Genomic DNA, 72,089 nt, shown 5'->3' with positions numbered 1-72,089 from the left:
TGTCCCTGCATGTAACCAAACTGTGTTTGGTCAATATCGACTTCAGCACTGTAGCTCACTTGGTCAAGCGTGATAATTGCAGTGAGTATCTTTATCTTTATTGCAGCAAAAATGCTTAACAGAGAGAGAAAAAATGGACCTATGTGCTACAAACGGAAACCAGAGCATTTTAGTCACCAAAATACTGTGACATACTTTCCTACAGATTGTGTGTATAAGCATCTATTCACTGAGATGATTCAAACACATGTCTCACCTCAAAAGAAGCCCTGCCTGACTTTGAAGGCTTCCATTAACACCACAGAATGATTAAAGAGTGTGAATCTTTCTTTAGTTTTCTTTGGTTTTCTGGAATCAGACTTCTTAAGGAGCAGACACAGAGAACAGAACGGTACATTTGCATTTGCAGGGAGAAAAGAATAAAGCCAATGATTGAACCCTGGCGTACACCGGGTGTTAGCCGTCAAATAAGGCGATGCGCTGCAGAATAAAAGCTGCACTTTACAAAGTATGCACTAAACTTGAAAAACAACACCTGAAATCAGATAAAAATATGATCGAACTTCAGAGGACTATCTAATATTAGATCAGAGCTGTAAAAAGCCTTTGGCCTCATGATTGTGTCTGTGGCCACTTTCAATGCACAGAGAGAGACAGACCCAGGAATGACTTTCAAAGTCCAAGTAAAGGCATCGCACACCTCTTCTCCAGATTACCCCTCTTTATTCTCCGAAAACAATTTTGGTTGGATCAAAGGTTTGTTCTTGAAGTCTGCTGCCTTCAATTTCCTTTGTTTATTTCTATTTTTTTTGTCCAATTTGTTCTGAAATATAAGACCAGGAAAACAAGTGTGTGAGAATGGGGATGGTATTTCTTGAAGAGAGGGGGGAATGTGCAGCCGTTGCTTCTTAAGATAGAGGCATTTTCCTTCTAAACGTGGCACTTTAAGCCTAAGAGGGATGAATGAAACACAAGACTTGAAGCTATTTTTGTAGTGTATGGATTATATTTGCTCTTCAATTATGGGATTTTTTAAGCACTGAAAATACCAGTTCATGAAGGGACACAGTGGGAATTTTTAGAAACGTTCCTAATAAACACAAAGCCATGGAGGCAGCTGAGTCTATTGTTTAAAAAAAAGGTTACATATGCCAAAAAAGGTCAATGCAATGTTTGAGTTGTTTTTCTTATTATGCCTTCAAGAAAAGTATTCTTTTTGTATGGTAATGTATCAGTAAGATGTCATTTTCAACTACCTGTTTCTATTTTAGTGTTAAACTTTGAGCAACAGATGTTTTAGTTTCTGGAATAATTATAGAAGATGTCGAGGCTACAACAGAAGCGGAGGAAAAAGGTAAGACGAGGTAGTTCTTTCCTTTGTTGTTTGTCTAAGATAAACTTGAAAAGGAAGACGTGACTCAGGGGTTTGCAGAGGGACATGAGGGATTTCGAAGGAATGGATTTCCTTGTGCCTTTAATAAAAGAGTCAGTATTTGATGTTCTTCGTGAAATATTTTACGTGGCATTTTCCTGCCAAAGGTTGCTTTAGTCTTCCAGGAACAACAAAGAGCTTGGACATGATGCAAGGCTGAAGAGGATGCCTGATCTGCACACAACTGAGACAAAAACACAATGTGTTATAGCCTGCATCTGCTTACTTAGAAATAAAGCCGAGGAAAGGCTGTGAATATGCCTCTGAATACAAAAGAAAAAAATGATTTTGAAGATTCTAAGTTGTAAGTACTTTTGTATCCTTTACAATTTGAGACATTCTTACATTTTGTCATGAAGAGATCCTCCTTGTCTGCTCCATCATATTGTCTTATATTGTCCTGCTTTGAAAAGGCATGAAATTACAACTTAATAAATTGGTAATTGACTAAATAAGTCCGCTGACATTTGAAGACTACAAGACTTTCCAACTCTTTCACATCAAATTGTTTTGCAAAAGCATAATGACATTATGTCCAAACTGGACAATTCAATACTAGAAAACAGCCCCAATGGTGACAGCCTGTAAATGCAGTTTCATGAAGCTCTGGGTCACAAAGTAAGATGTGGATGTACAAGTGTGTAATTATTATTATAAGCTATAATGTCCATCTTTTCTATATACCTTTGTTGCAAGGAGATATATTATTATATGAATTATATGAGTGAAACATTTAAGAGCTTAAGTTCCGAACATAATAATGACAAATAATAAATAATAACACAGATATTTTACCCTCCCATAACTGCTTGGGAGACAATCAGGGCCACCACGATTTGAAATCAATCACAATCCTGTTGCATGGGAGAAAGACTGAGGACAGCTGAGCATGCCTCTGTGTATTGTCACATGGAAAAAAACAACAGCCCCTCAGCAAGCAAGCTCACTGAAGAAAGAAGTAAAAATAACATGAGCTAACGCAAAGCACAAAGTTAGATGGACGTCACAAACGAAGGACCAACTTTTCACTTTATTTTTGGCAAAAACAAAAGTTTTTTTTGACAACTTTTCCTCTAAGATACATCATGATCAAATTTACAAGGAAAGCCATTTGAGCAAAACTGCTACTGTCCTGACTGCACAAGATTATCAGTCTTAAGAGTTGAGACTTGTAGTTGGTGAATTAATTGGTTGATGTGCTGTGTTCTGAGTTAAATTTCTCATTGCACATCACACACTATGAGGTCAAAACTGTTAAATCTGTTATGTTGTCAACCATTGTTGACACATTTCAACTATCATTGTCTTGGCTTCTTTGACTGACATTATTTTCTGGCAAGGTGAAGATCCACCCCAACTCCACGTCTTTGACTGAAATTAGTGGAAATCAGATGGAGTCAACATTTCCTTTAATGATGACCAACATCGCTGAGCTTCAAAACCCTCCCTCAGAAACTAATGGATGACAACACTTAGACTGCGCCCATGTTTGATCCACTGATACAGTAGGTCACCTAATGCCATCAATGGTTGTAAACACCTGACAACATGGTCAGACCATCAGAAGGTTTTTTTTTTTTCTATTTCAGAATGACTTATGTGCTTCTAGCCTTTTGTGTTGTTAACAGTTTTTGGCAGAATGTTTACCTGCATGGTTATACTGTATATATTCTCTCCCAGCTGCTTTTCTGTTAACCCCATACAAATACACTAGCTGTCCAGTCTACTCGCTGTCCTACTGAAGCGAGTGAAAAGCTTGTATAGTATTTCTTATTCTCACTCTACTTTGAAAAGACAATGAATGTCAACAAAGAAATAAAACTCCACAAACCTCAGCCTCCCAACTAACACAAAATAAGGTGCCCACATGAAGTTATCACAGTCTGTTTTCCTCTCATTTACTCTGTTTCACAGGAAGTCCAGATGCGCCTGCAGTCACGCTGTAGCTCAAAATATAGTCAGCGAAGAAACATTGATAGGTCTTACACGAGTACACAAAGATAGATGTATCACTGCTGCCACCCAGTGGTTTCACTACATCATCACATGTAACTTAACATCTTGGTGTACTTAAAAAGCTGCAAGGACTGAAGAACTAATTTGCAAAAGACTTGAGGAGTTTAACTGATTACAGGAGTTAATGTTGTGGCTTACTTTCAGAGCAGATTCACTCCTGATTATCTGTGTAAATGGCACAAAGGGCTCTGTGAAGATTATGGAAATGCAGCAAGAATATTCATTGAGTTCCTGCAATAATGTGTTATTCATATTACAATCACTTAAAAAAACACACACAGCCCTTTGAAGTAGCTGAATTTTTGGTGCCATTGATGCGCATGTGTATATTTAACTTTGTTTTAAAAGAGATAAATATGATCAAACCACGAGCCAGGATTCCAGTTTTATTGAGTTATTGAAACATGTCCAAAAGGTTGTTTCATATAGAAGACCATCTTGTATTTTTAATGCATCTTGTTTAAATTACTTACCTTCCTAAAGTTTATGACACACACACACACACACACACACACACACACACACACACACACACACGCTGCAGTAAGGATTTTATTGCCTTTGAACAGAGTAAGCGTACTGTAGGTCCTCGTCGCTCCTCGCTAAGATCACGGGCTGCTGGCTTGAGCTTGATATATCATAAAGACATCAAAGTGAAATCGATCTTTTCTAATAACGGAAAGTATAGAACATAAAATACAACAACATCATCCCTACTGACAATCAGATCCGTTCATCAGTCTAAAACTCGTTTTGTATGTCATTACCCTCCAGGTTGTTGTGAAAAACAGTCCATTTTTTCAAGAGCTCATTCCTTTAAGCACCACAGGTTGTCTGTTTCCTCCATGAGCGAGCAATACATCGTTTTGCCTCCTGGAAACAAACATTGAGTAGATACTTGACTTTGTTTAAGAGTTAAAAATCTTCAGGATAGATATTAAGAACACACAATTTAGGGTTAAGAAGAACCTTTTTAATGATAATTTCGACTGTACAGATTTAACACCTTTTCCCAGAAGCAGAAGTTGTTTTTGTTTTAATAAAACACTTTATGTGACTCAAACATTTTCTCTGATGATGCCTTAGTGAAACTCTGTACTCATACTGAACATGCCCAAGCTGACCACTTCAGAAGTTTTTTTTATAGAGAAAGCTGTTTAACGTTTGCTGCTGAAAGACTTTTCATCCAGACGTTTGACTGGAACAGATGAGCTAACATCAGCTGACTGTTCATCAGCAGACAAACAATCATGTCAAAGAGGCCTTAAGTCACTGCCTGTCATCTTTTTAGATTTACCCATAACAAACAACTTTATCTGTAACTTTGACTGGAAGCTATAAATATATGAATATGTTGGAATATTCACTGTGTCTAAATGCTAAACACAAGGTACATGTGTACTGTCTTTGAGAACCCAGAAGAATTAATACAGTATGTATCGCCCCGGACAAAAAACAATACTTAACAGACAGCCTTTCTAAGCACACTCTTAGCTTAGCTCAGAAAAACACTCAGCAAATATTTGATGAACACATTTTTTTTTTATTAGGAATCATCCAAAGCCTGTCAGGGACACAAAGTGTTGACAACAGCAGGCTTTGGAAAGAGAATGTGACCGCTCTTATTCAGACTAATAGACCATGGCAGCCATGCTGCTGTGACGTCACGCTCATGGTGTGAGACTTTTTGTGGCTGTCATGTCTGACCGTCATATTCCATGTTTAGATCTTGTTATCGCAAATCTGACCAACTGTTTTCATTTTAAAGCTTCCTTATTCCTTATCAATCTTATGCATGTTTAGGCAAATCTATTTGCAAAAATTCAAAGTCCGCAGATACACGGCTTCTTCTACGTCCTCCTGTTAGCTGTAGCAGTAGCTGCATGAAACACTCGGTCCCTAGCCCACCTTGTTTAAAATTGAAGTACCAGTGGCTGATAGATTTTGCAGTTTGAGCACAAGCTCATGCTGCTCGACTCAGAGCAACAGTCTACATTCCCAAAATGGTAAAAGGGGTGTAAAATTTCTGAGAACCGTGCCGAATGACTGACCAATTAAGACCCTAACCCAACCAATCAGATCAGACTTGGCAAATGTTGGCAAATGTGGGGACCCTGAGCGTTGGGGATTCAGAGTGTTAGAAATACAGGCAGATGAGACGGGCTGCATGGAGCGGCAGTACATGAAAACAGACACTTTTTTTCCGAGGACGGCTGTGGCTCAGTGGGTAGTGGCGAGCAACATGTCCGATGTGTCCTTGGGCAAGACACTTAACCCTGAATTGCTCCCCCTGCTCTGTCAGGGTGTATGCAGTTCCATGCTCCTGTGGTCAAACGCTTGGTGCTCTAATTGCCCCACGGGGATAAATAGAGATTCAAAAAAAAAATTAACGATTGTGAACATACTTCAGTAGACACATAAAATAAATATATGAACCCCAAAAAGGGAAATTGAAAAGGAAAGCTCAAAACAAAATTAAACTAAAAACTAAAAAAAAGCCCGAACTGGTATGAGGTGGTAACAAGTTCCATGAACAGCCCTTCTAATGGTTGGAAAAGACTGTCAAACAAGCCAACAGGTAATAAAGAGACTAAATGTTTGTCTCTTTGTGGTGCAGAGATTTTTATTTTTAATTCAAATGTAGGATCAGCTCAAGCTCCCTGCAAGTCTAGTACAGCTAATGGATGGACTCTAATGTGTAACATTTCTGAGAATAGAGATCACTCAATGAAAATTAAGTAAACAACGCTGATGTGCTGCAAACACATCAGATGTCATGGAGGTTGTCTGGTTTTGTTTCTGTATTTCATCTTGTTTTACTTTTCATTCTGTCCTTAGTGTTCTGTGTTAATGTGTCCTAGTGTTAATTGTTTCCCTTGTGTGTTTTAATGTTTCCTAGTTTACTTTAGTCTTTAGTGTGTTTCCCTGTATCCTCCTATCTTGCCTGTAAGTTTATTTCCTATGGTGCTTGTGTTTTTAGGTTCCTAGTTTCCTGTTTTATTTTGTAACATCTGGTTTAGGTTGTGTTTTCGGTGTCAGGTTTTACATTGTAGTTGTCCTCAGTGTTCTTTGCTCTCTGTTTGCCTCCTGTCTTGATTACCATGATTGTCCTCACCTGTCTGATTAGACTCACCTGTGACTGATTACCCTATATATATAGTCTATTTACTTTCTGTGTTCCTTCCCCCGTGCTGTCAGTTCATTGTGTGTAGTTTGTGATTTAGTCTGGATTTAGTTTGTTTTTCTTTACTTGGTTTTTGGATTTTCTGGATGTATCATTTAAGTTTTTGGTTTTGTTTCTAAGTATTATTTTATTTTAAGTGCAATTGGTTCCTCTCTCCCTGTTTTCTGCCTGAGTCGTGACATCAGAAGGTTTCACATGTGTTACATTGATTAAGTCCAACTTGCTGGCTCCAAGAAGTCTATTGTACCGAAATGATGACAACCTTATTTTTAAATTAATTACTTCAGGCACTATTTAAGTCAAAAAGTAAAAATTTAAATTAAAAATAAAGAAACGCAAAGCAACAATAGCGCAGGAGTTTAACTTGTAGTTAACATAAAACACCACACTGTGTCACTGCTGACACATCCCCATTCAGTTACACAGCATGTTAACTTTGGACAGACTATTAGCAACAATGAAAAACAGTTTCTGAATTATTTTTCTATTTAAAAGTATGCAAAGACTAACTTCATTTGCCCTTTCATTGTCTATTTTGATTTTTATCTGCTGATTATGCAATTCATCTCCAAACAATAACAATGAGCTAACTAACATATTTTTACTGAGAGATCCAAATCAATGGTATATCAACATCTCACATTTAATAGCTTCCCTGCATAGTAGATGAATTACTAACCCGAGGCTCAGATCATTTTGATCTACAGTATGCTGTATGTCCACAGCCCTGTTATAATTATGTGAACCAACATGTCAAAAGTGTGGCCAATAATAGTATCATGAGATTTTGATTCAAAGGTGGATCTCAAAACTCATCACTCGTCAAGAGCTCATTGAAATCATTTAATAAGCACTTGAGTCCAAGTCACACCAAATCTTCCCTCACAGGATTAATAATGTTTAAAAAATGAATTAAATGTGTGTGCTATGTGAAGCTATGAGTTAACTTAAGCATGGTAAATTTAGCCGGCTAACACAACAATGCAGGCCGCAGGCACAGCTGGAGCAAAGGACAATTTTCTCTACTTCTTGCGCTTAACGGTGCTCATGCTGCATCCCTATTAATAACTCCTTCATGTGAATATGAGTGGAGAGGGGTTGTTATGTTGATGAGGTGCTACAGTATATTTTGACCTGAGAAGGGCAGCATTAAGAGTCCTGACAGCCTGAGGAAAGAAGCTCCTCCTGAGTCTCTGTGTGTTTGCTTTGGTGAGACAAACCTAGAAATACAGCAGTTACGTCTGCAACAACAAATACGTCTCACTTTTCAGATTTTCTTCTTGGGTCAGAAACAACTGATTCTAAACAAAGATTTTGTCATACAGTTGAACTTTTTGTCTGAAAAAAGGCATAAAACACATTTTAGTCTGTATTGGACAAAACTGAATCTCTGAATGACTACAGTCCTAAAAAAGACATCCTTTGACTTAGACTTAGTTCTCAAACGTTTATCATTTAAGGGACACCTTCATATGAACAAAGTGATTACAAATGTAGGAATGATTGAGGTTGAATTTGTTTTTGTTTAAGAGTACTCAGGACTCTTACTCAGTAATAGTCACAGTGTCTAGATTGTGGACAATGACAACAATCACTGACTGTTTTACAATCTCCTCTGGATCAGCTGTCCATAAAAGGTTCTATTCAGTATTAACTGAAGCTGGTGGCGAGGAGACCCACCAAGCTTTTACGTGCCTATGTCCACACATCTACCCCTCTGAAACAGCATGTAAACATAATAAAGAAGATTGTAGACATCAGGTCCATAATAGTTATTATTAAAGGCAAGTGGTTGCAAAGAGTCCAGCATGATCGTTGATGTCAGGACCAAGTATAGCAGATCGAGACTTCAAAACAATTGACATCCTCTCAGTGGTGTCTGGTTGGATTGATGTGTTAATAAGGCTGAACTAATCCTGAGTTCACCCTTTAATCATTCCTTATCCTGTAGCCATTTCTCTCAATTTACTGAAGAGTCATGAAAACAACTTTGTCTTAATTTTCTTTGTGCATGACAAATCTCTGTCCTCCGTCTCTCTCTGTAACTGTTTCATCCCCAGAGAAATCTGCTGTCTCCTCAGTGTCAGTCATAGATCCCTTTTCCACCCACATCTAAAGCAGGTGTACAGAAGAAATAAATAAATAAAGCAGGTATACTGTTCTGACAAGGCCTGAGTTCATTACAGTCAGCTAGATGTCCAGAGAACTCCCCGTCCCTGTCAGTTGATGGTAGTACTTAGTGTCAGCTGGCCTAATTAACGTCAAATCTAGTAGATCCCTAAAGACACTGCACACACACCAAGGCATCAACAAATAGTCTGCTTGGTAAAAAAGGTTGCAAGTTATTATCTTTTTTGAGTAGTGGCACAAAAGGAAAATGTTCATTGTCAAAGGTTTTCATTACAAACTTTTAAGTGTACATTTTGAACAACACTAGAAGGAGTTTCATAACATGTGCAAGTGTTCATACTGATAACAGGAGAACTATAAATCTTTAAGTTGAGTTAAAGGAGTTCCTTTGGCCATCTTGATTCTTTGACATTTTTAGAAACAATCAGTAAGTTTGTTATCATTATTTTAATTGATGTGTGCAAATCTAATTTAGACAACCTCAGAAGAGACGAGGCCATTTTGCCTATGGCCTTATAAAATCTGAATGCAAGAATTTAGTTATTGAACTGTTCAATTAAATTGTCGTTGTAGTGTTTAAGGGATGCTCAGTGCTAGAATTGTTGGCGATCGATCTCTGCTCCTTTGCCAAGACACTAAACCTCAAATTGCTCCCAAGTAGAAAAGCCAGCGTGTCATAGTGTATGAATAGAGTGATTAGGAAGCCTGGCAACATTAAGCGGTTGATCATGCTTTGATTAAGGTCTGCAATTAATGCATGAATGTTTTTGCATGCTATTGTATTCCTCTCAGTGTCCCATACTCCAACACAGCGTCTTCCTGTACTGACAGTAATCCACCTAGTCACAGCAAACATTTACTTTTAGCCTTTCATTTTAATGTATTTATGTTTGTATTCAAACAGGTATTAAAGTACCTTGAGCTAAAAGAGGACATATTATACCCCTCTCCCACAGTCCCCTTTGGTCTAAATGAAACATCTGTTCTGTGCTTTAGTTAAAATATGACATGAATTAAGCACCAGAGGAGGTTTGTGACCCTGTAGAAACCAGCTCTTGCCACCTCCCTAATTCCATGAGTTTAACCAGTAGACATCACTCCTTTGCTATTAAAGAATAAAAATGGCAGACCTGTGCAGAAGTTTTGTTTTCGGCTGGGGATGGAACTAAGGGGATGGGAGTTTTTTAAAAAAAAAATTAACCAGACTCCTCCTGTGTTGTAAGACTTATGTAGACTACAGACAAAGGACTGGATGGTTTTCTTTAACATGTTTTCAAAAACACTATTAAAGGGATTTTTTTCATTATATGAGCCCTTAAAAACTTTAGCATAACCAAAATTGTGTTAAAATGCAATAAAGACATTTGATAACATGCGATTAAAAAATGAAAAATACCATTACCTAACTCTTGAAAAACATTAATTTCATTTAAAAAACGGAACATTTGACAGCCCTTCCGTAAATAAATGAAATAAATGAAGATATTGAACATTTTCACCATTTACAAACTTACAAATTAGCACATTCTAACAACATTTCAGTTTACTACCCTCAAAGCACTTAAAACTTATGTTTATTTACAGTGTGTTGTCTTAATATCAAGAGAAAAGGATGCTTTTCAATTCAATGGATGACCTTGGGGCTGTCTCTCACTTTGCATCCCTTTAACAGTAACACATGCATACTAAGTCGAGTGACATAGGGTCAATTTTTTTGTCTTCAGAGATCAAAGATTCAATAATCTGCAGAATGAAAATGAGAGATTTGAATATTCAGAGAACTCTCTTTCACCCTCTCTCCCTCCAGTATGGCTCTGTGCCTCCCTGTGCTCTGTTCTCTCTATTGTAGTTAACTGTGATGACCACTTCAGACAGCACCCTCTGCCATCAATGTGCACATACTAAGGTCAATGTGATATGTTGCAAATGCACTTTAAATGAACAGAAAACTAAAAAAAAAAAAAGCTATTAAAGTACAGGTCGTAAAAAGGTCATTCACATGCAGCTGTAATTACAGTACAAGTCGTACTGAGAGAAAAACTACCTGATTGGTCTCAGCCTGTCTCACCTCTAAGTCTGTCTGTATGACTGCTGAACTCACCAGCCTGTAAACTAACTTTCTGACTGGCAGCCCACCAACAGGCTTGTCTGTCATGCTTACTGACCAACAATACTGCATTCAAAATTAAAAACCACAAAACAGGATTTGAGTATCATGTCACCTGAGTTTACAAAATCATTAAATACCACACAGAGACGCGATAGTATAGAGTGTTTGGTCGTCGATGACAACAAACACGTTGTGTTTTGTGTTGGCTGGCTGCTTGGTGGCATTCTTTCTCTATCTGTCCATCTGTCTGTTTTGCTTATCTGTCCGTCTGTGTGGAATTCACTGGGGCAGCACTGAAACCAAACAGCATGCTCAGTATCATCTGCTCACAAATCCACTGTAATGTGACTGTTAACACATTTATTCACTGTGTATGACAGCAAACCCAAGCCACTGGCCGTCTCTTTGCTATTTATTAAGCCCTCTTTGTTCTGTCCCTCTGTGCAGTCGACTGTCTGAGCCCCAGCACTCAGCACTCACTCGTCTTTCATCTTTGTGTCTTTAAAGCCAGGACTGCATTATTCATTATGAAAATTGACTTGGTAGCCATGATGTGGCTTAAAACAGACACACAAAGGCACAACCCCGATCACAAAGTGATTACAATTCCTTTGTAGTTGAAGGAACAAAGCACAATTTGAAATATTGAGGCAATTAAACTGTGAACACACACTGAACTTCTTAATTACGAAAGTTTGGCTTCCTAATATGACAATCCAACACCATATTATAATGTATCACATCATTAATGTTTGCGTTTATGCTGGTTACTCCTCTAATGTATAGGTAACTCCATGTTTATGAAGTAACAAGAGTAACACAATCAGTGACGTGAAGTACAAGATCATACTGTCCAGCTCTGTGTCCATTCAATTAAAACTATATTGCACATTAAAATATTAAACACAGTCTACTGTGCATGGGCCAAAGTCAATGCAGAGTCTCAGTCTGTCTGTCATCATCAAATTTCAGCCTAACATTTCCTCCTCTGTCCAACAATAATATGCATAAATATACCAACATGTGGTCTAAAACAGTGTACACTTTATCGTTAAATAAAACTGATTGATTGAAAATCTAATTTGGGCCACTTTTTGAAAGAAGGTGTAGTTGATTGATCCTGAGGCTTGACCATTTGAGAACCACTTGTCTGAAATGAATGTTTACATGCTTTAAAACACAAGTATTGAGCAAAAAGCTGCATGTGTTTTTGGATGTCTGGGGTTGACAGATTTTCATATCATCAAAGTGGTGTCATGAGTCAAAAAAAACAGTGGGAGCTGTTGATTTAGATCAATGCACCATTAGTTCAATTTAACCTGTGACTGGTAGCACTGTTGTGTTATCATCTGCTGCAAACAATGTAAAAGACGTGAATAACTGTTCCATTCTGAGCTGAATTAAACAGATTCTTATGACTAATGACAAATTACATAATCACATTATTTCATAAAGATGAGACCTTTGCTGTCTCGAGTAGCCTCACTGCTCATTTCCCCGATGCTGATGTTTCATGAAGATGCATTAGCTTCCTGTTTACTGAAGGACGCTTTATATTAAGAAAGGTACAGAGCCTCCTCTGGTGCAATGTGCAATATTTTAGCATACGCTTTGCTCAGTGCTGGCATGAAGTCTGAGGGCAATTGATCTGCTGGATGTGTTCGTAATTTCTTCAATCAAAGTAAATTGAAGCTGTGAAATCCATATCTCGACCTCTCACTGATGGCAGTTACCCTTGGTGTTTTTGAATGGCACCGATAAATATAGATGAGCACACTATTGAAAAGGAAACCTATACTCCTTTGCCAATGCAATTTCACTGTGAAACCAAAGAAAACAGCAGAGATGCAGAGAAGAGCCACTGCAACTGAAAATATCCATGCAGTCTGCATCAGAGGTGGTGCAGCTGTTGAGAGATTAGAGGTCTTAGCAGGGCTGATAGGCAGGAGAAGGTGTATTTATCCCCCTGCAGAGAGCAGAGCTTTTCTGCAGCACATCTCTCACTGCTCTGTGCAATCCGAGGGTGGGGGGGGGGACTCCCCCCATCTGTTTCCCTGCAGGGGAACTGGCTGAACGCGACGACTTCAGTGATCCTGTCAGCCTGTGAGCTTCATGTGATGATGGGTAGCATGTGCATGTCCGCCCATGTGTATGCGTAGAGGGGGGACAGTTATGTAATAGGCTGCACTCAGAATGACAAAATGTACATAAAGGCACAAACTGTGTGACTGAAAGTAGCCTGTTCGACAATGATAATTATTGAAAGACCTCCGACGTGTGTGTGTGTGTGTGTGTGTGTGTGTGTGTGTGTGTGTGTGTGTGAAGTGCTAAAGATACACTGGTTGTGTTTTATAGCGTTTTTATGAGACACCATCTTTAGTTTCTCAGAGCAGATTGGCTTGATGTGAACAAGGTTCTGGTGGGTAATATACTTTATATTTTGCCATAAATGAACGCCTCGTTTCACTTGAAATGTTGGATGTTAAACTCCTGTTCACATTAACTGTAACAAAACCCTTTGTTAGAGGTCATTTCTACCAGCCATCAAACAGGTTTCAAATGTAACAGGCATGTGTTGTGTGACCCCTGACAGAGAGAATGGTACTGTGTAATGGGTATTATTATAGTTATTTTATTTTTTATTATGGTAAAATAGAACCAAGAGCCTTCTAAGCTATTTGAAACAACAAGTGGAATACTTCATTATTAATCAAGCAATGTTAGTGTTCAGTATTTTAGATGAATGGCAGATAGAATTAACTTTGACACAACCCACCCCTCCCATCAAGGAGCACTTTACGCTACAGACTGTATAGACAGAGTTCTATCTTTAAATGGAAGAAATCTTTTTCATTTGATGCAATTCATGCTGAATGTTTAAGAACCTAGTTGGTTCATGCATGCAAAAAATTTACTACAAATGCAGTACTGCATAAACCCAACATGCATTACTCTCCAAAATCAACTGAACACAAACTCTTAATTGAGTATTTAAGCTGCAAAAATATCTCATCTCTCCCTCTGCCTGAAAAGCCGGCAGCATCCACCTGCAGGCTGCATCGAGGGCCCTCAAGAATGTTTACTGAACATGTACTGATATTTTTTGTCAACACATCTTGTTTTAACGATTAAATAGAAATAACTTAATTCTTCCATTGTAATTAACAATCTTCATTGTTTTTTTCACAGACCAAATTAAAACAGTGTCGCTTACAAATGGATTAAATTAGTTTTAGCCGGTAAGAAGCTGTACATGCCATACATGCTGTAAGAATTAGCTGTAAGACTTATCTACAAGTACCTTTAAAACACGTATTCATGAACTTACTGGAACTATTAAATAGTTTTCTATACCTGTTAGCAACCAAGAGCACCATGAGCACTTTGGTTGTGCTTACTGAGTGTGGCAAAGAAACATATACTGCATAAAAACATGGGCAGAGATTTAGTGACATCACAAGGGTTACTGCTTGCCCATATTTATATTTTACATGGATCTACAGAAAAATGTTTGTTTTCCACATATAATTGTAAAAGGCCTATAATGTACAGTAATTGGCCAAAGAAAGGAATAACAGACTCCTTCTTCCAAGTAACAGAGGGGCTTTAGTCATCCCTTTCAGTCTTTTTAATTCTGCTGGACACAACTGAAAAAAAGACCAGTGGGTGTGAATCATAATAGCCTGGGGAAAAAAAAAAAGTTTGGCTTTATACAGCATAAGGACTTGACTCAAACTCAAAGCAGCTGAGCCAATTAGATCCAGCAGACAGAAATGTTTGGTTTGTTATGTTGTTGTAGAATTACATCAACGTGCAATGTCTCTTATTTGTGTATCATGAAAAACAAATCTATCTCTAGTTTCCAGACGTATTTTCTTGTTATTTATTTTCCCTGTCTCTAAACCGTTACTCCTGCAGCATAACTTTTCTCTGTGGAGCAGGAGAAATGTGTTGTTCAGAGCACACATCATCAAGTACCTTACAGAATATCTAAATAATACAATCCCTCTATGGTAGTATGCAGTAGCATGCTATATATCATTAAAATTACTGTTAAAAAAGAGGAGAAGAAGAGACCTTTTTTAAACTGAGAGAGCAATTATATACTTTCCATTTGACCCTGGATGTTGGAGTAGTTGTACCGTCAGTGTTCTACATTTAAAAGATTGTATGTCCTGTTCAGATGTCTTTGATAAAACAGAGATGATGGTATGAGAAGGAGGAGGATATGTTCATTATCTCCATGTCTGCTGCTGTGAGGGTTCGACCAGTCATGGATTGAAGCAAAGAGACATCAAGATGTAAAAAGAGAGAGAGCACATCATGTTTGCTCACCAAATACATCCTCAGTGCCAGCAGCTCCCCAGGATAGATCTTAATTTTCTGTAAAGCTTTGTGTGTGTGTGTGTGTGTGTGTGTGTGTGTGTGTGTGTATAGGTGTGTGTGTGTGTGTGTGTGTGTGTGTGTGTGTGTGTAGGTGTGTGTGTGTGTGTGTGTGTGTGTGTGTGCGCGCGTGTGAGAGTGAGAGACCTGCCCTCTGAGGACAAGGGCAATCTAATCAGACAGAAGAATGTTTTAGACTGCTGGCTGTATCCTTCTCATTGTTGGGTGTTAAGTGGCATGTGTGTGTGTGATGTGTGTGTGTGTGTGTGTGTGTGTGTGTGTGTGTGTGGGGGGGGGGGGGGGGGGGGGGGGCTCTTCATGATTCTTTCAATTTGTTTACAGACATGAAAAAAAATCTGAAAGTAATGTGCTTTTTCATTTGAAATGCTCCTTTGACAAAAAACACTACAATCAATAGCTGTATTATAAATACTGAAACAATTGAAAAGGTCAACAACTCTGCAGCCCTTTGTCACAACAGTACAGAGCAGACTAAAGAGCATCATAACAATATCTGATATTAATAGTGTGTTAACACTATTTATAACATCAATACCGTAACATAACAAATACTCCTGGTGATATTTGTGTAAGTTTTGTGAGATCACAGGAAACACAAGGGAACATAAGTCTACATGTGCAGTGCAGTATGACTATGATGTTAGTCATCAGATTTGATTTTTCGTGCGGGATAATTCAGGATGACAGGCCACCAGTACTGCCCAATAAGAAGCTTACACGTCAGTCCATGTGACAACTTGTTACTCATGAATCAACCTGTGCGAAAATTTCTATTTTTGTATTAACATAGTAAACAATGATCACATGCTACTTCTTTTATTTCTTTTATTTGTCTTTTTTGACCCTCTTAGCTCAGTTCTCATTCTGCTTTTTGATACTTGTCTCTCTAGTCTATTCATAACCTCAATTTTCCGTCACTGTCCTGCGGTTGTCCAGAGGTTATTTCTGCTTTTCACTTTTTACCTTGTGTTCAATATTTTCCTCAATTGCTTATTATATCTTGCTTATTTTAAAACAAATAAACCTTGTTACGCTAGAGTGCATGATTTCTGCGTGTCAGTTACTCATCAGCAATGTGTCTTGAAGTCAATGAAGATGAATATGCACCATTTGAGCCAGATGTGTCATATATGCGGATGGATTTTGAAACATAGCCCCCTCTGCAAGACAAAAGTAGCACAATGATATTGAAGACAATGACATGTTTTTTTTTTTTTTTTAAATGGAGAATTTGTATCCAACAAGCATACAGTCTTACAAGGTGGAGACTGTTGCACAAAGATTGGCACTGTATAGAAGAAAGGTTCAGAGAATCTGCTCTATTTTACTCAATACAAAACAGGCATGCAACAATATAGTCAGCAGGGTTCAATACATCCAACTGTTCTTTCGTCATGGCTTTTGATGTGGTTTAGTTTTGTTTGTGGATGCAGTACCGTTAATTGAAAATTCATCCATCTGTTCTGTGGAGAGGTTTTTAGCCATTAGGCATGTGGATGCGAGTCTTTCTCTTTTCTTTCCTATTTGTCCTTAGTTTCTCCATTCTGAGGAAGGTTTCTCTGGAAACAAAGAAACTATTTTTACATTAAAGAAAAAACCTGAAAAAAGTTTCCCTTTCCCCCTTTGCTTGCTTGTCATCTTTATATGGACAAAACAGCTCTGACAGCATGACAGCTCATCTCTATGCAGATAGGTGCAGATGTCTTTTTTTGCATATCCATTAGTACAACTTGTTGGTTGTGTCAGAGCAAAAACATCATTAGTGATAATTATCACAGATTGTGGTTGCTGTTTCTGTGCAATTCATGGTGCTATTACCGGGCGTAATCCATTCCTAGTGGATCGCTCCCATAGCCTTGTAAAGTTAATGATAACATATTACAATACATACAGTACCTTAGTGTTCAATATATCAAGCTTGAATAACACTGCTGTCATCTTTGATCAGCTGAGCAAAGCTTGATGGAAACTCTGGGTTTTCCATTTCAGAAATATTGATATTCACTGTTTTTAAGGTTGTTGTTGTTGTTGTTTTTTTTTTATATATATGTATACTATGTTACGTATGGCTATAACCTAAAAATGAACTATGTTGTGGAACATAACATTTTCAATTGAGGAGCCATGAGATGCAGGGGCTACTTTACACTGCAGGGAACACTTCAGGAGATGTTAATTTAATTAGAACTAACGAATAACTAAACAGGATAAAGGTGAGATTACATTTAGCCTACAGTATGTGTGTGACACCAGCGAGCAGCTGTTTCACTCTCTCCTTTTCTGCTGCAGCAGAGTTACTTTTTCCCTGTCTTAAAACCTGTACATATTCTCCATATATGTGAATTAAGATCTAGGCATATTTCAAGATGGTTAAAGTAAGAACATCTCTTTTTTTGTCACCTGTTGCCATGGTGAGTTTTTGGCTCCAAAAATTTTGGCTTTTTATTGCCATAGTGCACGCTCTGAACACTGAGTGAAGGCCGAGAGTTTGGAGAACCTTCTCTCTGAAACGGACACCTGGTTCAGTGCTTTAATTCTTGTCTCAAGTTGCTTTGCTTACGATTTCATTGTCAGAAGCAGATGAGGTCACACAGTGTCTGTTCAAGGGGGACATTTAAGTGTTCTTCAGTAAGTTAAAACCCCTGGTACAGAGTTGTACTCTTGCATGTGCTAAAACAATTCTAACTGAAGTAGAAAACCAGGATCTTTTTCCATCATACATTTTTGAATGACATGAGAGCTGCACGTTGATGTCTGTCGGTTTCAGCTGTGAGCCACCGCTCTATTTGTTCTCCTAACCAACAGGCAGTTGCTCTTAATTTGTGTTGATGGAATGACGAACAGGAACACTTCTCACTCCTATCACATTAGGAATAAATACACACCTGATGAAGAAATGCTGCTGAGTAGAAAAACACAAACAAAAGTGTACAAACACACACAGACACACACACACACACACACACACCTACACACACACACACACACACACACACACACACACACACACACACACACACATTTGAACTTCATGTTGATGGTTTTCCATCTTCCCCCCGCATGCTCCACTAATTCACGCACCCTAAAAACTCTGCACAGCCGTTATTGAACTGTATTGACTATGCTATTGCACACTACCTCACTTTAACTTTGTATTTTTAATCTGCACTCTGTTTATATTGTTAATACTGTAATCTATCTACCGCATAGTAATTTTGCTACTTGCACTTGCACTATTGCACACTACCTAACTTTAACCTCGTATTTTAATCTGCACTCTGTCTATATTGTTAATACTGTAGTCTATATTGTTAATACTGTAATTTATCTACCTCATAGTAATTTGCTATTTGCACTACTGCACACTACCTCACTTTAACTTCGTATTTTAATCTGCACTCTATTTATATTGTTAATACTGTAATTTATCTACCTCATAGTAATTTATCCACATTCTACCTCAAAGCGAAACACTCACAAGTGCCTTGTCTGTCGATTGTCTGTTGTTCGTTATTTGTTGTCCAAATGTCTTTAGTTAAGTTATTTGTTGTCTGTTGTTCGTTATTTGTTGTCCAAATGTCTTTAGTTAAGTTATTTGTTGTACAGTATTGCTAGTTTTTCTTTAGTGCTCTTTTATGCACTGCAGGTTTGCACTGGGGGGGGGGGGAATGCAATTTCATCTGTGCTGTATGTTTAACATGTGGCATATTTGACAAATAAAGAACCTTGAACCTTGAACCTTGATCACACGCACAGTACAGGCATTTACATGTTACAGATGCAGGCTTCACACATTCATGCAGATGTATGCATACACACTCTCAGACTTCAGAGACACTGCAGTGGTAAACACTTAAATGCACAAATGCAAACACACAGTCTATAAAGACCTACACACACACACACACACACACACACACACACACACACACACACACACACACACGTAAACACTTTGTTTGAACTCTTCCGTTTAAATTTCAGTGCAGCTGTCAGCAGCTGTCAGTAGCTGCCTGTGCCATCAGTGTGCGTGTGTGCTGTGAAGTCCCTTAACCATAAATAATTGTTATGATAAGAAAGTAATGGTAAGTTACTTTCAGAGGTTACTGGGTTAAGAACGCTCAACAGGTTCTATTTTTGAAGCCGTCATTAAACACAGAGGATGGTACATATAATTGACACCGTGTATTCAGTGCTGATACAGGATTTCATAGGATTTATGTCCAAGTTATTCAGAAGACACAACATAGGAAAAAAACAAAGAAGATATGACCAGACCACTGAAAGCCTCACACATCACATACTTCACTGTTTAAAACATGGATGTGATCTCAGTGACGTCACCCATTGGTTTCTGAAGCGGACTTTTGAAGTCAATCTACAGTGAAATGCTCTCTTACACTTACAGGCTGGAGGTGAGGCGGGCCTTAATACAGCTACAAATATGCCAGCACGTCTGTCAGATCAGACATGCCCTTCTAGTCTTTTCTTTTATAAAGTCAAAACTCAGCCCAAAGCATTTTTTGTATCAGACTAAAAAAACAAGTTAATTTCTGCACTCAAATTAACATTTTATTACGGGGTGTGGATGGGATTTCATGGGCTTTTGAAACTGCAGTGTTTTTACTCTTCTTTATTGCCTTTATTTTTCACCTGAAGTTTCTGCTTGCTTATTACGCTTGGACTTCTTTTCCCTGCTGTCTGACATTTTATGACTGTCTTCCTTTTATTCCTGCTGTCAACTTCTTCTCATGCCAATTACTTCCATTTACATTACCTCATCCATATCATGAGCACCACAGGAATCATGAAGCAGGAAAATCTGTTTGGACCACCTTTTTCCGATGATATATTCCATATTTAGCACCATGGATACCAAATTGCATCAGAAGTGTCAGTGTGAGGATTCTGTATTGACATGTCGATCCCCCGACTATTAAGTCCACATGAGATGAGATGAGATGAGATGAGATTCAACTTTATTGTCATTACACATATACACGTATAGGGTAACGAAATGAGGTTTGGCATCTCACCAGAAGTGCAAATAAGCAGAAAGTGCAAGCGTTCGTGCTATGTACAGTGATTACAAAATTTACAGATGTAGTTAAAGAAAAAGTGAATTATTAGGTATATATGGCTGGATGGATTATTGGGATGCTATGAATATAAATAAATGCTATAAATATAAGTGAATTCAGAGGATTAAATATACAGATTAAGGTGCAGAGAAAATGCTTATACTAGTGTACAGGTAATATACAGAATATGTACATATTATACAGATCGATAACTTACTGTGGTGATATGAACATACTATAATACAATAATGTGTGTGTGACCAGGAGGAGTGGTGGGGGGGGATGTGAGGTGATATGCAGGGGAAAGGGGGGGGGGGGGGGGGGTCAGGAGGGGGCGGAGTTCGAGAGAGAGACAGAGTTCAGAGTTCGGGGGGTAGAGTTCACTAGAGAGACAGCTCTGGGGAAAAAGCTGTTCCTCAGTCTACTGGTTCTGGTCCGGAGGCTTCTGAAGCGCCTACCGGAGGGCAGGAGGGTAAACAGTCTGTGGGCAGGGTGGGAGGAGTCTTTAAGGATGCCGTGAGCTCGCCGCAGACAGCGTTTCCTCTGGACATCCTCAATGGCAGGAAGTGGACACCTTGTGATGCGCTGGGCTGTTTTAACCACCCGCTGTAGCGCCTTACGGTCCGTGACAGAGCAGTTTCCATACCAGACTGTGACACTGCTGGTTAGGATGCTCTCAATCACACAGTGGTAGAAGTTCCTCAGTACAGCTGAAGACAGATTGTGTCTCTTCAGTGTCCTCAGGAAAAAGAGGCGTTGATGAGCCTTCTTGACCAGACTGGAGGTGTTTGTGGACCAGGATAGGTCCTCTGTGATGTGGGTCCCCAGGAACTTGAAGCTGGAGACACGTTCAACAGCCATCCCGTTGATGTGAATGGGGTTGTGCGTGCTTCCTCTTTCTCTCCTGAAGTCCACGATGAGCTCCTTCGTCTTGCTGGTGTTGAGAGGAAGGTTGTTGTCAGCGCACCAGGTGGCCAGATGCTGTACCTCCTCCCTGTAGGCTGTGTCATCGTTGTTGCTGATGAAGCCAATCACCGCTGTATCGTCCGCAAACTTGATGATGGTGTTGGATCCATGTACAGGTCTGCAGTCGTGGGTGAAGAGGGAGTAGAGGAATGGGCTCAGCACACAGCCCTGTGGTACGCCTGTGTTGAGTGTGATGGTGGTGGAGCAGGTGTGTCCTGACCTAACATACTGGGGTCTGTTGGTCAGAAAGTCCATTATCCAGTGACAGAGGGAGGTGTTGAAGCCCAGGTCTCCAAGTTTAGTGTTCAACTTGGAGGGGATGACAGTGTTGAATGCTGAGCTGAAATCAACAAACAGCATTCGTGCGTATGTGTTGTTATTGTCCAGATGTGTGAGCACAGAGTGCAGCGCAGTGGAAACTGCATCCTCTGTACTCCTATTGCTGCGGTAGGGAAACTGGTATGGGTCCAGTGTGGGTGGGAGGCAGTTTTTCAGGTGTGCTAGGACCAGTCACTCAAAGCACTTCATAATGATGGGTGTGAGTGCTACAGGGCGGTAGTCATTCAGGCCTGTCGGGCTGGAGTGTTTCGGCACAGGGACAATGGAGGTGGCTTTGAAGCATGCTGGCACAGCTGCTTGGGCGAGGGACAGGTTGAAGATGTCCGTAAAAACCCCAGTGAGCTGCTCCACACATGCTCTAAGCACGCGCCGGGGTGCCGTCTGGACCAGCAGCCTTTCGGACGTTGATCCGGCTCAGCGTGGAAGTCTGTGGAGGTGAGTGAGAGGGGCTGGTTGTCTGCAGGAGGTCTGGTCGTGGTCTGCGTCCACATGTCCACATGTACAGACTTTAGACTTTAGACTTTTTATTTTATTGTCCCCGAGGGGAAATTCTTTTTCACCAGTATACAGTTTTAAGGGCAGCGCGCAGACAGAGGGGGAACACAGGGGGGACAACAGGACATACAGTGACAGGACATACAGTGCATATGGTTATGGGGGGACCGGGGATTGGGACTGAGGTGGATTTTTATTGAGGGCTGTAATGACTGTAGGCACCAGGCTTCTGCCGTATCGCGCCCTCCTGCACAACAGGGACCTGTACCTGCGTCCAGAGGGCATGATGGTGAGGTGGCAGTTGAGAGGGTGGGTGATGTCCAGAGCTATTGTGTGTGCGATGCGTGTGATGGCGGTACATTGGTGTTGTCGCAGCAGAGCATGTGCCAGAGGAAGAAGAAAAGAAGAAGTGATCAATGACAAATGTATTATCAAAAGGCAGTTCATGAGTGAATTTTATGAATAGGATTTTTTTTCTCTGTTTTGTTTGGACAAAAACAATACAAAAAAACCTTCTAAAATCAACCCAAACATCTTTGCTCGAAACTACTTTTCCAGGTAACCATATCACTGCAATTATGATCTCGCTAAATCTCACACCACCATAATAAAGGAGATGTCATTTATTTTTTAGTATCTAATAATGTATTTAGAGCTGATTGACCTCTCAAACTCGTAGTTTACCCACAAACAAATCATTATGAACACTAAATTAAAGGAAATTATACCTTAAGCTGAACATAAAAAAAACAAAAAACTGTATGAAGCTAATTAGTGTAATTAGCATTCATTAAATCTCTGATAATAACACATTGTAAAAAGATCATTCGAACTTTTTGGATAATAATTGCACTAACAAGAAGAAGTGAGTTGCAACAGTTACTTGATACTTGACATTATAGGTGCTCAAAATTTACTTTATGTGTTTTGCTTATACCTTAAAACATGTTTTTATAAGGGGAGTTTGTAAATATAAGCACTACAATATATTATTTACATGGTAATAATGTTTGATAGACCCATATAAAGTGGTATCATGGTAACATCACCATGTTTTATAGCCTACATTGGTGTGTGACAGAGCTGTCACCACCACAGGCAGGAGGAAAAGGAGGAGGAGTGAGAGAAGAAGAGGGCTGTGTTATGCTGCATGGTGATTGGCTGTTTCCATACCAACGAGGGCGGGCTGCAGCCAGGGACTGGTGGAGGAGGAGCCGCAGGCTTGTTATAAAACCCTTCTGTGCAGCAGTTTCTGCTCTCTGAGCAGCCTGTGCTGTATCTTTGTCTCTTTATTTAGTCTGTCTTGTTATCTGGACAGTGAGGCAGCTGGCTGTGCTGCATGCAGAGGACAGAAGGAGGGTGGAAGGGAGAGCTGTCAGAGTGACTCAAGGACAGGTTGGTCCAATTTACCTGTCTTTCTGGGGGAGCTGTCTGTCCATCTCTGGAGCTGAGTTGCCTGCTACTTGTGGATTTATTTCTCTGTGAGTGACACCTGGGAGAGGTGAGGCAAACCTGAGTGGAAGAGGAAGGAGTCTGCTCCCCGTGCGCCCTCCTTTCTGTCTGTGTGGATGACCTGTGCCCCTCTGTAAGTAGCTCTGCTGCAGACATATTCACACACATTCCTCATTTAAACATGTAAATCTAAGCAAAGTTCATATCTTGTGAGGGTCAGAGAGAGCACAAACAGTGGTACATTAAGTTGAAGTGAGGCTGAACTTGTTCAATGAAAGTGTTGATTTTCTTCTTATGGGTTTTCTCAGTAGCTCATTGAACATCTCAGTTGATCTTCCTGCGCTTCACTGAGCTGTACTAATTGGCCAAATCAGAAGTAACATTTTTCTTTCTGGTCTGCAGCTTTATGATGAGGTTAGGCTCTAATGACACTCTGCATGTAATATAAAAGAGCAACATAGAAGACGTTTAATTTATAGTGCAAAAGCACAAACATATGATTCCATATGTGACTACTCATATACAAAGTCAGTCTGTAGTTTGCCCTTAATTACATAACATGGCATCATTTAAAGTGAGTACAACTGGTTGATACTGATATAGGGGGAGATGAGGCTGCAGTTATCTCATGCAGTCTTCATTTCAAAAGTGTAACATTTCTAAACTGTTGCTCCTGTTTAATGTTCACCTCTGCAATAACAAGCACATCCAGCCCACCCACTCATCCACCACTCTCCTCCCTGATGAGCCTCAGCGTTACATGTAAACTGACACTGGAGCGGTAGTAAGATAGGAAGGGCCACTCAAATATACAGGAGTCTGTCTGTATAGCCACTCTGCACACAGCACTGTTTATCTAAAGTATAAAGGCCTTCAGGGTAATTGGCTGTTTGTGTGAGTCTGTCTGTGTGTGTGTGTGTGTGTGTGTGTGTGTGTGTGTGTGTGTGTGTGTGTGTGTGTGTGTGTGTGTGTGTGTCTGCTAAATGTATATACACAGAGCTGGTTCCCTTTTCTGTATCATTGTCATGCTTTTTTGAATCATGCAGAGTTTTGCTGCAGTGCTGTCACAAGAACAACGTGCCGGAGAGAGGTGACTCTGATGTTGAACTTAAGATGCTGCACAGTGACAATGTTTCTCTATTGTTTCCATGTATTGTTCATGGATCATCAACGCCTCAGGACTTTTAGCCAGGGTCGTGCAGTTTTAACCCTCAGTCTTCAGCATGATGTCATGTGAAACCACAAGCTAGAGGCAGGAGACTGGTTATTACAAAGTCAGAGTACACATCTAGGTAAAGGTGTTAATTGTTGAAGCTAGTATTTAAAAAATGACAATAAGGTACATCTTCTTTTGATATCATTGTTAGCTGTTAAATGCAGCTTGACAAGTGTAGCTCATATGAGGGAAATAGTGAGGGCTTTGTGGGTGAATTGGAATTGGTAATGCAAAGAATCTGCAGGGACATCAAATGAAATTAGGCAAATAGGATTTTGTACAGTTGTAAATGTATGAATGGGAACGTTGTTCAAGAGCTGTAATCCATCGAGAAGGATGCAATTTAAACGCAGAGCTGTAAATTTGGTTTTCCATTTATGGAGACTTCTTTATAAACAGAAACAAGTATTTTGCTCTGATGCCTCTTGTAAAAAAACAAATGTGGCCATGTAAACTGGTACACTATAGAGCCAATGGTTACCAGTCTGTCATGATTAAAGTACAGATATCTGAACACTTCACCTTGTGCTGTTTGGAAGGGTTACTGTACATTTGTGCTTAAAGTAGCAATCGTTTACTGTAGGATATTTCAGCTCAAGTACAATGGCCATGTTTACATAAGCGGCGTATTATTGAGTCCCTGATTCATCACACAGCCCTCAGGCCCACTCAGCCATGATAATGTGAAGATAGACCCTACCATACTCCACAACAATGGCCCTGGCACCGGCACTAAACACCGCTCACAGATGAACAAACACATGCAAATAATTGCTCAAACTAACAAATAGAGGACAGTTTGCAGACCAAACAGCGCTAAGCTCGCTGGCTGCTGTGAGGGAACAATTGTGGAGGTTAAGTGTTTGAGGAGGCAGGCATCTTTGGTAAAAATAAACCCATCACCTCCATAGGTCTTTACTATTAGAACAAGTTGTACTATGGCTGTATTCTACTTGTAAAGATTGTTTCACAATCAACGGCGACAACACCCACATTGAACATTTTGGCTCAGTGCGCGAGTGTTGTTGTGTTAAGAGATTATAAACTGCCTGTTGGCAAATGTTACAGTGCTTTTTTATGCTAAATTTAAAACGGGTAAAGCTGTTTTCCTCTTTTTCTCGCCATTTTCAACAAATTTTCAAAAACAAGAGAGCTGTCTTCCTGTTTGTTCTTGTTACTTTTCTTTTTCTGCAATTTAACTGCAAAAAATGCACATGTAGCTTTATCGAACTGCTCCATTTACCCCAGACTGTACCATTTCACAGGTCAGTGCACAGTTAAATTAACTGGAATAAACCCAAAGTAAAGTGAGAGTTAGTAGAGCACACACTGATGCAGGAGTAAGCAGTGTTGGGTTTGCGTTCAGTGTTGCACACAAAAGCTCAGCTTGCAAATTTAGGCATTCTTCTTCTTCCCTCCATTCTTCATCGTTTTATCTGACCAAATGTATCCCCAACTGACAACCACTTACTACCTTGCACTTTTGACAATTATTATTAAAGCCCACCTCTTTCTGATTAAGCACATCATTTGTCACATCTGAGTTGCAGTTTGAGCACCGCAGACTCATACAACGCTGTGCCACTGTTGCTGCAGCCAGGGTCTCATTAAATGATATACAAAAAAAATGGCCAAAAGAACCTTAAGTGTTGCTGGGCATGCTTTCCTTACAAGCTTCCAAAATGCTTCAAAAGCTGGTCACAGGTGGGCGAGTGATACATTCAGCTGAGCTATCCAGCTCATTGAAAATAATCCAACCTATCTATGGCTGCCAATGCTTTTTATAGACTTATGGTTGTTTTCAGGCATCAGAGGAGGGACATGAATGTATGGCACAGTCTGGAGAAGACAAGCTGTTTAATGATTGGTTTGGCACCCTGAAGTCCAGGGTCTGCTGTCCTCGGCAGAAGAATAACCAGTGTGCTCATTTTAACCATTATGCTCAGTGATTTGTGTTTAGATGCTTTACATAATTGCAGGCCTCTTTCTCCCAAGTTGCTCAAATAGTGCTGCAGTCGTGATGGCTTATTTGAGGTTGGTTTGCACACTGGCACAGGCAGAAGCCACCTTGGGAAATGTATAATGTGTTGTGTGCGGGGTGTGTCAGGTAGGCTGTGAGTCAAAGAGCGGCTCCTGTCAGAAGCAAGCCCATAAGCCAAAACCTAAAGGAAACCTCCCAGCAAACAACACGTCAGAATAAACACACACACAGAATGTGACGTGAATGGTTCTGACATCTGTAAAGGTCTACAATGACTTGAGAGAAAAGTATAGTGCACTATTAAGTAATACGTTACAAGTTTAATGGTCAGGGAGGGTTTTCTTTAAAAAGTGAAATAAAATACAAGAAGTTTATGTATATTATTACCTGTTAGTGTTAAAGTAAGGAATTAATGATCACTTCTGGAATTGTGAAATAGATGTGAGTGTGGCCAGACAAGCTAGTAATTAACGTTTGCCAATCCATGGTGATCTCCAGGACACAAAACGTTGCAGTTCAGGGATTAGTGTCAATGAAACAAATATCCCCAGAGGTTTGAGTCACAACAGGCCTGTCAAGATTAACCAATACATTAACGCACAACCTGAAGCCGAAATACATTTTGTGTATTTTGGGGGTCAAAAAAGGCACTTCTGCTCTCTATAGACACTGACAATTACTCAACCTGTTCAAAACACCCACTTCCTAAAAACATACCATGAAACAACTCTCTTTACAATATACACGATGCATTTTAATTTTCAAATGTCGCGATAGTAACTCAGTGGCTCAACTTGGGTTGGGAACTGGAGGGTCGCTGGTTCAAGTCCCGGTGCAGACCAAAACACAGAAGTTGTTGTGGTAGCTGGAGAGGTGCAGGGCACTTCCTGAGGTGGCCTTAAACTTCTCTTGTGTGCTTCTTGTGTAGAAGCCCCAGTCTCTGACATCTCTCCACTAATGCATGTACACAGGTCCTGTATGTGTGACATGGGCCTATGTGTGTGTAAGAAGTATAAACATGAATTTCTCTCAGGGATTAATAAAGTATTTCAAATTAAAAAAAATCTATTATTATTTCAAAAACATTTGAACCCCCTGCTTCAATTATAACCGCAGAGCTGCACACTTTATCCTCCTTCGAAGAGGTTTTTTTTTTGTTTTTTTTACCGTGGACTCTTTATGGCTTAAAAAAGGAAAAAAGAGAAACGGGGACAAAATGTATGATTTCTGAACAGTTATTTTTTTTGTTAAGTTTGTAATGGATGCCACTGGGAAGGCGCCAGATGGAGAAATGCACTGCTTACTACTAAAACAGAATTTGTTTACATTTCAAGATACAAAATGCGTGGTATGTTTGACACATTAGTTGAAGCCGGATGAAAAATGTCTTTAGAAAACACAACTGACACATGTATAGGACAAGAGTAGCAAAGAGATGAGGTGAACCATCTTGTCACAACATCTTTGGCAGCTTTGTGTATGTGAGATATTCTCAACAAATGCATGTTGTCTATGAGGTGGAGTGTGTTTTCAGAGCTTTGAGCAACAGTGGGCAACAAAACGGTGTTCCTACATAATGTTGCTTTAAAGTAAATGCAGATACAATCAGCCTAGCTTATGAGCCAATATGGAGGGTTTGAAATATTAATTTACATAAGTTCCATGAACTTATGTTGTGTAGCTACATTTATGCATCTTGTATCTGAAAGGAAAAGATGTGCACCATTAGCATACATACCATTAGTACATCAATGTGGCTGCTGCAAAACACATCTTGAGCAGAGAGCATTAAGGGATATGTGAGAAACAAATCACATACATGGTCTGACTGCTAAGGCTTAGTATACCAACGTGGACCAATGGGATCACAAAGCCAGATCAGAGTAATGACACTTAGGGGTTTCTGAAGTTTCAGTTCAATAAGCTCTGGCTGAACTTAATATATTTCCTTCAGTCAGCAGGAAGTTCCCCAATCTAATTTTACAATATGCCCTTTTAGTCTCCCTCCAGTTATTTCATCCTTTTAGTCACAACAGACGGCAATTAGAACGAGTCTGTCTGAGGACAAAAACAGTCTGTCTCACTGCTGTTTCCTCCAGTAAAGATAAAACAACACCCTCCCACTCTTTTAGTTGTTTTTAGTCTCTTTTGATTCTCCATCGATCTAAATACTTTTTTCTCTATTTTTTTTTCACCCTCTTTGTCTCTTTCCACATTCATCGAGCACAACTTGTTATTATTTATTCATGCTTAAATCACCTGCAGAGCTCTAGAGTCTGAGAGTGCAAGACAACAGAGAGCAAGAGAAGAGACATGGTCAGTATGAGTTTACCAAAGCCTCACCCAGCATATTTATTTTGTAGAAGACGGCCATTTTCAAGCCTCATCCTGGTGCTTTGACGTATGCAGGTGATTTTCTGTGTGTTGTCTGCATCTTACAGGCGGCTTTAAATGTCACCAGAAAACTGGGGGTCAAGACACCGTGATGTTTTAGATCACACAGCCACTTTCAGATTTTTAATCAGACTTCATCCTTGGTGTTAAGTCCTTGCAGCAATCTTTCACTGCACTTAGCATAAATGTCAGGTAAGTCTTTCAGATTTCTCTCCTTCTGACCTGTTCACCCACCACTTCTTTTTCCATTGACTGCATCTGTGAGTAGTGCCAGAACTTGAACGTTTTCAGTCTGGTAGGTGCAGGCAGTGTTGGTGCCCCTACGTGAACTCTTACTCAGAACATTTGTACCCTCATCTGTACCCTGAGCTATGAGCTCTGGATGTTACATTTTTTAGAACTGCAGTAACTTGCAGTTGTTTAAAATATTGGAAAGAATTAAAGCATATGTTATGATACTGACCAAGAAAAATGGACAAAAAATCCCTGTATTCAACTTTGAAGCCGAATTCTGAATCAGGGGAAACAGCCAAAAAAGGAGAGCAATTAAACAGATCTTCTCTGCCTACTATTGTGCATCTCTACAGGCATCGGATGGTGGAAAGGATGACATCTGCTCCAGCATGCTTGTGTAATGATCCTTTTTTATCCAGGCTTGATTACATTCAGGGATAGCAGAATGATGTGTCTGATAGAGGGAGGTTGCGATGTCTTTTGTGTCACTAAAGCTGTGCTGTATCCTGAGGCCAGAAGGCATTACATGATTTTGCTGCCAGTGTTATAGAGGGTGGATTCCTGACCAAAGCCCGTTGAGACCATCAGGGCCCATTAGAGTTCGGGTGCCTGTGGGTCAGTAATGATGTTCAGGTTCTGGTTGGGTTCTAAATAAAGGCAGTCAAGATTTTGTGAAAATAGGGCTGTCTGTCCTACATGTGACAATGCCATTGACTGATTAATTGATTAATTGCTCGAGTGATTGATTGATTGCTGTGCCATGCAAAACGTTAAACAAAGCATGACAGGTGGGTGTTTAGTCATTTTCACCTTTTGACAGAAAAGACAGCTGAACATGGTGCATCGAGCGAATGTTTATCCCTCCTTCAAGCGTCCCCAAAGTATTGAAACAATTTTCAAGCGCGACAGGCTGCACAGGATAACATTTATATAGTTTGATGTTGTTGTTCTGCTAGATTTCTCAGGATGTGACCTCTTGGGCTATCTGAGTCCAGTGAAGTGTGACAAAGAATTTTCAAGTGTCTTGTTCACCATCAAGATGGAGCATGAGGTCAACAGACCCTTGTCAGTAGTCAAAGATAGATAACCATGATGGTAAAGCTTTCATGTTGGAGTTACAAAGTGAAGCGAGTTGTAATGGTTCTTAGGGTGCCTTCCATGCTACGTTATTTCAGGCACATTCTTACAGAGGAGATCTGAGCTCTGAAGGAGACAATGATGGAGGAATTGCATTAGGAGATTAGGATTTCTAAACCAGAGCTGTTTCGTAAACGGATAACAACAACAACAAACAAACAAACAAACAGCCCTATCAGTCATGTGAGGCTTTCAACAGCTTAAGAAATGCATAGTCATCCTGCAACAGCCACATTAATGCAAATGAAGATTACCATTAATTTTCATAGAACGTTCCAAGAAAAGATAAAAAAGACTGCTGCTATGGTTAACTTTTTCTTGAATTATTAGTATTTGGAAAAATAAATATGATGAGTTATTGCAAAATATTGCATATGATTAGCAATTACCAAACAAAACACAACCACCACAACATGTGTGGCCGGGAGGCATAAACCATGGTGGCCTGTGTTACAATAGGCCAGTCAGATGTCGACCCCTACACTGTTGTTATTCACTCGCAGCCAATGGCCACAGTAGTTCCTCTGTTCACACCGGGACAGGGGGTGACATGTAGACAGACACAGAGAGACGCACAGAGGGATTTATTGTTGCTGTCAACACTGTGGCCAATTTTGCTGCAAGTGACAGCTTCATTATTTGAGCTTCTCTTAAAAGTGATCCGAGGGCAAAAAAAAAAGAAGAAGTCTGAGGAGAAGTGGTCTGCTTAATGGTTGAAGGCCACTGGCAAATAAAGAAGTGAACAAAAGAAAGTAACAGTAATGTGAAGCATATTAATGGACACTGGGAAAACCTTTCAGCTAAAGGTTCTTTAGAAATCACCGGTGGATATTTAACATCATTCAGACATCTACCCCACTATGTAGACATGTTTTGTGTTGTATTTTCTTCAGGTACAAAAGAGCTCAACTATTATAAAAGAAACATTTATTGAGTTATGTCTAAATGTTAAAGGTTACTGTAACTGGTTCTTGTTGAAGTGCTGCACATGTCAAAGTCAGTAGTTTAACCATCTGTGGCCTGCTACACCACTGTGGGAGTGTGCGGAACGTTATCAGTGTGTTTGGTAGTAGCTCAATTATCAGATATTGATCCGCTCTAGTGAGACTGAATGAGTGTATTTACGCATGCATGCCTTTCAGTCGACCAAGGTGTACAGCAAATGATTGCCTGGATGTTTGTTTACAGTGTTCACGTCTTCAACAAATGCCTGACAAAGAGACAGGGAGATGTTAGAGTATGCTTTAAAAAGGATCAATATTGATGAGACATGAGCTTTTTTTCACACTGCATGTACAGATTTATGAAAGAGCTGATTGCCCTGTGAGGACAGGAAAATAATTCACTCTTGCTTTCATATATTTAGTAAGACTTTACAAAACATTACAATATTACAAACATCAATACATTAAAAAATGTTAACAAGAAATGACTTAAAGGTAAATACATGATAAATGACTGAAGGAGTTGCCAGTACAAATACACAAAGACCCAATGAAATACTTAAGACAAAATCGTTAATTCTGTGTGACATAATTTAGAAATTAGTTGATGCATTTTGCTGTAGTGTTTTATTAGGACTTTTTAATTTGTTTTAAACCTCATTAAATTAAGCAAACCCATAAGTCAAAAATGATCCATTTGGGTGTTATAAATTCTGTTGAAAACTATATATTTGTTGTTTTTGAACAATTCTAAGTATTTATAAATGTCTAAGATTGTTTGATCATTTGGCCCTATGGCAGTGACAATAAAATCAATGAATCCCTCTTGGTAACTAAAGTTGCCTGTCCCTGCTCTAAAGACTGTGCAGTGTACCTTTTGAAGAATAGCTTTCAGGAAGTCATAATGTTCACAGAGAACAAAAGCAGAAAAGTCAAATACAGCTTTGGTCCATCCGAAGTCCTAAGTTTGTCTAAGTCAGTCACTGTTTGGGCAATGGACAGACTGGTTTGTCAAGCGTATGTCCCTCTGACTGGTCTGACAAGCTTTGTTTGGAGTTTATGAGAATATAATCTGACAGGGATCTGACCAGGTTACATAAGGCTCTGTGTATTAGGGAGTAAACAGAGATATGATCATCCACAGACTCAACGAATGCACAGGCCTCATGTTTATTTAGTTTTTATGACATTTCCTGAACCATAAATCTGTCTAATGAAAGAAGGATCCCTTCCAGATGACTGGGGTATACTGTATAAACTACTTATGCCACACAATTAACAACCAACAAAGGAGTTTCTCTAAGCTAATGACCCTTTTGGTCTTTATTGTATTTAATTTTGAGTGACCAGTGTGTTTCGCCTGTAACTTCCTCAGGTTCATCCAGCAATGATTAACTTCATTTATTTTATTCATGGAATGTTCTTGCAAACTGAGAACGTATAGGCTGTACATGGAGTACCCTGTTGGCCATTTTGATTACTCTGTTGGTCTCTTTTAAATTCTTAGTATTGGTTTCCTAGGAGGGACATATTGTGGCTTGAAATGTCAGTCTGATAGAGCTAAAGATTTAGATCCTAATATAAAATGCCCTGGTGAGTGATCACATTGTAATCAGCCTTTATTTTAATGTGATGTTTTATTTCAGTTCCCTAGAGATGCTGGATTATATCCTGAAACACATGAAATGTGGAAATATTCTTCAAATTCCATAATTTCAAGTTTGTTTATTTTTATGCAGAGAATGTCAACACATCCAGCTTCTATAAAGAGCCTTGAAAATTTTATCTCCATGATACTATGTGCGCATTGTTACTGGAACATGGCTGGATAATAGCAGCTAAAATTGGATGAGCTTCATTTCAAACCAAAACACCAGCTGTTTAACAGTTCTTCTCTTTCACCACTCAGGTTTCTGTGACACAGCACCATCACCACCATCTCCTTTAGGGAAAGTGTGTTTTTCATGTGTGGGTGTGTGTTTCTGTGTACGTGTGCCCCAGGAGTCAAACAAGCAAAGTCATATTTTTAGTCCACATGAACTACTGGAGCACACAGTAATGTAACCTCAGGCTCAAGGTCAGTTCTATCACATATAACCCAACACACACGGCTAACAGGCAGATGTGTGCATGTGCTTCTGTCTCACTCACTTTCTCTCTTTATTCAAGAGTAAGGAGAAAAATGCAAGGTATGAGAAAATAAAAAAACAATAACTTCTAAAAGAAGCCATAAGAGGATTTTTTTTGACAGAGAATGTGCCTTAATATTGTTTTGGAAAAAGATGATGCAAGCAATTTTAATATTCTTAGGCAAGTGGTTCAGTGTGGAAAGCTCCTTTTTTGAGGATATCGGATTAAATAACCTCCCTTAGGATTTTTGCTTCTGCTCACGTATAGTAACCGGACATTGTGCAACTGTTACTGTATATCGTGACTGCTGTACAAGACTTTTGTTGAAAAGAAATGTAGTGCTGGACTTCCTTTTAATAACCTTGTATAATTAACAGTTCTCATTATTACTAGGGCTTTGAAAACACAATTTACAGGAATGTAATGCTTTTGTAAATAAAGAACAGAAGTGGTATCGATCATGCATACAGCTAATGTTACCAATTATAAAACAAATACCCTTTATCTAAAAAGTTACAGTAGTTTAAATAGTGCTGCAGTGTAGGGGGGCGTAAAGGTAACTGTTACTCACCAACTTTTCCAACTCAGTTATTAGACACAGGGCTCTTCATGTTAGCATGTCTCACTTTAAGGCCAGGTGTACCCCAGCAAGTCCATGCAGTTGCCGTGTGTTCATGACATACTGCATGTGATGTTTCCATCTCTCCATTTTATTTATTTCCTCTCTGCATGTCTTTTGCTGCCCTCTCCACTCTTATTCCCAACCAGAGTTCACAGCTTGTGTTGGCAGCCCGTCTGTGCTGTCAGGATCAGGAAGCTGCCATGCCAGGTTTCACTAGACAAACACAGCGGTCTCAGTCACCGTTTGAGGGCTAATGGTTCGCCCTGACACTATGCCAGAGATTCTCGCTTAACTTGCCTCTCAGGGTCAGTCATTCATTCTCTTTTGACAAAGTGGACGGAGGAAGAAAATAAAAGAGAGAAACATATTCGCTTGGAGGTTTGAATCTCAGCGTGTGTGCTCTTGTACTTGTAACCCAGCATGAGTCACTGTTGTGTATCTTTATGCATGTGCAGTATGCCTTATGTACTGCAGATGAATTTGTTTTTCATTTTTTTGATGGCTATGCCCACTGACCTGTATAAATCCATGATGCAATTCTCAACAATCAGCTGGCTCCGTTCTAAATAAGCACACATAAGAAGAGTTGTGTATTCATTTAACCAAAGCTCACGTGGTTTCACGGGATCACAGATATATTGCTTTTTGCTGAATCAAACTCATCCCTCCTCAATCCTTCCAAAAGGCAACAAGCACTGAACTGTTGGTCAGTGGTCAAAACGACAGTATTTGGTTTGCTGTGGCAAGTTCATGTATTTATTCCTCCCACTGCAACAGACGAGTGCCGTTTACATGGTTTGCATTGGCTTATGCAACTAGGTTACTGAGGTCCATCTCTGCAATTTGTTCAGCCTTGTAAATGATAAACATGGCTTCTGTTATCAGGGTAGTCGTTTGAAGTACCTTAAATATGCTACTAGATTTCCTCTGGCGAAGCACAATGTCAACCCTAACATAACAACCAAATTCTGTGGATATAAAAATAAAGTCCCATCACCCTTGGCAAGTTTTGGTGTGTCTGTCAACTTCTAAATTCACGCATGCCACATAATGCAGATTACAAAACATGGCATGGTAGGTTCATGCAATGTTGGTAGCAGATTGTATCCTCAGCATGCTACCAAAGCTTATGTTGGCTCAACAACAAAGATGATCCCAAATATTTCTGACTCACTAGAAAGGGATAATCCTGATGTTGAAAACAAATCCTTGATGGCTACTTGCATGCCATGTGTATTTTTATATACCAGCAGGGCAGCTATGGCTCAGTTTGTAGAGTTGATCATCTCTCAATCAGAAGGTTGGGTGATCCCCAGCTCCTGCAACAACCTGTCTGATGTGTCTTTGGACAAGAGACCTAACCCCGAAACGCTGCTTTGTCTGTGGCGTATAAATGGGATTAGTTACTTCTGATGGTCACTTTACATTCAGCCTCGGCCAGCAGTGTATGATTGGGTGTAAAGTGTGATATGCAGATATGAGTTCTTTGTTAGAATACTAGATAAGCCATATACAAGCTCAAGTCCATTTAGCGTTTCCCATAATGCAGAAAAGAGAAAGGTCTGTACACTGTTCAGCTCCCAGTAACAAACTTTTTTTTTAATCATTGCAACGTCTCAATACAAAAGGTTTAAATACAGTAGTTCACTGGGTGATGTGTGGATCTTTCTATTTTTTCTGCAGTAATTACATTTTTTGTCCTGCACCTGTTTGCATTGAGCTTGAATGCACACACACTAGTTTACTCTTTTTGTTGTGTATTTTTGGAGGCACAGGGAAAAAAACAAAAACATCTTTGGAAAAAAGCAAGCATGCAGTTGATGATATATACAGAAGACAAGAATATAAAGAAACATCTCCATGCTTAAGAAACAGCTTTGTTCCAACTGTAGCTACTGAATCTTATCATAGACCAGGTAGTATTAATTCTCATACAATGCTCTCTTGCTCAATTTAGCTTCAAAACATTATGTTTAAAAAACAAAAACAAACAACTCATAGAATGAGCAATAGTTCATTCAACCTTGAATTCAAGAAGAAAGTTGACTGTTTTCCAACTATGATTGCATTTAAGACCCAATTCACTTTATTACAAGATGTCAACATTGTAACTTTCCAGGTGGTCCGTGAGGCTTTTATAAAACATGTTGCATGAAGTGAATGTAAGGTTGTGTCAGAAACTGAATGCTTTAATATTATTTTTGTTAAGAATGGCATCACTTACCACTGAGAAGTATATCTTTAATTAAAGTTAATGTATTACTTTTTTTTTTACTGCTGAGATGGAAATATAAAAATGAAGGATTGATTAGGAGGTCAAAGATTAGCAGGCCAGTCAGTGGGGTAAACACACACACACACACACACACACACACAAACACACACAAAACTCAGTAGGTCTAATTTACAACCCAACTACATTGTAGTCATGTCAGTTACAAGTTGACCTACAACTCGATTTTAAAAATACTTCTGATATTATCTGATATAATCACAGTCTTCTTGGTGGAGCTTGAAGCACTCAGTGATCTGGACTTAAAAGCGTTTTCAGCGGCACTGCAATACAATAGATCAGCACAGTTCCATCTTAAAGGTTGCACTGATTCAGTTTGCACTACCTCTGTTCAGATACTACCTTGCCATATAAGTGTTGCTGTGCAGCTGTTTACCAGAGGTCTACTCTTAGCAGGTATTTCTTCTGTGATTTAAATTATGTTTATGTTTATGTTCTTATTGATATTCCTGCACGAGTTAAATATTTTTTTTTGGTAAAGATCCCATTTTTTTATTGGGTGTAATTCTGATCTCTGGGATTCCTTTGAATTTTAATTATAGGATATAATCTACATACAGGTGTGTCTGTGTGGGAGGGGGGCGGTGGGAGTTGTTTATAACAATGTTTCTTGTCATTTGTTTGTCTTGTACGATGCAAGTGGATGCTTAAATTAGTATCTATCTTTCAGTGTTGATGAAATAAGCACAGCCCCTTTGAATATGTTGACATGACAATTGCCTACACTGCAAATACACAAATCTATGAGCATGCAATATTACGTCAAAGTAAAACAACTTAAAGTATTAATAACATTCCCCTACCTTGTCTAAACCTGTGGTGCAATAAAAATGAGCCATCAAGGACTGAGCACGGCCATTTTGCCTCCATGTTAGTGCAGTAGTTTTCATTGCCTATCATCTGGCAGTAGTAGTAGCATAAAAGGCTAAGCAAACTTCATGTATTTAATTAAAAATAAATTCCACCATAATTATTATTAATTTATTTAGCTTTTTTTCTCTGTTTATGAGATTAAAAGAATAATAAAACTATTTCCAGAGAATTTCTTTTTCTTCAACTGAATGAATTAAACTTCTGGAAAGGTTTAGGCAGTGCTGTCACTCTAGATATTAAATCCAGTTCTGAATCCTCTGTATCATTTTCTCCCTTTTCAATCCTTTAAAGGGTATTAAAACAATAAAGAGACATGGAGGATATTTTGCATATAGCCCCTTTGAATCGTCACATACCTGCATTAGAACGCCCCCTGGATTGTTCATGTCTCCAGATGGCCAGGGAAATTTGTGACACATTTATTCAGCTCCTAAACCCCCAGGATATTTTTTTAATGGCTGTTTACTTCCATGTCTACACTTTTATCTATCTTTCCAACCATATCTCTATATTAGTGACAGCAGTAATGAGATATTCCAAAATAATGGTATCAAACAAAAGCCCCTTTTTTTAAATTGCCCAAGATACAAATAATTTAACTTTGCCATTTGGTCAACAACAGCATTTTAAATCATGACTCCATGTTTAAGTGTTCAGCACAATCTAACCAATAAGTCTAATACTGATGTATGAAAATAAATAGTTTACTGTTTTTTGTTTTCTTTATTGTTTATACACTATACACACTACATTAATATAACTGATGGATAGCCCATCTTTTCCTTTTTAGTTCTGTCTTTATATTTCTCCAGCATATATTTATGCTTTTTTTTCATTACAGCTTATTCCATTATAAGCATAAGTGGAAATCCCTGACTCTTCATTTTGTTATTGGAATAGCATCAAAGTATCATCAGCTTTACACCAACGACTTCTATATTAATGGTGTGAATGTTATTAATCTTAAGATTTCAAACATCTATCAGGGAATCTTTCTGTCACAGCAAAACTGCTATATTGTAAAGTGCACATGTGACACACACTCTTTCAGTTGTCAGAAGGCTAGAAAAGTGCTACACAAGTTTAAGTCCATTCATCATTACCACAATAATGTCCAGCGAACGAGTTAAAGCTGGATGGAGGAAGGAAGAAAATGCTAGCAGCCTGCCTAATGCTCAAGATAATTACCTGGTTGTTATTGGAAACACTAACCCAGTTGGGGTGTCATTTAGATATGAGCAGTGGACACAGCCAGGAAATTTGTGTGTGCATTTGTGTCAATTGTGCGTGTCTAAACGTCTTGTTCATAGAGCCATCTGACCTGAACTCTGCAGGCAGAAGTCTGACAACATGTAGGAATCGTTCGCAGAAAGTAATATCCTGATGGGTTACTGAGGCATAAAAATAACAGCAGGGAATGTGGAACCATGCTGTAATTGAACCCACCATACACATCTTTCCACTAATGAGCAGAAACACACACACACACACACACACACACACACACACAAACATCCCTGTCAATGAAGAAATGATGGAGACCCCATGAGCACAGAGTGAGACAAAATCTAGAGAACAAAAAGATGAACGTAAAAAAGAGTGATAAATAACTCGCAGGGTTGGCTGTGGGTGTGTAACCTACTGAAAAGAGTCGACATTTATCAGAGTCGTTCATGCTGCTTTGTGCCTCATTATCAGAAAACACAGACGACAGTGTGGTCAGGCTGCGCATGAAGATCCAATGTAGCTCCACATCACGATCTGCAGCTCATGTTGTGGGCAGTGTTCCAAGGAGTCATTATTTGTGACTTACTTGCACACATTTTGAACTTTATGTTTTGTACCTGATTAACATAGCTAAAAAGTTTTTTTTTCCAATTGACTAAAGAAAAGATTCAAGAGACACAAGAAAACTTCACTTGATTTAAGTTAGTATAAAAAAACAAACTTTTCACGCTTACTTGTCCTTATTAATTCTCTCTCTCTCTCTCTCTCTCTCTCTCTTTCTCCTCTTGTATTTCCAGAGTTTGCTCCGAAGCACCATGAACAAGATGAAGAACTTTAAAAGGCGCTTTTCTCTGTCTGTTCCCCGCACTGAGACCATAGAGGAGAACGAGTTCACCGAGCAGATCAACCAACTCAACATACACCACACACAGGGTAAGAACCTTTATTTGTCCACTCTAGAGGTGAGGTTCAAAGTTCTAACTATGGGTGCTTGTTAGGTGATCAAAGTAGAAAAATACCTTTCACACGTACATTATATAAGACAGGTGTGTAGGAGAGAATTGTGTCCATTAAAAACATAAAGGCAAACTCTCTCACGTTGTCTGACTTGCAAAAAAATTTAAGATAAGATTATTTCTTATTGATTACAGTGGGGAAATTCAAGTGTCACAGCAGTAAACAACAAGAAAAAGAGCATGCATATCAGTATGATTAAAAGAAGAATATATAGGAACATATTAAAGATAAAGGTACTGTGTATTTACAATTATTATAAGCAAGTATTGAATAAACTATACACCAATTAAAATCTTGACTACACACTAAAAACTATACAGGACTTTACATTGAGACAAATTAAACTGCAGGTTGAAGTCATAGTAACCAGATATGAGATAAAGTGATAGAGTTGACAAAGGTGACTAAAGTAAACAATTAAAATCTAATAAGCATTTACAGTATAGTTATATGACACATTGACAAAGTCCAGAGTGACAGCCACGGTGGGGGATGTCAGATGTCCGTGATGATGACAGACTGATTGTACAGTCTGATAGCAGTCGGCACAAAGGATCGCCTGAAGAGCTCAGTTTTGCACCAGGAGGGGATGAGACGATGGCCACTATTGGGAACGTTCCCGTAGTAGACCTTCATTAGGGACCGAAGCACTGACCAGTGCTCCGCCTCTTTGGAGCCATTTTTGATGGCTTGAACGTGAATGAAAACTCATCAAAATCTCCAACGTCATCGGGTCTGGCGAAAAATTTGATATTTTTGTCATTTCATAAAAAAAATTCGCAAAATGACTCAGTGGCGCCCCCTTCAAATTTTCAAAAGGGCCTCCGCATTGAGGTTTTTTCATCGTACGTGCACGAAATTTTTTAGGCAGCATGCGAGGCAGCATTGCGAGATCTCACATAAAATCCTCTTACATCCATAGTCAAAACCAAACAGGAAGTCCGCCATATTTTTTTTCAATGGCGAAAATTCGCGTTTCACAGGTTAGCTATTTGAACGAACTCCTCCAAAAGCAATTATCCGATTGACACAATGAGAATGCCAGTGTGTTCTCGACATGTTGAAGATCTCTCGTTGTGCTCTGCACGTTATTTCCTCAAAGGGCGTGGTCATACGGACGCGTTGTTCGTCACAAACAGGAAGTAGTTTGTTATGGGCCTTAATATAGTCATACACTCACCAACCATCAGACACATGATCCCAGTGGAAAAATAAAGCTAGACATGCTGGCATAAAAAGTGGGCGTGGCTAAATGACTCAGTGGCGCCCCCTTGAAATTTTCAAAAAGGCCTCCCAATTTAGGTTTTTTTGTCTTACATACACAATTTTTTTTATGCTCATTGGGCATGTCAGGAGCTACATAAAATCCTCTTACACCTATCGTCATAACCAAACAGGAAGTCCGCCATATTTTTTTCAATGCAACAAAAATGGCCGAAATTCACGTTTCACAGGTTAGCTATTTGAACGAACTCCTACAACAGCGTTTATCCGATCATCGTAAACTCAGTGTCAGTGTATTCTAGACATGTTGAAGATCTCTCGTTGTGCTCCACAGGTTATTTCATTTAAGGGCGTGGCCATGGCGTACCATCAAACATTGATGTCTCGGCTCACCCCTATTTTACCTTTCTGAAAGACTTCCACATAGAGGTTTTCTTCTCTGACATACATGACAATTTTTTTGTATGTTAATAATGTCAGGAACTACAATAAATCCTCTTGCACACATAGTCAAAACTAAACCGGAAGTCCGCCATATTTTTTTTAATGGCGAAAATTCGCGTTTCACAGGTTACCTATTTGAACGAACTCCTACAAAAGCCTATATCCGATTGACACAACGTCAAGGTCTGTGTGTTCTAGACATGTTGAAGATCTCTCGTTGTGCTCCGCACGTTATTTCCTCAAAGGTCGTGGTCGTACGGATGCGTTGTTCGTCACAAACAGGAAGTACTTTGTTATGGGTCTTAATATAGGTGTAGAGTCACCAAACATCAGACACATGATCCCTGTAGAGAAATTAAACTTGTCATGTTGTTATGATAAGTGGGTGTGGCTAAATGACTCAGTGGCGCCCCCATGAAATCTTAAAAATGGCCTCCCCATTGAGGTTTCTTTGTCCTACATGCATTAGATTTTTTATGCTCATTGGGCATGTTAGGCGCTACATAAAATCTTCTTACACCCATGGTCAAAACCCAACAGGAAGTCCGCCATATTTTTTTTTGAATGGCTGAAATTCGCGGTTTACAGGTTAGCTATCTGAACGAACTCCTCCAAAAGCGTTTATCCGATCATCGTGAACTCAGTGTCATTGTTTTCTGGACATGTTGAAGATCTCTCGTTGTGCTCCGCACGTTATTTCCTCAAAGGGCGTGGTCATACGGGCGCGTTGTTTGTCACAAACAGGAAGTAGTTTGTTATGGGCCTTAATATAGGCGTAGAGTCACCAAACGTCACACACATGATCCCTGTAGAAAAATTAAACTACTCATGTGGGTATAATAAGTGGTCGTGGCTAAATGACTAAGTGGCGCCCCCTTGAAATTTTCAAAAAGGCCTCCCCATTGAGGTTTCTTTGTCCTACATGCATGAAATGTTTTATGCTCATTGGGCATGTCAGGTCCTACATAAAATCCTCTTACACCCATAGTCAAAACTACACAGGAAGTCCACCATATTTTTTTTAATGCAAGAAAAACGGCCGAAATTCCTTTTTCACAGGTTAGCTATTTGAACAAACTCCTACAACAGCATTTATCCGATCATTGTAAACTCTGTGTCAGTATGTTCTAGACATGTTGAAGATCTCTCGTTGTGCTCCGCACGTTATTTCGTTAAAGGGCGTGGCAACTGCATATCATCAAACTTTCATGCCTAGGCGCACCGCTTTTTCACCTTCAAAAATAAGGCAATGCTTCCATCTTGTGGTTAAAACCGGAAATCACCGTAAAAAACGGAAGTGGCTGTAATTCTTTTATATGTAGCACAGCGTATCTGGCTCAATTTTAAACCTACAGCGGATATATAGATATCTATTGAAAGTCTGTGAAGTCCTGAATCCAATGCTACCAAAAATGACATGGTATCATGTCAAGAACAGGGGTTAATAATGCCCTAGAATCATGATACGTTTAATAGGCACTTTTGCTCCTTTACACAAATCAAAGCGTAAGGCCTGCTGCTTGGCCACGTGTCGTGGCTGCACTCCCGTGGTCGCACTCTCGTGGTCGCGACACACGCCGACATGCACGGGGTGCTTCGGTCCCTTCATCACCGCTTGCGGTTTTAATTTTACATTTATTCTTATCAGGAAAATTACATTCAAGGTAAAGGTCAAAGTTGGTCCAATCTTCTTTTTTTTTTTTTTTTAAAGAATTGATCATGTTAAATTTGAAAGAACAATCAACCTAGCTAGAAGAAGTGTTTGGGACTTGTGACACACGCAGTTCTGTGTCTGTGTTTGCTGGATGTGTACCTTAAACTGTTTGCCACAACAAATTCCCTTAAAACAGTTTGACCTAGATAAATGGTAAAGAGCTTATTGAGCACTGGAATTTGGTTTTAAATTGTGCACCTTGATATTGTTCATATCGAAGGCTCTATTGTATTGAACAGAAAACAACATACAGCGAAAAAATCAGGAAAAGTAACTCTTTCTGAATCATTTGCACAAACCTCGCCCTGTACCAGTATAAAGAATATACAAAGCATGCAAGATAGTCACATTTTACACTTGTCTGTTCTGTTGGTTGCCATGCAAACCCCACTTTTTCGGACTTCCTTTGTATCTGAGAGATTCCAGTTTTTGGCAGGGTGGCCGCTGTGCCTTACATTTTAAAACTACTAATCGAATGCTTAATTAGGCATGATTAAACCCCTAAACGCTGAGCTCTACTTTCTTTTGTCTTTTGGACCCTGCCTGAATGAGCAGCTTATCTCTAATAATAGAGCACAAACTGCAATCTCATTCTGGGTTTTAATACCAAATACAAAAGCCTTCCTTCCTTCTGTGTCTATAGTGAACCCTCGAAGATTAAATGGGGTTTTTCCGGCTACGACTGGTACCACCACGGGCGCTTTGCAACAGAGGATCATCAGGTTTCAAAGGGAAATGAGGGTTATGTAGGGATAAGTAGGGGGAGATAATGCGAAAGTACTGAATGCATCGAGAATGAGGTTTTCTAGTATTTCTGGTTTATTATGTTGAGATTGGCTCTGAAGATGGTTCAAAAAGATGTCATTACAGTGAATTGGCTGAATATGTATGCATCTTTAAATCAGAGCAGCAACACAAAAGTTCGTAACTTTAGGTTGAGCAAAAAAGGCTTCGGTTTAATGCTTTGTATTGCTAGTCAAGGTGAAAAAGCCACTAAAACATCCACAGTCTATAGAAAGAGCAACATACTCTAGTTATTTTATTCGACCTGCTTGTACAGACAACTCATGATTCAGCTAATCACAACCAAGAAAGCAAAGCTTCAGACACTCGTGTGGATGTCAAGCGCATTTAAGTGAGAGTGATCCTCTGCTACCTGAATGAGAGCCGCAGCTGGGCCATATAATCCCCCGAGTAATTCTGTGTGCATCACTGTCTGCTCTTGAAGGTCAGAAAAATGATGACCAGGCAGAGAAAATGACAGAGACATACAACTGAGGGAAGAAAGGAGACACATAGTGAGTGAATGATTTCCAGAAGCCATCTGATTTCTACACCTCCTCTTTTTTTCATCTCAATCTGCTAGCCTCCTTTTTCCAACTTGTAGAGTTAGAATATCATTGTACACACTCAGACAGTATATGCAGCATATCAAGCTGTTAAAATAAAGACAAATAGAGACATTATACATCTATCAAAAACATAGTTAACAAATAGTCAGCTTATATTTTTATTAATAAATTGTAAGTAATGTGTTACTTAGCAATGAATGACTATAACTCCACAGCTGTTTGCCAATACTTTGTAGTAATATTTCAAATGCAATAAACTTGTCCCAGTTAATACATTTCAAAAGCACTCTTTAGTCGTACTTTCTGTGGAATAGCCGACAACTACTGCTTCTATGCTTCAACTGAAACAGCCGACCCTTGATTTTTAATCACAGCCTGTTCCACAATCTGTAGGCAGGAAAGAAACAGATTGGTTGCAAGTAAAGGTATAATGTTGAAAAAAGGTTTCCTATATCAACCCTGTTGAAAGTAACTGGCAAAATACCCACATGTTGAAAATGACTACAGCTTATAGGACAGCTGTTTCCTCTTACATTGCTACACTGACATTAAATAATATTGTGTAAATTATAAGTATTGAAGTAAAAACAAGTAACACTAATGTTTCTTTCTAAAGTAACTAGTTACTCTTTGACAGTATTAACCACTTGAAACTTACTAATTTTAAGTAACTTGCCCAACACGAGTTATGTCTGATTTATGTATTGTTTACCTTCATTTCGAAGCTTATTAGCTTAATTGTAGAGTTTAGTTTATGTGTTTATTATTTTGTGGACAATTCCCTTTTACAATAAAAGGACCAGCTTTAGTCTTTGCAGCTTGTTTCCAGGTGTAGTCCCCGGCCAGTTATAAATCAACAACTTAATCAATCAATCAATCAATAATCCTTTATTCATCTCGCAAATGGAGAAACTAACACTTAACACAAATAACAATTTTGGTCTTATGGCGCCTAACTTTAGCCGATTAGCTGCTTTTAGAAAATGGTTCTACAGCACAACAAAGACCATTTTTACATGTCATCATAACGCTTGTTTGCATGACTGGGTTCATGTAGAAAGACCCAAGTGCAGGTCTTATACAGTACATCAAAGATGCATTAAGATCCACTTGTATGGGCTATATTGAAAATACTGTGGCCACATTCTTGGCATGAGAACATGAATGAGTCTTCGGCCACACTGAAGAACTACTCAGTCTTTGTTACCAAAAAGGCTGAGTAACTGAGCAGTTTTTTATTCTCGCATGATTATGTTTTGTTTGTTTTTTTTTTTTAATTTATTAACTATTGGATGTTAGTATTTCTCTTAAATTTTAGTTGAAAAGGGTTTATAAAAAGAAGTGCATATTGCATCATATTTATCCTGGACAAGATGATTTATGTGACCCACATCCAATTGATCAAAGTGTAGAATAAAGCAGCATAGTGAGGATACAAGCGTAATTCCAGCAAAGTATTGTGAAAAATGTGTCACTGCTCACACTCCATTATTATAATACACAGAAGCCCCCCAGAGCTATGTGTTCATCTCCCTCCTGTTCCCGCTCCACACCCACGACTGTAATTCCCAACAGAGAGATAACTGTTGTTAAGGTTGTGGTTGACAGCACCATCACCAACTGTTTTTTAAACATAATTATATACATGTACATACATATAGATTTATACCTTGAGTTTCAGAGTGAACAGTTAGCTCAAAATTGTGAGCAAAGTCTTGTGAGACCAACACCCAGAACCATGTGTCAGAGGAAATGAGGTGGGGAACGTAAAACAATTTCAGGTTCATGGAAATCAGCTTTGCAAGGAACCTTACCAGCACATCACACGTATGGTTACTGGTGAAGACTGCCTTGAAAAGCTGTACTATATTTCTTAAAAGAAAATTAAGAAATACTATAAAATCATATAAACCTGAAGAAAGAAGTAATAGAGAGCTGGAATCATAAACCAAAAGGCATGGGATGTGCATGGAAAGATGAGACTCGGCACCAGGTGATTAAAAACCATATAATATATTCTGCAGAGCCCAAAGAATAATAAAAAAATATCTATATATATTTGAACCATCTGTTAACATGGAGGAGTTGTGATGATGACCTACAATGCAGTCAGTAGCAGGCGGAGCTCCCAGGCCGTTGTTTCTCTGCTGTTCTTTATACAGTAGGTCTTTGCAGTTTATGATACATTTTGTTTGTATTATTAAGTTATTAGGGCCACTTCAACATGCATTTCGTTGTTCAGCCATGCCGAAAAATAACATAAATTACCCTTCAAGTCAAGGCAAGTCAAGTCAAACTTTTTATAAAGCACATTTAAAAACAGCAGCAGCTGATCAAAGTGTGGTACAATTCATTCATTAAACAATATATCCATTGAGCCTTGTTTTAACTGTAAAGCTAATGGGGAAAATGTATCGATGTTGGATTTTAGCCATTGTGCCATAAATATTTTTGATGCCCTTGACACATTATAAGCATGCTGAGGTTAGTTCTTCGCAGCCTCATTATTGGACTTCAATTCTCTGACATGGTTTTTAACACTTAAAAACAAGAGCAGCTGGACCACATTGACAACGACTAGGGTAGTCACTCTCAGATCACTGAGCACAGTGAACTCATTAGCATCCCCTCAGGATGCAAATACACAAAAATATACACGGCAACATGTAAACACACAGTTTCATCACTGTTCTGGCAAACGATAGAGACATTAGTTGCTGTTTTTTTCATCCAAACACATATGTTTGCGTGCATGCATGGGTTTAAAGGTGTGTGTATAATAAGGTCGATATCCTCTGTGGTAAGGACTTTGCTCCTGACAAGTCAGTGATTTTTCACATTAGTCAGACTCCCCTCGTTCACTTTCCATATATTAGTCCATGTAGAGCTGTTTGGCTGAGCTGGAATAGGAGCGTGTGAATGTAATATTGAGAGTAATCAGATAAGCCACTGTTTTACTTCAGGGCTACAATGAGAATTCATCTTTATCACAGTTTAAACTCAGATAATGTACTGAACGTAGGTAATGAATCATAAGTGAAGGAATAGCTTTTTTTTTGTCAGATTGAAAATAAATCTTTTGTGAGAATACATTCAACATTCATCTTGAACCAGGCTGTAATCTTTTTTTTTTTATTTCAGCTTTTTTGAATAGTAGTGTATATGACTTTTGAGGCTTTTGAAGTCAGCCTCAAGTGGATACTCAAAGTCTTTTGTACTCCTGCATTTGCTTAGTTTTCCAAGTTGCTTCCTGCATACATCACATAAGAGCTTTGAGAAAAAAAGTGTTGGGGGAAGGTGCAACATTATTCCTTTTCTTATAACCCATGGTGACTTACACTAAAACATTTTAATCGTTGACAGACTAGTGTTTACAATATTTTAAGTGCAAAGGCAAAATCAATGTGACATGCTACAAAGTAGATAACAATCATTTATCCATCATGATAGATAACTGACTATGAGGTACCACATCCAATACAGTCCACTGATTTGCTGCAGATTAAATATGTGGGCCCATAGACTAGGTGACAGCTTGTTGGGCTCCAGAATCTTAAGAACTAAAAGTGCTGGAATGGTTATAATGGGTTTTTTTGAACGTGTAAGTGTTTTGATGATGAGTATTTATATAATGTCTCTGAGTTTCATCTGTGCTTCTATGAAAAAAGACCTACTGAACTGCCTTTCATTGCTTTTATAGCTATGACAAAAAAAGATGTGTTCTATTATATATATTTTTTTTATTGTTCTTATTCGGTTCCTGATACAAAGAAAAAAGTAAAAAAGTCTATACCCAGTTTCCCTCAGATTTAAGTGACATAGGGTACATATTGGTGGAAGAAAAAAAATGTGTTGGTGGCACCACACATTTGTAATGATCACACAAGAATTTAAAGGAAACCAATTGATTTTTTTTACTTGGCCTATTGGTTATGGTATTGAATGTGTGAATTGCATACTTGCAGATAACTGATACTGCATCTTTCGGGAGGGTTTTAGGGAGAACTAACTTATTCAACACACATTTGTTTGGGTCTTATTCATAGGACTTATGAAAGCTGACTTTTACAGCTCATCTTTCTCAGTCATGATTATATTCATTATCTGGGCTTTCATCTGTTTGGCTTTATATGAGCAACTGTTTTTGACAACTATACACTTCTGGAAAAAAAAGGAGAAAATCTTTTTTGATATTGAACAAATTACATGAGCTGCTTTATTTAAACCTCATGTGGAGATCCCAGTTTTATTACTTATTCCTTTGTGAAGCACAGGTTATGATAATTGACTACAAAAGCAGCTCTTTTAGGTCCCTCACCACCGCTGTAATCTGCTGCTGAGCCTTGTGACTGAGACTAAGGCAGACAGCATCTGTCACTAATCATTACTCTCTCCTTTAGGCTATAACTGTCTCGCAAATGGACAGGATGCGATGTAAAACTCCAAAGCTGATAAAGACACAGTGTCATCCTGTGTTGTAACATTGGCAGTTTACTAGAGGAATGCCACAGCGGACAACTAACATGTTATGCACATCTTGAATTTAAATATAGAATTAGTCGGTCAAATGTGTTAAACCAGTTTTATCTTGAAGAAAATGTCCTCTTCAACATTAGCCCTGACCTGAAACCCAAATGGAATAAAGAAGGAGCTCTTGGGGCCGATGTGTAACTCAGTTAGTCAATCAGGAAGGAGGCTGAGAGACACCATCCACTGTGTTTATGGGACTATAATTTAGAAACAAAATATATAGTGCAAGATGATTGATGGTTGACCAACATTACACAATATTATTATAACTGAGATATATAATTTTTTTTGTTCGTTGTATTTCTTTCCCTTTTTGTTACCAAAGAATCAGATAGAAATGCTACCGTATTGGATTGTCCTTTTTATAACAGGATGTCTTGCAGGCATCCTTCCATATCTGACAGCAATCAGGCACCTTTTGTGTGTGTGTGTGTGTGTGTGTGTGTGTGTGTGTGTGTGTGTGTGTGTGTGTGTGCGTGCGTGCGTGCGTGCGTGCGTGCGTGCGCGTGCGTGCGTGGGCTCATATCAATGTTGCATTTACTGACCCCAATTAGCATCAGCAGATCAAAGGAGCGGTGTAGCTGTGATATTCAAATGACAAGCAATCAGGCTGTCATTTCATGTCCTCAGAGCAGACCATTTATACTGTCGATCAATCTGACACAAAGTGGTCCGTTAGAAACATGGCTGCTGTGTCGCTTCTTTATACTCACTGTTTAATATTTAGAAATGTGAGAACACCCTGTTTGTTTGCATTCATAAAACAGCTTTTTGTTAAGCTGAAATCCTTAAAATGATAAACAAGCTCCCTTTTAACACTTACACCTGCTTCCCTTGATAGTTGCTGTCCCCATGGAAACACAAAGTTAAAGCACTTAACATTTCGTTCACCTGAGGTGGAAATGGTTGAAGCATACACAAACAAATGCACACGCATGCTTAAGAGGCGGTCAATAAAAATGGAGACATGTCCACTTCAGCCAACACTTCCTATTGAAATGGGAGATCAAACTGTTCCTGAATCCTCACAGCAGGTATTCAAAGATACCGACCGGGCCTCAAACACACATCACACACCATGTTGTATTTTGTATTTTGAGGATCAAAGTCCTTTCTTCCAATCACACAGACTGGATTTCTGACAATCTGCAGTTCTTGTTTGCTCTCAGTGTAATGGTTGACAGGTTTGCTTTCGCTGCATCCTCTGTAGTCTTTCTGTTTTTTTGCACGTTCTGCATTTTGTTCAGAATCGTTTTGTATTGCCAAGTACATTTACATATACATGGAATTTGTCTTGGTGTATTGGTGTGAAAGAAAAAAACAAGGCTAAAATAACAAGTACCTTATTCCTTAAGTATATCAATAGTGTAGGGCTCTCCTCATGATTCAGAAACATTTCAGAGAAAACGCACCAAAGCTGACCAGTCGCAGTAGGCTACTTGTTATTAATTTATTTACATGTGTAACCTCAGACAGTATGTTAACATGCAGTTTGAAAAGGTTTATTTACAGTATCTTTGTGTGTAGCATGGTAACCACTCCAGTTCACAGTTGCATACATGGAGCAGTAATGGGTTTAAATGGGAAATCTTAGTATAAATCGACAGAGGCTGTTGTAAATGACATTGAGAGGTTGAATTGGGTGATTGCAGCGGCAGTAGAGAAAGAAATTTTTTTTCTGAAAATTGAAACAGTTAATAGAACAGTCTACCTAAAATACAACTTTATTTATTTACAGTGGACTTGATGTGTGTTTTAAAGGAGAGTGCAGGATAAAAATGACCCATGTTCAAGGGGTGAGCCATCCTAAAAAGAAATACATAGGTTTAGAAAATCACAAAGGCTACATTTGTTCCCAAAGAGCATACAGCTTGATTGTTTCATGTTTAAAAGTATGTCCATTAGAAAAGAAACTAGTCCTATGCTGGGGAAAAACTTCTTTTTTTTTTAAAAAAATTAAAAAAAAACCTTTCAATGAGTATGTCATCAGCTTACAAATGATTTTGGCACTCGGAGACGATATTATTACGAAGGTCTTTGATAAATATAGAGAAAAGGAGAGGGCCTAAAGATGAGCCTTGTGGTGCACTTTTCTCAACTACGCATTTGCAAATAATATGCAGGGACTCTTACAATAAACATAAACACAGTTAAGAAATGATAGGATTAGATAAAGATGGTGAAGGCAATTTATGCTTTAAATTCTACTTTTGCTGGCCTATCAGATCTTTTCTCTTTCCTGTTGTCTACATCTTTACTTTTTCCATGTACTGCATGTTAAGAGAGTTTTCCCTCCCTCAGGTCTGACTCCAGACAGACTGGGTCCTCCTTCTTATGATGCCAGTCCTGTGAGCCCTGAACCAACAACCCCGGGAGCTCAGTCTCCATCCCACCTCCAGTACCACAGTAAGGCCCAGCACAGACGTTTCTCCATGGAGGTAAGAAGCAAAGGCTCGTAGCAGCTGTACAGTATGGGGACGTAGGTTAATACTGCAGATCAAAGATTGAATTGAAATGGTCAGGCTGTAGTTACATGCTGCAAAGCTCTTCTTCCTTAGCAATTGAAGGGTTGCAGATAAAGGACCAATGGAAAACTGTCAAGGTTCAAGTGCACGTTACAGCATTAAAAGTCTGTCTGACATCAGAATTATAAATGCATAAGTCATTTGTCCTCCTGCTTAAACTCTTTCCCCAGGAGTCATGTCTCTGTTCCCACCTCTGCCAGCTCAATGAGATGAGTCACCTCTGAAAGCTTTTCACCCTCCCCAAAGCAATATACTTTTTATTGAAAAAGTGAGAGAGTTTGCTGTTCCACCTTTTCAGAAAGGTCCCTCTGAAGCAAGTGTAATTCGCTCTGAACCTCTCGCGTAAATGACAACATCACATCATCCAAAGAAAAGCCCAAAAGTGATCCACAAATACAGAATCCACACACAAAGTCAAACTTATTTATTTCCAAACCTCAGAAATACATTTACAAATACACGTTTATTTATACAAATTAGTTTATAGTATTCACATACTTGTGCACGGACCCCGTCAAGCACATGGTCACATGATCTGACCCGAACATTTCACGACAACTTCCAACAGCATGTACAATCTACTTCACAGTAATGTGTCATTCTGTCTCCTGTCTCACACTCGGTGACCCTGACACTCTGCTATCAATCAAACCCAGGAAACCAAGCATTTGAGAGATTTAAAGACTTCTGTCTGTTTTTGTTGATGACAGCATAATTCTGAGAAAAATGGAGAGAGCAGCTTATTAACAGAGCTGCAAAGCCAAGTCATATCCACAGGGTGCATTCAGGCAAAACATAGTGCTGTAATTTAATAAAGTTGAAGTCTTTATTTTTCTCTAAGCGATAGATGACCAAACAAAGTTTGCTAACAAACCTTGAAAACCTTTTTCATTTAATTGCCTCAGTTTTCTGTATTTGAACAGTACTCTGGTTTATTTTTCATTATACAACTGGCATGTTTCAAGAGCAGTTTCCACTCAATCATATTGCATTTCTAATGAATTTATCATCTATCAATACAACCTTTTTTTATTCGACTCATCATTGAAGATAAAGATGAAGGCAATTGCAGTTTGCCAAAGCTAATCAGAAGCAGTCGGATCTAATGCCATGAGGCTTGATTGTTTGTTAGGCTCAAGCATGGATGATGTTAATATTCATATTTTACTTTTACTAAACTCTTTATCCAAAAAAGACAGACTCATATGAGTGTGTTTTAAACCTTGGTGTCTGGTTTCTTCCTTCAGGATGTGAGTAAGCGAATGTCTCTTCCCATGGACATCCGTCTGCCTCCAGAGTTTCTCAAGAAACTTCAGCTGGAGAGTGAAAACTCTCTGCCCTGCAAACCTCTCAGTCGCATGTCTCGGCGTGCTTCACTGGTTAGTGCTCTATTGTATACAGTCAACATACAATATTGGACCCACCTGGACCTTTCCCAGTTTAACAGTTTTACAGTGCTCAAACTGAAATGCTCAAATCACAGAAGTCAAGATTGCAAAACCTTGTGTATCTGTTGGAAGCACAACTATTCCCTTCAGGGCAGTTGGCTCTAACCTGATTATAGTTACAGATTTCACAGAAAGACTTAAAGCCCCCATGAAAGGGAGCTTCGAGAGCATCTAGCTGTCTGACCAAGCAGCAACTTGTGGTCTTGAAAAATGAAACCAGTGTAGAAGTGCAGACCCTGCAGTTCTTTGAGTGTCTGCTTGAAGCTGGCTCAAGGAACACCAGAAGAAACAACAAACATCTGACTGACAAACAAAATGTTTTTACACCATAAACAAACATGTCTGGTGGTCCGATTAGTTATTGTCATCAGTGGCACAGATATATAAACATTTAACACATAGACACTGGATTAAAACCGGGAAAATGTGTTTTGTAGTTCATTGGGACTTTAAAGTCATGATATAAAAACCTATTTGCAGAAGTAACTCATGAGAAATCTAATTCATGTTTTTTTTTTTTTAATTGTCCCCTGGGAACAAATACAGTTCTATGAATGTCAATGTTGTTTCATAATATTAAACAATTGTTGTTATTCTATGTTACTTACTAAAGAGCTTATGATCATCTAACCCTCGAAGAAATCTCATTATAGCAACCATATTGGCTTCTTGTTTGTTGTATTCATCCACCTGATGGTAGTCTAACACAAGAATACGTATCAGCTCATATTACAGAGCACATTTCCTCTCAGCAGATTATTAGTCCTCTTATCTTGCCTTCTATTGATTGAACTTGTTCTGTCTTTATTAATATCAGCAATATATCCTGTGAGATTGATGGCGCAAACAAGGATTTGTTCAATGATCTTAAGAAAACATTAACTAATGTAACCGTATGTAAGCTAATATTATCTATCGACTGTTGGAGGAAAACATATCAATTAACGCTAATACTGTATTATTTTTGCTTCTAGTCTGATATAGGCTTTGGGAAACTGGAGACATATGTGAAGCTCGGCAAACTGGGTGAGGTACGTCACGATCAATGACTCATACACAGTAACCTTTGAACAATATTGAGATGGTTATTGAAATCGGCTGACACATGGTCCAGTGAGAGATGAGTGTTCAACTCTTACACCCACTATACATCGATGCAAGCGAAAGATGAAAGCAGTATCTCTCTAGTGTTTTATGTTAACCACGTTTACGTTATCAGTGAGTCTTCATTAAACTTCTCAGGCCTACTGTGAGTGAAGTTACTCTGGGGAGAGCAGCCTGTCAAGACAGGAACTACACATACTGCTTTGTTTACATCTCTAAACAAGACAAAGTATGGTGTCCCTGTTGGTCCATTTTCATGCATTAGCCTGTTCTGATGCAGCTTAATCAACATAAACAGTCTTCATTTGGCTCTCACACTGTGTCCTTGCGCGAACATGTTGTGCTCTGTGACAAAATAATCTGATACAATCTGCGGTTGTGCTTTGAATGAGGAGTGCACGACAGAGCTACTTAAATATCTCACCGTTTATATGAGAACAGTTATTGGCTTCAGAAATGAGGAATGATTAGTGACAGAAGCAGTCTGCATTAGTCTCAGTCACAAGGCTCAGGAGCCGATAACAGTGGTGGTTAGGGACCTAAAAGAGCTTCTTCGTAATATGCAAACCTGTGCTTCACAGTGGTTTGGTTTATAAACAGTTGAACACTGGGATCTTCACATGCAGCTATTAACAAAGCAGCTCATCTCATTTTAGTGTGATATAAATGTCAGACCTGTGCAAACGTTTTGCTCTAGGCTGGAGGTGGAGTCGCTGGGTGGAGATACCAGGGGATAGGGAATGTTTGTTTTTTTTGTTTGTTTTTTTTTAACCACAATCCAACTTGTGATGTCCCAAGTTGAGAACATTTGAAACCACACACGATTTGTTTTCTTTCCACTGCAAAGTTCTGATGGGTTTATTTCAAATTTTGGGGGTCGAGAGACACTCAGGTTACCTAAATATATGTTAAAAAAAACACTGTCAAAGAGGATTTTTCAAAATATGTCCCCTTTCATATATTTGTATGGAAAATGGTCCAAAAGTGAAAAAAGTCAAATCAAATTCACTCTCTTTTTTTACATTGTGCATTTATGCAAAATAATTATCAGCAGACACAAGAGTGAAAGAACAACATGTATAAGATTTAAATTAAAGGGACTGAAAATAAAGTGACATCTATGTGTTTCTGTTTATAGGGAACTTATGCCACAGTGTTTAAAGGACGAAGCAAGCTAACAGAGAACCTGGTGGCGTTAAAGGAAATTCGGCTCGAGCATGAAGAGGGAGCACCATGCACTGCTATCAGAGAAGGTACAAAATCAGCAAACACACACAAACATTTCCCCTGACCAAGGTATTTGCCTCGAGGGGGGGATAACTCTATTTTTGGGGGAGACATCAGAGAGGGTAGTGACTGGAGCACAGTTTACCCGTTATACTTCATGCTTCATCGTGTAGCTGTATGGGGTGAAACAAAATAAAACAAAATGTATGAAACAATAACAGCTGGTAAGAGTCTTTTGGCACCCTGACCAAATCATTTTTATGAAATTAACGTCCATATTCTGCTTTATTATATACATTTTTAATGGTTGCATATTCGAGATATCAAAAAAATCTTTTTTAAAATGTCGTTTACTGTAAGTAGTGAACTCGTTTGTATAGATTTATTTATAATTGTACTTTTGCAACCATTTACGTCCACACCTGCTGGTCATTCTTCTGAGGGCATAAGAGGAACAAAGCTGAAACCATTTTGCATCTTTAAAATGTAGTCAATCTGTTGTGAAAGAAGCAGAGAAGTTTCTACTGTTACTATTTACCTCTCCATCTTTTGTTCATCAGTGTCCCTACTGAAGAACCTGAAACACGCCAACATCGTCACACTGCACGACATCATCCACACCGAACGCTGCCTCACTCTGGTGTTTGAGTATCTAGTGAGTACCTCTGCAGTTCAGCCTTCAGGTGTTGATCTCAAACAGACGGATAAAACATGGACAGATTTTTGTGAAAGACTTTGTGTCGCCTCTTGCAGGACAGTGACCTTAAACAGTACTTGGACAACTGTGGGAATCTCATGAGTATGCAAAATGTCAAGGTGAGTTAGCTCCAGGCATGAAAAACAAAACCATCGAGCGAGCTGCTTTGTGAAGACATTAAATAGACTACTGTCACACATATGTTAAGTTTTATTTTAGTTCCAATTTAGTTTTAGTTTTTAGTCAACTTTTATATCACAAAAACACAGCTAAGAAGCTTATGGCTGCTACTCTTGGGGCAACTTAATATCAGTTTACTTTTACACACAGGCGATACTCAGGTTTACCTCACTTCAATTGCTACACTGAAATGTTCTGATTGTACAACATTTCATTTCTGCAGCTATGGCTCAGTTGGTCGAGTCGGTCGTCTCTCAATCAGAAGGTCGGGAATGGATATGTTAATACTGATGGTCACTCGCAGCTTCTCCATCAGTGTATGAATGGGTGTAAATGTGCAGGTGTGACCAGCAGTGCAAAAGCGCTTTGATTAGTCAGAAGATTTGAAAAGCAATATATTAGCTCAAGTCCATTTACCATTTACAATGACTTGAGGACATTCAATCATGCCTTGGCTAAATTTTCCTTCAGCTCAAATGAAAAAAACAAAACAACTTTGGCCACTATTTCCACCCGCTATATCCATCTCATATTTAACTCAGAGACATTTGTAAAAGTCTGTCTACAAATCTTGAGCAATACAGTTTTTTTAGTTACTACAATGTGCGTATACTTCTGTTTATATTGGATTCACTTGAACTCTTTTCTTGGGATATTATTGGCCACTTCTGCCATTTTGTGTTTGCGATGTTTTCATCTACTAATGTGTTTGAAGTGTTTTATTTTTTTCGGTGTATTGATAGGGTTTTTTCACTGTTCATTTTGGGTCAATTTGGATGTCTTTTCGTAAATTTGTTTTCTGTTGGGACCTCCTTAAAACCAGATGGCACTTAAATATTTCAATTATTATTGCATTTAAAATTGTAATATTGCAATAACTTGTTTCTGTCTGTTGCAAGATGTCCACTCATTTTCTAATTGTACATTTAACACAACACAAGTAAACATCACACATATCATTTCCTCTTCACGAGCTGCCTAATTATTTTGTGTATTTTTACCCTCTACAATAGTTTCCCTTTAAATCTAATGCTTTTGAGCTGTATTTTAGCTGTATTTCTTACTTTTGAACTCAAAATGTGTGGTCAGGGGTCCTACAGGCCTCAAACTATCTCAATCCTCTCCTACAGTCCAAACTAAAAAGAAAACAAAAGAGACAAAAGTGATGGAGTATTTTCCTTTTTTTCCTCTTAATTCTGTATTTAGAATAGGGTTTACAACATTTTAAAGAAATGTCTGCTGCAGTTAGATAGAGCATGGAGGATCTGCAGCCAACACCAAAGCCTCTCAACACTTTAAAATTCATGTTTTATCAGAGCATTTTCTCTCAAGGCCCACAGACAAGGACCACCTTGCAGAGGAGGTTAGGTTTGGTAGGATGAGTCCTTGTGACTATAACACACATGTATACGCTCAAACACGCTCTGTACATTACACTTTTACACGTGGACATGCACACTTTGATCTTCTTCATCTTTCTACATTTTGTATATTTGTCTATTTTTTAAATCTTATATTTCTACATTTCACTGTATAAATGTATCTTACAGGAGTGTTTGAGTGTTTTTATTACACGACCTTGGGGAACAGTTGTTACATTTCAATGCTTCAAATCTGTAAAAGCATGAGACAAATAACATCTTGAAGCCATAATGACTTTATGTATACCTCCAGAATGTCAGTGTTTATAATGTCTTTTTTAACCTTTTGGTCCTATGATATGATGTATATCAGGTATTTCACACAAAGTTACTCATCCTTTTGGTTATGTGATTCAATTCTATTTTTGAAGTTTCAGGCCTTCATGAGAAAAGAGAGCTCCCCCCGACGTAGATAGCAACAGTACCTTTAAACTGTAATCCATGATAATCCTGTAAACACATGTATAGTTTTTGATCTTCACACATGTTTTTTCTCCAACAGATCTTTATGTTCCAGTTGATGCGTGGCCTGTCTTACTGTCACAAGAGGAAAATCCTGCACAGAGACCTTAAGCCTCAGAACTTGCTCATCAACGACAAGGGGGAGCTAAAACTGGCTGACTTTGGTATGAAAAACATCACACTTACATGCAGAACATACATACATCAACATGCAAATGTGTTCCTAAAGACACAGACACTTGGGGATGAGATAGCACCTTTGCTGCTACTGTTGCTTTCCAATTATATTTTACTGCCATTTGGAGATCTTCTCTGCTGATTACCTTAACACCCTTATTTCCTGTATCCTAGCAACTGTGCCCCTCTGTCTGACTTTTCTCAGTTTTGTGCTGAAGTGGGTAAACATGCCCACCGGTATTCCCAGACTATTTCTGAACCGTTTCAACTTGACCTATACACAGGTATTGAATTAATGAGAGGACTGTTCCAACCTTTTTCCTTCTATGACCCTTTGATCTTACACATACATTATGAGAACAGTATTTTCATGTTAGGAGTACTGAGTACATATGAAAGTGAATCCCTGTAAGGTTTATGGGCGACTAAATTCTTCATAGTATTTCATAACACTGTGGACACACAAATCCTTGCCTTGAAGCATTTTGTATTCAAAGTGCTGGTAAAACAACTAAAAAAAGTATTGAATATTTGAACACAATGGAAGCTTGCAGGAGGGCCTTTCCAAAGAACATACTGTTACAGATCTCTCTGATCTTGTCGTGTTGTCCAGGTCTAGCGAGGGCCAAATCCGTCCCCACTAAGACGTACTCCAATGAGGTAGTAACTCTATGGTATCGGCCACCTGATGTGCTGCTGGGCTCAACAGAATACTCCACACCCATCGACATGTGGTGAGTTATACAATATCGATTTTTCAGTGTTCGTACATGCTCTGCATTGCTGCAATAATCATCTGCTTTTTATGATTTACCAGACCTACTACTATAAAAAAAGATGTCCAAATTGTCTTGATATGTGATTTTTGCTCCTGGTTTTTGTACTGTACCTGCATGTGCACTCATTCATTCAGACAAAACAGCATGTATGCGTAGGTGCTTGGCAGTAAGTGAGTCATTCGGTGTGTTCAGTTCTTTTGAGGTGGACATCAGGTATGTGCTCAGACAGATACTGTTTGTTTTCTTTCATACTGACCATATTAAACACGGGATGAATTGTTCATTTGTATGTGCATTTCTATTTATCTAAAAGTCAGATGGCCATGGAAAGAAGCTGCTCCTCAGTACATTGGACCTGAGGGCAACAGGGAAACAGGCTTTTGTGTGAGCCAGGTAGTAAAGCCCCAGTAGAACCTGCCTCAGGCCACATTTTATTCGGCGCCGAAGGCCATACTGTCTTCTTGGGCTTTTGAACAATCACAGTGGTTTGGCTGACCAATTTTAGGCTCTTGGGAATTTTCAGTCCTGAATATTTTGACGTGTTGTCTATATATATATATATATATATATAAGGCTGTCCTGTCCTAACCACAGTGTGCCACCTCCTCTATGTAGGCAGTGTTGTTGTGAGGAAATCCAGAATCCAGTCACACTGTGTTGTGTTAAGTTTTTAGATCACCAAGCTTATGGCATTTAATGCTGAGTTGTTGGTTTGTTTTGAGACGCCATTTTGAAAATCACATAAAAGGGGTTGCAAAGTCATTTTCTGGGCAAACATTGTGCAGTATAAACAGTGAACAGGTTTTAAATACAAAATCATCTTTTTTAAATCTTTTTTTTTTTCAGCTCTTGCCCTTCTAACCTGATTGAAATTCTCTCAGGCCTTCTGGAGACTCAAAACTTATATAAAGATAAATGACTTTACTTGTTTTTTCTGGGGTTATCTTAAAGATCTTAACGATATTATCCTCTTTATCATCAAGTTTGAATAACACTCAGAGCTCCCCAAAGCATGTCTGTGACATTTATTACCACAAATACACACTCTGATCCTGGAACGTATCATGCCTATTAACCCCTCAATTTCAGCCCTGCTAAGAACAGGCTGTTTCTGTGTCCATTGCTTTAAATTCGGAACATGACCTATGCCTCCCATCTGAACTGGTTTGGGTGGCTTGGTCTCTCTTGCACCATGCACAATTGTTTAAGGTGATGAGGCAGACTCAGAGGGCAGAACAAACACCTATCTGTGGGAGTGTCACCCACCTAGAGCAGGGGTTACTGCCCTTTGTGAGGTCACGAAGGGAAAATCTCCAAACGGTCTGTTTGTGCACACATTTTTCAGAAAAGTGGAGCATGCAAAAATTGTAAAGGATGGCCTTTCTTATACTTGCAAGGTTTGTAGACCCAAGGACACAATGTGCAAAATACACTTCACCATGGTTTTCTTATAGTGTGTGACCTTTCTCTAAAGTTTAGAGTCTAAACTGACTGCACAAACCGACTGAACCTGGACACAACCAGAGCTGTAATTAGGTGAATATCTGACAGCCAGAGAATGGTCCAGGACTTCAATAAACCATGCATATCAATTCAGATCTCCAGGGTTAATTGTAGAGATGAGTCACTTTAGCCATACAGTGGAGGTAATTCATCTGCATGCACTTTACCTATGTGTGTTTTTGCTCATTATCAGTTTGCCATGGTGAGAACACCAGCTCAGCGGTAGTAATCTTCTAAGGAATAAATGCGATGCAGCATTCTTTTATGAGCTCACCTAGCTACACGTCCTCTCATCAAAGAGGCTGCTCTGTGCCCACTCACAACACAAGTGTTTGCACTTATGATCAGCACTCTTTGAAATGTGTGCTTTTTGTTAAAATCACCATTAGTTCAGTTATGTAAGAGGAAGCTTTAGTCTTTGTGCACCTCCATCTTCTCCCTCTTCTTCTAGGGGCGTGGGCTGCATCCTGTATGAGATGGCTACAGGGCGTCCCATGTTTCCTGGTGCCACAGTGAAGGAGGAGCTACACTTAATTTTTAGACTCATGGGTAATTTGGCTTCATTATATCCTGCAAGAAGGGCTAAAATCATGAAGAAAATACAGATAAAACAAGACGTGTGACTGCAGACATCCACATACTGTATTTCTGTTTCTTTGTCTTCCAGGCACACCAACAGAGGAGAGTTGGCCTGGTATTAGCAACAATGAGGAGTTTAAGACTTACCTCTTTCCTCAATACAAACCGCAAGGTCTCCTCAACCATGTGCCCAGGTAACACTCCTACATGCGTCTGTTTAGATGTGTGTATGTGGTAACCCTTTCTACTTGAAAAATACTAAAAAGGTCTCTGTAAAGCTTTATTTTTTGTACCGTATTGTTAAGAAAAGCACAAGTGTCACCACGTGTCCAGATTTTATTTTTTTAATTTTTAAGATGATAAATGGTAAACAGTCTAGAAGGACAGATTTGACATATTCCACTGGAGGTAAAAAATAGAAATAGGTCTGTTAAGAAATTAAAATACAAGATGCAAGCATGTAAAAGGCCAACAATATTGAAAATAGAAATAAATTGTCAGTAGTTTGAGACAGGAATATGTATAACTTTATAGGTTGAAGTGTCATATGGGCCTACCACTGTCACATTCTTCATGCTGATATCACACTTTTTATTTTCCTTATTCACTTTTGACCTCTTATATGATCATGGTTTGTGTTATAATACTCAAAAACATCTGTTCTGTTTTGTTATACCGGGAGAGTTAATCTCACCACGCAGCGGCTTTGTGCTAAATGTTGCTAACAGACAAAGGTTATTAAGACTCTGGTGTGGCTGAGTCTTGATGTCCTCTGTCTCATTCTTATCTTTTTCTCTTGTTTCATCTGTGGTAAAGCAGTGTTTTGAATAAATCCTAACAATGTTAGGTATTATCCATACACCAGATTATACAACTGTAAAATTGTAAAACTACGCTTCAAGGAAATATCTTGTTATTTTGACTTTTGACCTCACATTAGAGCCAGTTTAAACACATTATTCATCTATAAAATATGTAAGTATGTAAATATGTATAAGCACAAAAAGCAATATTTGTATCTTACTGCTGACATGAGCTTAATTTCCCTCGGTAGAAACATAACAGGCCTTGACACAAGCTCCAACTGTTAAGAAATGGGATTATAAGATTATGTTGCTGAAACTAACTAAATGATTATTTGTGCCAAATAGGATTTCACAACAGTCCCTTTCGAACTCTATAGTCAGACTGTTGGATTTGTTTTGAGGTTTATTTTTGGGCTTTTCATGCCTTTATTTGGGAGGTAGGACCGTGGATAGAGCCGGAAATCAGGGAGGTAGATGGTGGGGAACGTCATGTGGAAAAGAAGCCACACGTCAGATTCAAACCTGTGCCATCAGCGCCCCCTGTTGGAAGTTATAAGCTGCTAGTTTTACTTAAAATGTATAGATATGTACTTATAGATGGACATATATAGCTAATTGGATACATTATACTTATCGATATGTGTTTCGATACATCTCAGGATTCAGAGATGCTTTGAGGGGAATCTGTCAAGTTTATATTTAAAAAACAATTCATCTGGTAGTTCACTGGCCTTAATGGGTACCTCGAAGTGGAGATTAGGTTAACTTCACTCGGAGAATACCATCCTCCACCATCGCCCCAGGACTAAACTCCACACCATGGGAGACTGAGCCTTCTGCTCCACTGCTCCCAGTCTGTGAAATGCTCTTCCTGACCACCAGAGGGCACCACAGTCTGCAGACAGCTTTTTAAAGGGCACCTAAAAATCCTAACTCTGTGACCCTCTAGTCTTTTGCTAGTGTTTTTTTTTTACTTTCTTTCTTGTTGTTATTGCCATGGTTTATTATTGAATAAATTGTTTTTATTTATTGAAAACTCTGTAGCACTTTGAGATTTTGCCAAAAGTACAGAAATAAATAAAATACTTGACAAATACAATGTATTAACATGAACAGAAAACGTGGATTCAAACAGTTCATGATGTAAATATTTCATGTTTAATGATCACTCGAAAGGACAGTTCATATTCTTTATTTTCTCATTCAAAGACTCTTAACTCGGGTAGGCGTGTACAATTCCTGTCTGCAAACAAAATTATTATTTGATTTTTAAGTGCAATGAGTAATGGAAATCTAAAAACGGAGCCTAAACCTTGTTGCCCTTCATTTTATTTAATCATTTTATACATTTTGTAAACTTTGTGATTAAGAAATGCAACTGTAATTTAACCAGTGTGCTTTCTTCTACTCTTCTTTGAGTGTTGACACCATATTTGTTGTCTATGTTAAAATGCAGATTTGTTTCAGGGAGCTCGGGACAAATGTCCACTGAGATGGTTAGATTATGCTTTTTAAATGCATCTGGAGGTTTATTTGAAGGACAAAAACACAAACAAGACAAAGCCTCTCTGCTTTGCTTCATTTTCAGTACCAGTCTGTTGTTCTTTCCTGAATCATGCAAACAAAAACTGAAGTTCTCAACTTCTGTCTTTGCTTCGATCAGGTTGGACTTGGACGGGATTGAACTGCTGTCTGCTCTGCTGCTGGTATGAGACAAAAGCTCAATGACACTTACTTACTTGGGTATAAAACAGAACTGAACTATGACTCTGGTGATGGTCTAATCAGCTGCTCTTGTCTCCTGATTGCAGTACGACACCCGGGGCAGAATCACTTCTGAAGCCGCTCTACAACACCCCTACTTCCTGAGTCTGGGGAATAATATACAGAATTTGGCAGATAGTAAGACACACACACACACACACACACACACACACAGTAAATTCGCATCATTAGTAGCTCTTGTTGTAAAGGACAAACTTACACTCTTGCTGTTGTGAAAATTTTACTTTTGTCCTTGAAACTATTTACTAATCTTGTGGTTTTTATGGTTAATATTTTCATTCTGACAAGAGCAATAGCACAAAAAGTGCCAATGAACATGAAAAAATGTTTGAAAGTGACACTGTGTTCAACCTAGATATAGTTTAAGCCAAAATAATCTTTTAAACACTTCATGAAGTCTTTCAGGGGATTTAAAGCTGCATGTGGCCTCCAGTATTAGTTCGACTGTGTGTCTTTGTTTTCACCCATTACAACACTTTTTGTCCACTTTATAATATTAACTGCCTTGAAGGAAGCAGCATCTCTGTATCAAGGCATTGTGCTTTTCAGTAAAAGTCCTGACGTAACTTCTTATATCAACGATGTAAGAATAGCAGTACGAGTGAGCCGTCAAGCCATCATTAGTATTTCTGTATGAAATGTTAAGGTGATGTGCAACAGTATTACGAAGTCTCATTAATGTGTTGAAGCTTATGAAAAGACAATCAACGAAAGCCCTGCCTCTTTTTAAGTTCCGTCCTGCAATGACTCCACTAAGCTTTAAGACTGCAGAACCCAATCTACCTTTTTAGACCAGTTCTTTTAAAACTGCCTGAGCGGACAAATCTTTTGTTTCAAACTGCATATTGGCTGCCCTATTTATGCTTCTGTCTTTGAAGTGTGCATGTCGAGCTATAACTGCAGGTCTGTATTTACCATGTGAAGAACAGACACAGTAGATGTCACTGTCTTTTCTTTTCTATCTGAAAGTTTTATGGTTCAGATATCTTTGTACAATAAAATGAGATATAAGTCTTTTTCCTGTGTTCCTAAGTCATTCTCTCTCTTCTCTCCCTCTGTTTTAGCTGCGTCAGTGTTTTCTCTCAGAGAGTTGCAGCTACAAAAAGACCCCGGCCACCGCAGCTCTGTGTTTCAGCCTTTAAGTAAGTATCCTGTATTGACGCGATTTCTGTTGGTATGACTTTTCTATTAGCTTTGTTGTCAACTTGCCAACTTGCCAATCATTTCTTAATAGTTGACAACTGTTATAGTTCTGCAAGTGAACATAATTCATGTTTAGCCTGAAACCTTTTCAAGATTTTGTACTATATCAGAAGGTAAATGGGAAATGGACTTGAGCTTATATAGCGCTTTTCTAGTCTTCTTACAATAGCAAAGTTACAGTGTCAAGAAAAACTTCATTTTAAGAGGCAGAAATCTTGGGCAAAACCAGACTCATGATGAACAGACATCTGCAGAAACTGTGCCAGGCTTTAAATTGGGATAGGGAGATATGGGATGACATGTAGGAAGAAGGATAGGGACAAATAGATGGGAGGGGAGGGGGGTCCCATCAGACCCTCCCTACCAACAATCCCAAGGAACCTACAAGACATGAGAGCTTAGGAAAGTGTGTCTTTAGTAAGATTTATAGACAGTGACATGCAGTTGTATGGCAGAAGGAACAGTAGGCTCTTCATTAATACTTATAAGAGGGGTTTTTTCTGCTTTAAGTTTCCCTAATTAGCAGACTTCGTTGGATTAAATGTAGCTGTGTTTTGTTCCTGACCACGAAATCCCAAAAGTGTCAGCAAATCTAATTAGTTCAGCTCTACGAACAGACAGCACACTGACTTTGTTTACTCTTAAAATGCATTTATATGCTCTAAGAAGTCCCAAATATACTTAACAAACCTCAATGTGAATAGTGAGGCTGATATAAAGCTTCATAACTCTTTACCCACAGTAGTTCATTAGTGTCATCCAGCTGAAGACATAAGACATGTCAACATGTACTTTATTGTCCTCAGAGGGAAATGTGCATTGGAATAATAGATATGAGCATAAACAAATTGCAAGTTCTGTAGGGTGATCTGGCCGCTTCACTTCAGGATAAAAAAAGTATTCTGGTCTAAGCCGGTTCTGAGGGAAGTTATCTTGTGAAGCTAGTAAATGTTTTTTTACGTTTAAGAAAGATGTTGAGGATGTTCTTTCCTCATTTAAAAAGTTATGGGTCAGCTTGCACATCTGAAGGATTGTTTCTAAAGAAATGCTTCTTATGTTGAAGTTGAAAAATGGCAGGCCGAGAGTGTTTGGGAGTTTTCACAAACTGGGGCTGTTCCCAAGATGATTTTAAAATTATTCTTCAATTTGTGTGTTCTCAGGAGGAAAGAACCGAAGACAAAGCATCTTCTAGACATCACAGAGGAGCAAGTGAGCTACACGGAGAGAAGAGGAGCTGCGTTTTTTCAGACCACAGTACACATAATGCCTACACCTACATGAACTCACTCACTCGTGTCCAGGCCAGCTGACACACAGGGTTTCTGGAAATGATGTGTACTGCACTTGGAGTGACTGAGCTTAGATAGACACTCTCTTTCCACACACACAAACAGTGCTATTCAGTTACACCAAGGTCCTTCTACTAACTCTTACTTCATAGTTATCAAGGCCCTTATAAGTGATGAGAGACAGGACTTTATAAGTGTTTATTATAGCATCATAAATGAGTTTATCACTGGATAGTGTAATTGAATAATCAGCCAAAAAAATATTTAAAAAGCAAGCAAATCATACTTAATGAGTATTTAATTATATTAGAAAATTTGATAGTAACATTCTTTATTCATCTCTCACGTGTTAATCAATTGGTAGTAGTGTCAATATTTTACAGTCTCATGATAAACGTGTTTTTGATGCTATACTTAATGCACATACACTCTTACGTATCTCCCTATGTAGTAACTTGTATTTAGCCATACATAAGAAAATAAGGACACAACTTGTTTCACTGACCTTACTTTGAGGTGTTAACCATATTTGCACACATTTGCACAATCAGCAACACTGAACATGCTGCCGTTACTTAGTTGCTCACACTAGAGGTTTATACGTTTTCTGCTGACACACACACACACAACTTTAAATAGATCTCTTTTTGGCTGTGTGAAAGAGAAGTCTTTTCATATACACAAGCTTGTACAATTTCTGTCCAGAGAACACCCAGCTCCCCTGCCAGTCGAGGTAGCATCTGAAACCATTACACAGGTGCAGGTGAACAGATGTGAGGTTTGAGGTGTCAGTTTAAATCAAAGTAAAGAAAAACATTGTATAGTCCCCAAACAGTAACCCTTTCATTCCCTTCAAAAGACCATGATAAGACACCAACAAGCTTTCAAGATGTAGTCATACTATGTCCTTTATACCTGAGCCAACCTATAAGAAGATGTGGCATAAATTCAAATATGATGAATTCATAATTATACTTGTCTATAAGTTGCAAGATTTTAACATTATTTGTCTCAAGATACTAAAACTTGTTTAACACAACAAGCAGTGGCGGAGCAAAACTATTTGGACTGGGACGGCCTGACTGCAGCCTGAAATGTGATGTGAAAATGAAAACTGATCATACCAACTTTAACAACTAACATTCAAGTAACACTTCATATTACTTCATATTTTATATATATATATATATATATATAGTATAATGAGTATCATATTAACATTACAAAGTAAGAAACTGAAAATGTTTAAATCTCTAAAGTTTATTATTTAAGGACCAGAATAGTTTGTCCAATGTAAAAAAACAAAACAAAAAAAAAAGTATCAACAAAAGGAAATGTAACACACTGAAATGCAAAGAAAGCTCAGAGCAGCTGCTGCAACTCAGCACAAAAACTTTAGTTCAATCAGAAGAGACAGAGTTAATTTAACAAAATGATTTATTACAATGTATGACATGGAAATGTGACTTGACAGAAAGTCTCTGGCGCTTGGACTCTATGGGGTGGTTGATGTGTTGAGGAATCTGCTGATGAAGACGGGCAGTGACAGGGAGGTGGAGAGGCGCAGGAAACATCAGCATGAAGGAACTAAGGTTAGAGAAAGAATCATATTTAAAGGGGAGCAGAACAATGATAGGCTGACTGTGAGGGAGGAACGCCAAGCGATTGGTTAGATGATCTCTGCTGACATGACAGCTGATTACCCAATGACAGCCCAGAACTGACAGCTCAAATATGACAGCAGAAACTTGAGTGAGCGTGCACAAAGGGATGAATGAGAAAGACCTGATCATGAAGGCAATAACTGTATAGTCTTTTTGACTGAACTTACGCTAGAACTTCATGTACAAGTCACACCTTGTAGACAGTTTGGGGGTTTTTTTCGGGTGGCGAATCAGTTTGGCTCTACTCCTGACTACAATTACCGTAAGGTTTGGAGGTAAAGGCTGAAAAAAGTGGTACTGTGTGTTAAGGCCTTGAATGCTAGCGAACACTTGCTAAAAAATCCTTTGGTTGTGTATCTTTACAAAGAATTCATTAAAACTATTAAATGATTTGTTCAGCTGTAGCCTACACTAAAAAGCTAATTGAGTGACATTAAAATGTCAGCTCATGCTATATATTAACTTATGTGTAATGTTAGCTAATAATGATTAGCTGTTGGAATAATGTGTCAGCTTACTTATCAGCTAAATAATTACATCTCTGTCACAAGTGTCCTCGAAGTTTTACACACACAAGCAGTTTGGAAAAATAGTAGCAACTGATTGATTAACATTACCTCTGCTCACATGAACCAAACACTGAGCCTATCAAACATATTCATGTCCACAGACTTGCCTTGCTACAGTGTTTTGACTCAGTGTGGGGTGTTGTCCTATACAGTGTTAAGAGCTGTCTTTCACTCCAGTTTTTGAAGTTGCCTTAGTAGATTGTGCATGATATTTTGGCTTGTTAAGAATCTATATTTGATCTAGTGTAGACAACGTGTTTGGAGACATTTGCTTTGTGTGTAATAACTCTCAGTATGTGATTTTAATAGTCTCCTATATTGCACAAACCAGAAGTGTCCTCTGAAGCTTGCTCCCGTCCCTTTGTGTCTTACCTTACGTGGCTCTGAATATAACCAAGCATCACACCAAATCCCCTCGAACCTTGAATAGTTACCTGGGAAAGTATGCTCAGCATGTACTTTCTAATGTAGCAAATAACTCTCAGTAGGATTCACCACTTCCCTTTGCATCCCCTTCCCTGCACAGCGACCCTCACAGTTCCTTTGTGATCAGGATCGAGCCTAAAGCGAATGCCTTTGATCTAGAAGATGAAATCATTAGCAGACTCTTGGCTTGTGTTGCTAAGATACACTTTTCTCCTCTATGTCCCGACTCCCTCTTTATCTCCTTCCTCCTCCTCCAGTATGGCTGATGGATCCACATCTAAACCAATGAAAATGGGTTGAGGAGTAATGGTTATAACTGGTGCGTAATTTAAGTTGTCTATAAAATTAACAGTGCAATATGAAAGAGCTTCCTTACAGCCATCATTCTTCCAGTCAGTAACATGGTACTGTGCTTAAAGATAAGCAAATGTGTAGGAAAAGAGTTGTTAGGACGCACATACATTCCTATGTTCATCATACATAAGATGATTGGGGGACTGGTCATTGATTTTTTTTTTCTGGATTTAATCAGTAGGGTTTGTCTTTGTCATCCAGATCATGCAATATTCAAAGTCAAAGGCAACTGGACTTCTCATGGCTTCATTTTATTTGTACATTTTTACCTTCATCTGCACTTGATTCATTGACAATGAAACACTAGATAACTAACATGCTCATAATGTTCATACCATTGTGATTCTAAAGTCTATTGGGGCCCTAGGCAAGAGTTAATAGGGGGCCCCTCCTACCAGCATTAATAGGCATCAGGTTATCAATAATATGAACAATAAATTGCTAAATGTAAACATTTAGCTTTATTTGTAGTTTGCAAACTTTGACAGGTTATAAGGTGCTTAAAACCGTAACTACTTTCTCATTTTCTTTCAGCTAACAAATCAACTGCCCGTCCCCCGCCTCTGACCCTCAGTGGTGCGCACATGACTTGGTCAGCTGCTTAGCTAACTCATATTAAATTAATAGAGCAATTGCAAATTGTAATGCTATCAGAAGATGTGTAATTGAAGTGTCTCTTCTCCACAGATATGGGACATATGATCTTTTACTTTGATATTTGATGGTAATATCTGCCAGATTTATACCGTGACTTTCTTTCTTTTTCCCCTTCCTCTTTATTGCTCTTTTTTCTCATTCCCCCACACACATAATTTCTCTCCATTTTACTTAAATAACCTTGTTTTTTCTTCGGAATATTGCGTGCCACGCTTAGCACACATCAATAATGACAATAATCAGATAAGGCCCCTTAGGGAGATTTCCTACTGCCATCGCAAACTAAGCACGTTTTGAGCAATGCAGTGGTTTAAAGTTTATCAGCCCTCAGGGGCCCCCTACTGGCCTGGGGTCCCAAGTAGTTTCCTGTCTTGCCTGTCGACAAGCTGCACCTTTGCTCATAAAGATCATTAAAAACAAAAACCAGCCGAAAACAACACATTCAACGTTTAATGCTACAACCCGATATACATTTTAACTAACTTAACACAATGTATTCCCTTTTTTTATTTATTTTTTTAACTGCAGCCTTACATGCCCCCTACAGCGTTAGTGAGCAATAGAAAGTCCTGACTGGATCAGAGCTGTCAGTCCAGAGCACTTTTTGTGGCAAGACAACATTTCTTGATGAATTACTGAAAATCCACAGCAGTTGATGTTAAAGCACTTCTAGATCAGCTACAGCTGACCAAGGCTGCACAAAACTGGTTCAAATATGGAAAAGTTCTATTACATAATGTTGAACTGTGTCTAGAAATAATTAAAAATGAGGAACTTAGAGGTATTATATAAAGACATCTTTAAAGATGCATTTATTGTAATATTAACACATGCATTAATGGAGTGAGTGGCTACCCAAGGAAGGACGCCCAGGGCATGACGTTGTAAGTTAGTGCTTTTCTCAAAGGCACCTGAAACCTTAATATTGATCCTTGTGTTGTTATTCTAATCAGCTGTTTGTCATCAACTCAAACATGGACGTTTGGTCATTTCAAACTGTATGTATAAAATGACCAAATGTCAGTATTTGACAGCCTGGAAAGAGGACAGGTTGGCTCGACGCCCGTCCTTCCCATCAGATTTCATCTTATCATTTTCACAGACACATTAAGTATCACCCTACCCACAACATTTATTTTGACCATCAAAGTATCATAGCACACACTAACAGCATTTTAGTTTTTGTTTCTCAAAGGGTGCTCCTATAAGTTTGAATATTCAGAAATGTGTTTATAAAAGGGTGGAGGACTCATGATCTAGATGATTGGATCCACAAAAGTGAGCAGTTCATCAAGAAAGAGCTAATAAATGAATCATCGAGACTGTTCAGGGATGATAGTGAGTTCGATACCCAGAGTTTGGTCCCCATTAACGCAGTGTGTAAGTACTGAGCCCCTGAGTCATATATGATCCAATCAGAGGGTTTAATGTTTGTGTATGAATGAACAGACAAATACTGCTGAAACATAAATTTAACACTGATCATGTTTCTACCTCTAATAGAGAGTAAAGCTAATGTGAAATCTAGCCCTGTTTTAACCTGAAACAAAGGTGAAGGCAACAAGGAGCGAAATTCCATTTCAACCTGCTCGCACCTCAGAAGGATGTCTAAATGTGGATGTTACCCTCCCTCCTTCTTTCCCTTAGTGGCACAATTATTACTGTGTGTGTTATAGTTGTGGTAAATTGAGCTATTTTAAATACTGTAATAAAAAAAGAAATAATATATGTATTTTAACAAATGTCTCAATTTTTCTCAGTGAGTTTTATGCCATCCAAAATAGAGCACTGTATTTAAAATAAAGACTGCAGACGATGTCTAAATGTTTTCTATAAGATAAGTTTAGATTTTGTATGAGATGTGATATTTTGTGTGATCTGTCAGAACTGTTATAAAATGAAAAATTGAATGTACTGTGACTGCCAACAAGGCATACAAATGATTGAATAATCAATTCATTAATGAATAAATAAATTATTGACATTCAGGAACATGCTCACATGGTCAATTACTTCTTTAAGGCACTTACATCATCAATTGTATCCTAATGAGCTAATGTGATGCACTGGGGTTTTTGGAGTGTAAACGATAGAGGTTCAGTGATAGATGAACAGCAGGGGGAGCTATTGGTCTCAGCCGTGACAGAGGCAGCAATACCAAGTTTATACCACTCATCAATCAATAATCTTTATGAGCACAGCACATGGCAACATTTAGAATGGTAACAGTGGCAAGAAAAACGTCCTTTAAAGATCAGGTAAGATGGACTTTTTTATCCAGTTGAGATTATTT

At 38.8% G+C, this 72,089-nt stretch overlaps 1 protein-coding gene across 1 annotated transcript; it reads left to right on the top strand.

Moving 5' to 3' along the window:
- The first annotated feature begins 23,403 nt into the window (after positions 1-23,403).
- On the top strand, positions 23,404-66,381 carry cdk18 (cyclin dependent kinase 18). The gene is made up of 16 exons (XM_079341057.1): positions 23,404-23,742; positions 39,458-39,593; positions 51,243-51,379; positions 52,714-52,845; positions 53,889-53,945; positions 55,157-55,271; positions 55,806-55,900; positions 55,999-56,061; positions 58,046-58,169; positions 58,796-58,916; positions 60,916-61,013; positions 61,132-61,237; positions 63,513-63,555; positions 63,661-63,751; positions 64,699-64,776; positions 65,998-66,381. Exons 2-16 carry the CDS (start codon positions 39,476-39,478, stop codon positions 66,027-66,029), a joined length of 1,410 nt encoding a protein of 469 aa, XP_079197183.1. The 5' UTR covers positions 23,404-23,742; positions 39,458-39,475; the 3' UTR covers positions 66,030-66,381.
- The last annotated feature ends 5,708 nt before the right edge of the window (positions 66,382-72,089 follow it).

Source organism: Symphodus melops (assembly GCF_947650265.1).
Source record: "Symphodus melops genome assembly, chromosome: 4".
NCBI classification, from domain to species: Eukaryota; Metazoa; Chordata; class Actinopteri; order Labriformes; family Labridae; genus Symphodus; species Symphodus melops.
The sequence above is the reverse complement of the archived record's forward strand: the minus strand, read 5'-3'. Positions and strand labels throughout refer to the sequence as shown.

Excerpts from the sequence above, each read along its gene's own strand:
- cdk18 (XM_079341057.1), top strand. The coding sequence starts at position 39,476 with ATGAACAAGATGAAGAACTTTAAAAGGCGCTTTTCTCTGTCTGTTCCC. Across the intron at positions 55,272-55,805 it reads ATGCACTGCTATCAGAGAAG|TGTCCCTACTGAAGAACCTG; the intron begins GTACAAAATCAG and ends TTTGTTCATCAG. Across the intron at positions 56,062-58,045 it reads TGAGTATGCAAAATGTCAAG|ATCTTTATGTTCCAGTTGAT; the intron begins GTGAGTTAGCTC and ends TTTCTCCAACAG.